General features: G+C 40.5%; 1 protein-coding gene across 1 annotated transcript; it reads right to left on the bottom strand.

Moving 5' to 3' along the window:
- Positions 1–15,643: 15,643 nt before the first annotated feature.
- DSG4 (desmoglein 4) lies at positions 15,644–48,097 on the bottom strand (the record flags this gene model as incomplete). The annotated part of the gene is made up of 16 exons (XM_080920518.1): positions 15,644–16,414; positions 17,266–17,474; positions 18,912–18,975; positions 19,115–19,254; positions 21,338–21,643; positions 22,571–22,789; positions 25,317–25,456; positions 26,715–26,986; positions 29,104–29,289; positions 31,056–31,190; positions 31,428–31,594; positions 33,643–33,787; positions 34,096–34,251; positions 36,720–36,851; positions 37,795–37,830; positions 48,050–48,097. The coding sequence occupies 16 exons, from the start codon at positions 48,095–48,097 to the stop codon at positions 15,644–15,646; spliced, it is 3,126 nt and encodes a 1,041-aa protein (XP_080776644.1).
- Positions 48,098–68,193: the final 20,096 nt, after the last annotated feature.

The raw sequence follows: 68,193 nt of genomic DNA, 5'->3' as shown, positions 1-68,193 counted from the left end.
ATTTAAAGGCAGCCTAATGCTGACTATGTCACAGGGTTGTTAGTAATCACTTCTCTGAAAGTTGACAATAAAAAAGCACAAACCGAGCAAAAAGAAATTCAGACTGTATACTTTATGGAAGAAAAGAGAACCAGAAAATGTAATGATGGAGTCCAGACTTGTGCTGAAACTGACACGAAGATGAAGGAGGGGCCTGGTCCACGCTGAAATTGCATCATTAGGACAAGACCTTACCCTTCTAATCTTGCAACTTGTAGAAAAAAGAAAAAGGCCTAAGGAATTTTGACTCCCCCAAATGTACACTAAACCAAGGCTGTTGCAAATGTGATTCAAGAGGTATAGGGTCCACTGCAAGTTGGTAGCCAAACTTGACAGCGTAATTTAAGAGATATAAGAGGTGTCAGAGCTGTGGATATCTGCCAAGAGGAGCTGTAGTAAAGGACTGGAACCACACAGAGGATGAGGAGCCTATTGCATGGGCAAAGCCGGAAGTGCAGAGCCGTCTAATCCCTCTGACATCAGACACGGAGCTACAGGAAGTGGAGTTTTCCTTAGTGCTCTTAGTAGTGCGTTGGGCCACTATCCCAGGCTCTTACCTTTTGTAATAGTAATTGTACGTTCTCTACCATTCTACTTTGGAAGTATGTAATTTGCATTTGATTTTACAGGTGGTTGTCAAGGCAATTAACAGATTGCCTTGAAGGAGCACTCCTCCATTGCTGGTTCAAGTGCAAACTTGTATAGCCACTTTGGAAGTTAAGACAACAATTTCTTAGAAAATTGGGAATTGATTTATCTTAAGATTCAGCTATATCACTCCTGGGCAAATACTCAAAGGATAGTCTTCCCTATGAAAAACATACTTGTTCAACTATGTTCATAAAAGCTTTATTTGTAATAGCCAGAAACTGGGAACAACCTAGATGTCCTCATCCAAAGAATGGATAAAGGAAACGTGGCTCATTTATACAGTGGAGTATTACTCAGCCACTAAAAATAACAATGACATGAAATTTTCAGGCAAATGGATGGAACCAAAAATTTAAGAATCATCCTGAGTGACATAAAAGAGATCCAGAGAGATATGCATGTTTGTTCTGCTTGAAGAGTGCTCTGGGGCCTGGCAGAATCATCCCTAAAGAGCCCAGAGAGACTTCATCCAGCAACTGATGGAAGTAGGTGCAACATACCATGACCAAACGTTGGGCAGAGCTCCAGGTAGTCTTGCTGAGGAGGGGGAGGTAGGATCAGAGGAACCAGAGGGGTCAGGGACAATATGAGAACATGAGGATATGGCCCACTGAATCAACTGACTAGGACTCATGGGGGCCCCCAGAGATTAGGGAAGCCTATTGTGATCTGAGCTAGGTCCTCTGCACATATGCTATAACTGAGTAGCTTGGTGATTGTGTGAGAACATTGAGAGTGGGGGCTGTCCTTGACTCTTTTGCCTTGTGGGACCTTTTCTTACCACTGGACCATGTTGCCTAGCCTTGGTGTGCTGGCATGTGATTGGTCTCATTGTAGCTTGTTCTGTGGTGTTTGGTTGATGTCCTTGGAAGCTCTGCTCTTTTCTGAGAGGAGGTGGAAGTAGGGGAAACAGGTGGGAGAGGGGAGGTAGAAGGAAGAGACCAGAAGGGAGAAGGGAGGGGACCTGCAATTGGAATGTAACAGATGAGAAAATAATAATATTGATAATGATGATAGTAGTAGTAGCAGTAGTAGTAAAAGGTTGCAGTTTAAACATCTTAGGGCTATTTGAATTTTCAGTTTATAGGTTTGACTATTTTTAAATCTTGGTTGTCCAGTAATACATATTTTGTATAGTCATTTTATTTAACAAGAAGAGAAGAAATTGTCTTGAGTCTCAGAAGAGATGTTGGACTTGGAACTTTTAAATGGTATTGAGGCTGAAAGACCATGGGTACTTTTGAAGTTGGACTAAATACATTTTGCATTATGAGAAGACAAGACTGTGGGCACCAGGAGTGGAATACAAGGGAGTATGTGGTGGTTTGAATTAGATCAACCTGCATAGGCTCACATGTCTGGATACTTGTCTCCAGTTGGTTGAATTGCTTGGGAAGGATTAGGAGGTGTGGCCTTGTTGGAGGACATGTATTATTTGTGGTGGGCTTTGAGGTATCAAAAGACCTGTAGTATTTCCAGTGTCTCTGTCTCTGCCTCCTAGTGTTGGATCAGTATGTGAACTCTGAGCTGTTCCTGGTGTCAGGCCTTTGCTCCGCCATTGTGGACTCCAACCTCTGAAACTTTAGTCACAGTGGTTTGTCACAGGGGTAGAACACATAACTTCTTTCCTATTCTCTCTTCTTGCAGAATTCACCATTATTATCCATCCATTATCATTCACCCATCACATTATTCTTGAGATAAAATTCTGCACCTTGATTTCTCTGTTCTTTTCACTCAGCCCACAGACCTGTAGGAAGAGTCTGACAGTGTGAAGGGCTACCTGGGTTCTGGAATTTTAGGCTGCAGTGCCATCTTTGGGACACAGGTGTCCTAACTCAGTGCACAGTGGTAACCTGGTACTGTGAATGGCAGTTGGTTAGCCAGCCAGTGATCCTGAGATCACTGAGATGCAGATGGAACCCCAGTAATTCCCTTGCTGTTTTGTTTTATTGAACCACCGTTGCTGGCCTCATCTGCCTTGTATTTGTGCTGTAGCAGACATCAAGAATGATTTCAAATTCACTGTTCTCCTTCAGGTATTTCAGCAACTGTTTTTATTTAGATTCAAATTTTTTAAGGATGTATTAATTGTATAAAATAATACATTGTTAAAACATCTTTTATAAAATTCGTAATATATTTTGATTACATTCATTTCCTCAATAATCCTCTTTTGCTCCCCTTTCCCCCTTTTCTTCTCCTGGTCACCTGTTTCTTACCATGTAGTCACCATAATAGGTTACTTATAAGGTAGGAAATATGCAAATTACTTTGAGTTTAGATGACTTTCCTTAATATGATGAAACAAAACTGTATCCATCTTTTTTCTGAATATGACATTACTTTGTTCTTCAAGGCTAAATAATACCCCGTAGAGTCTAAATAAAAGCTGCTCTTTATTTACTCATCTGCTGCTGGGCACATAAGTTGATTCCATATTATAACCGTTGTGGATACTGCTATAACATGTATGTGTGCAGGTCTGTGTGGATACTGCTATAACAAGTATGTGCAGGTCTGTGTGGATACTGCTATAACATGTATGTGTGGAGGTCTGTGTGAATACTGCTATAACATGTATGTGTGGAGGTCTGTGTGAATACTGCTATAACATGTATGTGTGCAGGTCTGTGTGGATACTGGTATAACAAGTGTGTGCAGGTCTGTGTGGATACTGGTATAACATGTATGTGTGGAGGTCTGTGTGAATACTGCTATAACAAGTGTGTGCAGGTCTGTGTGGATACTGCTACAACATGTTTGTGCAAGTGTATGTGTTTTATGTTGGTTTAGGTTCCTTTAGGTAAGTTCCAAGAGTGGTGTAGCTGGGTCATCTGGTTGCTTTATCCTTATGTTTTGGTGACTCTCTACACAGATGTTCATAGTGGCTGCACTGATACAGATGTTTACCATGGGTGTGAAAGGATTTTTTTCCCAGCATGTTTTTTTAAGCATCTGTCCATCCTTCAATTTTAGATTAATATAGATTTATACTGATGTTTTTTAAGAAATCTATTTTAGTTTTTAAGACAATGCCATGTAGTCTAGGCTGGCCTCAGGTTTGCTATGTAGTCAAGGGTGACCTTGAATTTCTGGCCATCTTGCTTCTGCCTTCTGGATGATGGGGTTAGAGATATGCACTAGGGTAATTGACTTCAGTGCCTACTCAGTGCTTGATATTGAACCCAGGCTTCTTTTGAGCACAACAGTCAAGCACTCTGCAAACTTCGCTGCATCCCAAGCTTTCGTTGTGGCCTCACCCTATCATGCGTTCGTCAGTTTTACCGACCTCGAAGCTTCAGAAGATCTGTTTCCTCTGCATTTCACCTTTTCCATTTTCTCCATCTTTCTCCTGTTTTGTTTTATTGTCTTGCGATGCCTTTTCTAGTCTTCCTTTGTCTGCTTGTTGTTCATTCTCATTACGACTTGAATCTAAAAGTGCCCCCGAACGCTCATGCATTAAAGGCTTATTTTCTACTATGAACTTTTGACAATTGGTTACGCAGGGCCTAGTGTCCCACGGATGTGTAGCTGAATGGACATTGGTGCAGCCCACTGGAGTCAGCTTTTCTCTAGGATGTGCCTCTGAAGGACGTGTCCTGTATAACAACTCTTCTCTGTCTGCTTCCGGGCCACTGTGAACTGAGTGGCTCTGGTGTGGCCACCAATATGGTATTCACCATGATGTTCTGCTTTACTGACCACAGAGCCACGTGACTATGAGTTAAAGTCAGTCTTTCCTTTCTTAAAGTTGCTGTGACAGGTGTTTTCTGCTCTGCCAGAAAACTGAACAACACACTTTCAACTGGGGTCAAAGGTCTCTTTCTTAGGTACACTCAGCTGGATATGACCGGATTGAAATTCTTTATTTGCTCCTGAATCTGACTGTGAGGGCCTGATGTCTACTCCAATTTATTTTTCTATGTTTAACATTTTGTTAACAGACAAAATAAGAAAAATACAAACAAACAAAAAATAACCCCAACCAAACGACAACAGAGACCACATGATGATGGGGATTTCTTATGGTCACAGTGCTTCCTATAACATTTTTGTTTTTCTTAATCTAAATAGAAATTTTATTTTTCTATTTCATAAAAAGAAAATTATGAAATTAAATGAGGAAAAATGCTGAGAACAAGTTAGTATACTATAAGACACATAATAGCAAATTCTTGTGTTTTGTTACTCTTTGCTTTTTCTACCTTAACTTCCACCTAGTTTTTCATTTCTCATGCCTGGTGGCTCACACCTCACTGATACCGAAGTCCCCACCCAGGCAGTACCACCCTCTTAAAATCATGATGAAGTTGTCCCAGTCAATGTGTACTTGATGAACACATGCCTATCCTGTGACCTTTGCCCTAACACTCACCATTACTCACTACAAACACGCACACACAGCTTCCCAGTCAGCCACACACCCAACATCTTCTCACCTAGGGATCAGTCACCCGGGCACTCACAGGGAAGCCCAGCCTATGGATTTCTAACCAAAGTATATTTTTTCCTTTAAAATTTTTTTATTACTTTTCATTTTTTACAGTTCAGTCTCTGACTGCTCAGCTCCTGGTTGCCCCTCAACTCCCAGTTCTTCATTCCATTCTTCCTCCTCCCTGTCTCCAAGAAGATACATTTCCCCTCCCTCCACTCCCTCCCCCCCCACTTACTGCCAGATCTCCCCACTCCCTGGGGCCTCAAGTCTCTGAGGGATTTAGGCACATCTTCTCCCACTGAGGCCAGACCAGGCAGTGTTCTGCTGTATATGTGTCAGACTGTGTGTGTTGGTGGCTCAGTGTCTGTGAGGTCTCAGGGGTTCAGGTTAGTTGAGACTGCTGGTCTTCCTATGGGGTCACTCACCTCCTTAGCTTCTTCCAACCTTTTCCCAATTCAAGCACAGTGTTCCCTGACTACAGTCCAGTGGTTGGGTGTAAGTATTTGCATATGTCTCAGTCAGCTTGCTTGTTGGCCCTCTCAGAGGACAGACAGCCATGGTAGGCTGTTGTCTGTAAGTACACCATAATATCAGTAATAGTTTCAGGCCTGGGAGCCTCCCTTTGAGATAGATCCCAATTTGGACCAAACTCCTTGGCACAGGGCTTGTGGAAGGATTTCCTAAGCAGAACTTTAATGGCTCAGACTCTAAGATCAAGAACTGATAAATGGAACTTCATGAAATGGAAAGGCTTTTGTAAGGCAATAGACATAGTCAATAGGACAAATCAGCAGCTTACAGATTGGGAAAAATGTGCACTCACCCCACATTGATACAGGGTTAATATATAAAATATATAAAGAACTCAAGAAGCTAATCTTCAAAACACCACACAACCTAATTAAAAAAAATGGGTTATAGGGTTTAACAGAGAATTTACAATGGAGGAATCTCGAATGGCAAAGAAACACTTAAAGACTTGTTCAAGAGCTAGAGCTAGCCTACTGCCATCAGGACTGACAGCCTGACTGAAGAGAGCTGAGCACCCGGGAGTGCTCTCACTCCTAAACTCCTAAACAGGCCCACAAGCCCACAGGAGAGACAAGCTCCAGACAGAGACAACGAGATTAATTAGCATCAAAGATAACATTTTGCTGCATACAGGAAACTCATCTCAGAGACAGTGACAGACACCAGAGAAAAAGGCTAAGGAAAAATAAATCCAAGCAAATGGTCCCAAGAAACAAGCGGGAGTGACCCTTCTAATATCAAATAAAATAGATTTTTCAACCAAAAGTTATAAAAAAAGATACAGAAGGACACTTTTTCCTCATCAAAGGAAAAATCTATTAGGATGAACTCTCAATCCTGAACATATATGCTTCAAATGCAAGGGCACGTACATTCATAAAAAAAGAAAGAAAGGAAGAAAGAAAGAAAGAAAAAAAGAAAGAAAGAAAGAAAGAAAGAAACCAAAAAACTACTGAAGCTCAAAGCATACATTGCACCACACACAACAACAGTGGGATACTTCAAACCCCGCCCTCATCAATGGACAGATCATGGAAGTAGAAACTGAACAGTGATGCAGTGAAACTAACAGAAGTTATGGACCAAATGAATTTAACACATATCTGTAAAATATTTCATCTTAAAACAAAAGAATACACTTTCTTCTCAGCACCTTATGGTACCTTCTGCAAAACGGACCATATAATTGGTCACAAAACAGGACTCAACAGATACAAGAACATCTAAGATTTTCCATGCACCTTATCATATCACCATGGACAGAGGCTGGTCCTTAATAACAAAAACAACAAAAAAGCCCACATATACTTGGAAGATGAACAATGCTCTACTCAATGGTCAAGAAAGAAATTAAGGATTTGCTAGAATTTATCAAAAATGAAGGCACAACTTACACGAACGTATGGGATTCAATGAAAGCAGTACTAAGAGAAAAACTACTAGCTCTGAGTGGCTCAAAAACCAAACCAAACCAAACCAAACCAAACCAAACAAAACCAAACCAAACCAAACCAAAAAAAAAAAAAAAAAAAAAAAAAAAAAAAAAAAAAGAAAAACACTCCAAACTGGAGAGAGCATAAACTAGAAGCTTGACAGCACACCTGAAAGCTCTAGAAAAAAAGAAGCAGATACACTGAGGAGTAGACGGCAGGAAATAATCAAATTCAGAGCTGAGACTAACCAAGTAGAAACAAAAAGAACTATACAAAAAATCAACAAAACCAAGAGCTGGTTCTTTGAGAAAATCAATAAGATTGATAAACCCTTAGCCAGACTAACTAGAGGGCAAAGAGAGAGTATCCAAATTAAAAACATCAGAAATGGAAGGGGAGACATAACAACTGAAACTGAGGAAATTTTAGAAATCATCAGGGCCTACTACAAAAGCCTATACTCAACAAGATTTGAAAATCTAGAGGAAATGGACAATTTTCCAGACAGATACCAGGTACCAAAGTTAAATCAGGATCAGATAAGCCATCTAAACAGCCTCATAACCCCTAAAGAAATAGAAGCAGTCATCAAAAGCCTCCCAATTAAAAAATTTCAGGACCAGATGGGTTCAGTGCAGAATTCTACCAGACTTTCATAGAAGAACTAATACCAATACTCTTTAAACTATTCCACAAAATAGAAACAGAAGGAACACTACCTAACTCATTCTTTGAAGACACAATTATGCTCATACCTAACCCACACAAAGACTCTACAGAGAAAAAGAACTTCAGATGAATTTCCCTAATGAACATCAATGCAAAAATACTCAATAATTTTTTTTGCAAACTGAATCTAAGAACACATCAAAATGATAATTTACCATGATCAAGTTGGCTTCATCCCAGGGCTGCAGGGATGATTCAATATAGGGAAATCCATCAATGTAATTCACTGTATAAAAAAACTGAAAAAAAAAAAACAAAAAAAAACACATGATCATCTCATTAGAAAAGTCTTGGAAAGATAAGATCAGGAAATCAAGGCCTATAACCTAAACATAGTAAAACGATATACAGCAAACTCGTACCCAACATCAAACTAAATGGTTAGAAACTTAAAGCAATCCCACTAAAATCAGGGACTAGACAAGGCTGCAGACTGTCCCTCTGCCCATTCAATATAGTACTGAAAGTTCTAGCCAGAGTAATTAGACAACAAAAAGAAGTCAAAGGGATATAAATTAGAAAGAAAGAAATCAAAATATTTCTATTTCTAATGATATAATAGTATACTTAAGTGACTCCAAAAATTTCATCAGAGAACTCCTACAGCTGATAAACAAAGTGGCTGGACATAAAATTAACTCTAACAGACCTAGTAGCCTTCCTCTACTCAAAGGATAAACAGGCTAAGAAGAAATCAAGGAATTAACACCCTTCACAATATTCACAATTAATATAAAATACCTTGGTGTGACTCAAACCAAGCAAGTGACAGATTTGTATAACAAGAACGTCAGATATCTGAAGAAAGAAATTTGAAAAGATCTCAGAAGATGGAAAGATCTCTCATGCTCATGGATTGACAGGATTAATATACTAAATATAGCCATTTTGCCAAAAACAATCCATAGATTCAATGCAATTCCCATCAAAATTCCAACTCAATTTTTCATAGAGTTAAAAAGAGCAATTTTCAAATTCATTTAGAATAACAAAAAAACTCAGGATAGTGAAAACTATTTTCAACAATAAAAGAAATTCTGGGGGAAATCACCATTTCTGACCCTAAGTTGTTTACAGATCAATCATGATAAAAACTGTACGGGATTGATACAGAAACAAGCAGGTAGATCAATGGAATAGAAATGAAGACCCAGAATTGAACCCCCATACTTATGGTCACTTAATCTTTGACAAAGGAGTTAAAAACATTCAGTTGAAAAAGACAGCATCTTCAACTAATGGTGCTGGTTCAACAGGCAGTCAGCATGCAGAAGAATGCAAATCGATCCATCCTTATCTCCTTGTACAAAGCTCAAATCTAAGTGGATCAAATGCCTCCACATAAAACCAGTTTTATAAGGCAAAGAAAACTGTTAAGAGGACAAAATGCTCAACATCTCTAGTCATCATAGAAATGCAAATCCAAACAAACCTGAGATTTCACCTCAAAACAATCAGAATGGCTAAGATTAAAAACAGGTAACAGCACATGTTGGTAAGAATGTGTCGAAAGAGGAACAATTCTCCATTGCTGATGGGATTGCAAACTAGTACAACTACTCTGGAAATCAATCTGGAGATCCTTTAAGTATTGGAAATAGATCTACCTGAGGACCCAGCTATACCACTCTTGGGCATATACCTAAAAGATGCTCTACCATACCATAGGGGCACATGCTCCATTTTGTTCATAGCAGCCTTATCTGTAATAGCCAGGAGCTGGAAAAAACCGAGTTATCCTACAACTGAAGAATGGATACAGAAAATGTGGTTCATTTTCACAATTGAATACTATTCAGCTATAAAGAACGAGAACATCCTGAATTTTGCAGGCAAATGATTGGAACTAGAAAATATTATCATGAAAGAGGTAACTCAGACCCAAAAAGACAGTTTTGTTTTTAAAAAACTTTTTATTGTAAAAGCATCTAGTTTTAAAATCACGTGGATACGTGTGTGTCCATGTGTGCACATATGCACATGATCTCAGTGCCTATGAAGACTAGAAGAAAGCATCAGATCCACTGGAGCTAGAGCTGAGGTTATGGGTTGTCTTTAACTGCTGGACATAGGTCCTGGGAACTGAAATTGTCTTCTCTATGAGAGCAGCAGGCATTCTTAACCATCTTTCCAGCCCACAGCAAATTTTATTCAATTCCTGGGTTGATGTTTTATGGCAACAGAGACACATACAGAGAGTCTTCGGTTTTCATTCAGCTATCCATAGTCATATAATTTGTTAACCTTTCCATGTTACCTACCATAATTTGGATATAAAATGTCCCCTATGTGTTTAATGTGTTTCAGATTCAGGAGAAAAAAATGGCCTCCTGTGTTTGAACTGGTTCCCAGCTGGCAGTACTCGTTGGTTTATTTTGGAACCTTTTAGAGATACACAGCCTGGCACCACTGTTTAGAACAGTATATTTTTGGTAACTTCATACACACATACAATGAAGTGGATTGTATTTACTTTGATCATTCTGCCATCTCCTCCCAGTTTCCTCCTGACATCCCCTTACCTATTCATGTCTCTTCCTCCTCCTCCTTTTTCATAACCCACGGAGCACAATTACTAGTGCCCAGATATGCATGGGTGTAGGGACCATGCACTGTAGGATGGGCAACCTACCAGGGGCCACACCATAGAAGAAAACTGGCGTTCTCAACCCCTACAGCCATTACCTGTCAGAAGCTCATCAATCAGTGTAGGGTCTGATCTACCTAATTTATGCTGCACTTCTGAGTGGCTTGATCTTGAACAGATCATTGAATTTTAATGTGTTGGAGGAGCTCCACATCTCTTGTTTTCTCTACCATACTTATTTTACACAAATATACCCTAAACTCCTTTAAAAAATAACTAGAAGTTATTTTTCATAACTTTATCCCAGTATCCTTTTGGCAAAACGTCAATTTCTCCTGAAATGTAATAGACATTGTGAGCTATGAATTTTTGTCTTCTTGCTAAAGATGACTGATATACTCTTTGGGAAGATCATTCCATAGGGTGCTCTCTAGAGGCAGCACTAGTGAATTGCAGATACCTGATTTTAGGGGGAATTAGACTGTGTTCTAAGATTAAGGACTGCATGCTATGTAGTAGACATAAGAAACTGGAGATACAGAAGACAAGGGAGGTATTGTCTTTGTTCTCTGTGAGCACATAGACTCATATGCATAAGAAAGGCAGTGTGTTCAGGAGAGCCAGCTAAGCAAGAAGACAGTGGAACAATGTAGTCATAATTACAATTAAAATGGCAACTTAGAGAAAATGGGGTTTGCAACCCCATACGAAGAACAGCAATATCAACCAACCAGACCTCCCCCCTCCCCGAGCTCCCAAGGACTAAATCATCAATCAAAACATACACATTGGGGCGAGGGGGAGGACTCATGGCTCCAGCCATATATGTAGCAGAGAATAACATTGTTGGGCATCAATAGGAGAAGCCCGTAGAGAATGTTCATCTTCCCAGTGTAGGGGAATGCCAGGGTGTTGAGGTGGGAGTGGGTGGGTGGGAGGGGAAGCATTCTCATAGATGCAGGGGAAAGGGGGATGGAAGGTGGGAACCAGGAAAGGAGATAATGTTTGAAATGTAAATACATAAACTATCCAACAAAAAGATAAAAATGGCTGGCTATGTGATAATTTTATAGTTTTTTGTCTTGATTCAGATTTAAATTTTGTTTTTGTCTTTGGGTATATTCTGTAGTCCTGGCTCACATATCTTCTTGATCCTTATAAGGCAAAATTCTACATGTCATCACCATATTTTATCATGTTTATGGAGACTTTCTCAATTGACAGAATGAAATTGTGTATTCTTTCCTAGATTACTACAGAAACAATGGTAATTTTGCTTCATTTTCAAAAGGGGTTGTGAAAAGATGTACTTAACCGTAATTTTAATGTGTACAATAATTTCTGATGAATGATTAAATTGATGTTAATCATCCAGAATTTAAGTTTACAAATGAAGGCATGTTCTGAATGGAACATGTGAGGACAAAGAGAAGCGCTGTGTTCCGACAGAGTATATAGACTATCAGGATGAGCATGTCTGCATTCATGCATGAAATGCTACGTCCACCAAGTCCAGTGAAGCACTTCATTCTCAATGCATATGCTTTTACTGAAGAAATATATAAACATCATCATAGATCATATCTAGTACTTTGCTGCAATAAAAATATTTAGTCCCAAAGGAAAAAATATCTGAAACAGCAGTTTTTGAATAAATTTATAAACACAGTCATACTCTAAAGGCTTTCCTTTCTCTACACCCAAGGCTTCTCCAAGAGAGTTTGTTGGTTCATTAATGATTCTGTCTCCTCAAAAAATTTCACATGTCAGTCAAATATATGATACTATGCCTACTTATCAAAATTCATTGCTTAGGGTTTTAGGTTTCTTTATTAAGCCTTTAATGTAAATGTTATTTCAAGTTTACTTCCTAACCAAATTGTACAACTTTTGATATTTTTTCCTTTTTATTTGTCTGAGAAGATCTTCAAAAATAAGATCAATTTCAGAAACCTGAGTTGTGTATGATAGGCCTTGACTACATCAGTATAGTAAACAGCCTTGCTGACTGCTAGTGCAGAAAAAGAAAGTGAGACGCTGATCTGGAATCTACAGACAGTGTGCAGTGGGGGAAGTTCCCAGCATGGCATGGATTGGAAATGGGAAATTCCATTTCATTGGGAAATGAAGAAAACATTCACAGAGACATTGCCTTCTCTTCTCACGACTGGGTCTATTCTGTTCTTTATTTCTTAAATCTTATAGTTGAATGAAAAACGTAATTAAAATGAAGAGCATCATTGTTTCTCGGTATGGCTGAGGAGAAAGTTCATTGCAGATAAAAGGAAGACCACATCCAGAGAGAGGGACATCTGAGAGCGTTCAGAACAGACGTAATCAGCAGACAAAGCCAAAATATGTGAGGAGGTTGGGGAGCCAGGAGACCAAGAGGCCAAAAGTTCAAAAGGAGTGAAGAGGACCAGCATACCAAAACTGGCTAGCCCTGGGCTGCAGAGTTCAGGGTAGGGGACAGAGTTTGCAATCCATATTCTGTAGGAGGTAGAAACTGAGGGATGCCGGGAGAACTTCGCATCTGCTTTGATAAACTGACTGGCACCTCAGTGATTTGTTCTGCTGGTTCACTGTTAGGCTTTAGACCTGACAACTGTGTTTTGAGTTTTGACTGACTGGTGTTTTAGTGATACACTAGCTGTTTCCTGATTTCTAGAGTCATTGGTTCAGTGGATCATAAGCCTTAAGAGAGAAATGTCCATGTCAGGATATGCCTCAAAACTCAGTGCCTGGGCGCCACTCTGGGGTCAGCTAATGTCCGGGTATTGTCCATGACTATGGAAGCAAAGCTACTGGCTCTCCCGCGGATCTCACCAAATTATAAAGAAGAGAAATGTAGCTGAACCTTCGATGGGAATAACTCACGATGCCTATCACAGTATGTGATATTTGCAAACTATTAGAAAATAGTGCGGGTGGATAACGACCAGTGATGGGAAGAGCATCTTCAGCTCCCCGTCTTAGCTGTTCTGCGCTTACACTTCATGAAGTCAGCTTTTTAAGAGACTTCTTTCTGTTCCAATTCACAAACAGCACAGTTCACACAATAGATGAAATTGGATTTTCTTCTTTCTTTTAAGGGCATATTTTAAGGAGCTGGTTCCTTCCTTCTACCACGTGGGTTCTGGAGATCAAAATCGGGTCATCAGGTTTGTCAGCAAGAACTTCCACGCCTGCCTGCAGTCATCTCCGCGGCCCCCAGCTCGTCCCCATTTTGACTCAGTTATAGTAACAGAACACTGTCAGAGGGTTTGCACAAGGGCTCATAGTTTTGCACCAAAAATGAAACACTATGGTAACTTTATTTCTCTGTTTCTTTTCTATACAAAATCAAATGAAAGCTCATGGTAGAGGCTTGAATGCAAAAGCTTTTAAATAACTGAACAGTAAAAAAAAAAAAAAAAAAAAAAAATAAGAAAAAAGAAAAAAAAAGAAAAAGCAATGCAAAGCAAAGCAAGAACTTCTCCCACTGTTTCCTTCCAAAAGGAATCAGCCCTGAAAAGATATTTTTTTTTTCATTTACATTGTTTTCCAGTCATATTACAGTCTGTACTGAATAGTTTACATATTTTACAGAGTTAAGTAGTTTCTGTTTCTTGGTCAGACAAACGCCCACTGAAAACAGGGTTCTGTGTTACTGTTCACGTTTCACTCTCCGCATCACACACAGCGTTAGAAAGAGAACCACGGCTTTGTAATGGCCTCGAGCTGTTCCCTAATTATTCCTGGATGCATTCAACGTCATACCTTCATGGTTTCTCTCATCTAGAAATGAGCACAAAGCTGGAGGCAGGCATGTCTGTCCGCTTTCCTTCCATATCCATAAAGCTAAGACCAGGGCTCCAAACCTGGCAGTTTCCAGGTAAATATTGCTTAAAAATATAACCATTATAGATGTATGTCTGGAAAACTTCTGGGGGCCAGGTAAAACCTCCAAGACTCAGGCCAAGGAAACTGAATAAACAATATGCCATATTTCTGACATAATTAGCAAAAGGAAACAATTCCTTGTAACAGGGAAAATACTATTATATCTTCCAAGATCTGTTTCTTTTTGTGATTTTAAATTAATATAAATCAATAAAGTATAACTATATATTTATGAATATATGTATTATATATCCTTTTGAGAAGGATTTCTAGTTAACAAACTTCTCTTTTTTTCTCTTCCTTTCTCCTTTCCTCCATTCCTTTCTCTTTCTTTCTCTTTCTCTCCCTCCCTCTCTCTCCATCTCTCTCTTTCTCTCCCTCCCTCTCTCTCTCCCTCCCTTTCTCTCCCTCCCCCTCCAACTCTCACTTTCTCTCTCCCTCGTTGATTTATTTTACGTGTCTGAATGTTTAGATTGCATGTGTGTATGTATATCATGTTCATGTTTTGTGCCCAATGGGGCTAGAAGAGGGCATCTGATCCCCAGAATGTAGTTACATATGATTGTGAGCCACAGTGTGGATGCCAGGAAATGAACCCGGTTCCTCTGCAAGAGCAGTAAGTACTCTTGACACTCAGGTGTTTTTACGACCTTCAACTCTTTTCTCATATAAGACATGCTTAGTGTTATAATAATACTTAATGCTGCATGTCTTGCAAAACACTTTGAGAACACAATTTGTATGAACTGACAAATGTGCCACCTTCCTTTCAGAAATTCGCATTTCACTTGTTTCAGTTAATTTTTTTCTGGTGCTGGAGATCGAACCTACATGCTGGACAAACCCTGCCATTGAGTTACACTTGCAATCCTGAAGGAATTGATTTTTCTTTCTTATGTTTTGAGGCAGGGTTTCACTACACACCTCTGACCTGAATTAAAAAAAAATGATCAAAATGTTTCTCTAGAGAAAAATATGGGTAGAAGATGGCAGATAAAAGTTCATTTGCAACTTCTGTGTACAACATCGTTCCTAGGTTATTGATTCAGCCTTGGGCCTTTAGGGTTGGAACCATGATGCATATGTTACTTGGTAGACAGCACCCAAAGGCTACAAGCCCTTTAGTTCTATGGTACTTGTTTTGGCCCATTAGTGAGAAACAGAAAGAACTAAAAAGAGGCTTATTTGAAGTGTGTAGTCATTTTTATCCTCCCAATAGGGCTGTCATCAAAGAGCCCAGTTGAACTTAGAATGTGTGAACGTTTGCTGGGTGCTAAAGAGTTGACTATGGCACATTATATGTCTTTGATGGGATGTTGGTGGGCACTGGAATACAGAGTCTCCGTGGAGGACTTACTTTCGGGAGTAGTGTATGTTGCTGTATCTGGTTACTCGGTGTTGAGACGTCATTGGGGAGGCGGAGCCTGTGGTTTGGCTTATGTGAATGTCTGGGCTCATCATTTGTGTCACTTGAATTTCTGGCCCTACCAAAATACCGCCACTCATCACTGGTCCTATACACGCATCACTCATGGTACCGCTGCCCATGTCGGGCATCCCAGGGCTAGCCACCACTCTCTCAGCGTAGTATACGTTGTGCGTGTTGGCTATCTCCGCAGGCACACAAATGTTCCCCTGAACATCATAGACAGGTGCCATTACGGTTTCGGTCACGACTACATTGGGCGGAAGCTGAGAGTCAAAAACAATCGTCGTGGGTTGTACACATGGGTCAGCAGCAGTGTAGGTTTCGGTCACTATGATGTCCCCATGAATCATGGGTTCAGAGGCTGCTGCCATTTCTGCTTGGAATTCAGCCTCGGAGAGAGTCATTCCTGAAGATTCATTGACAAAGTAATTAGGCCCCAGCAGAGGGAGGTCAGTGCTGATGGGTATACAGGCCTGGTGTGAAGGGAATGGCTCAATCTCTGTGTCCAAGCAGATTTCAGCTAGAGTCCTGAACTTTGGGTCTAAAGTCTCCATGTAGCTTTCATCCAAGTCATCCACAATCCAACTGCAACAGCCAATGGAGCCCACGGGTGACCCAGCTCCTTCATGATCATAAATGAGCAGGCAGTCATTGGCTGGTCGGCCTTCATCTTCATCTGCGTATGCATATGCTTTCTAAGATGGGAGGAAAAACAGAGAATTAGAGGTGTTTTTTTTTTCTTTTTTCCATCAACCAGGGAGGAGTAATAGCAATGCTTCAGAGAACCTGACCTAAAGATTTTTGTGGACTAAATTAAGAAATGAGACAATATTTTGATGTACTACTAAATTACTGGGTTTTAAAATAGAGATCATTGTGTGAGTTAATGGGGTATAGAACTTGAGAAATATGTTCGAGTTTCCCTAATTTTAAAAGTAATAAATGATACCACATATTTTGTTGTGTTTTGAATCAGGTAATGTTCAATTTTTTTGATTTATGTTTCTTTTTTGTTTCTGAGGTCACCTAGAGATAAGATTTCTTCAGTTCTGTTTAAAATATTATTTCAAAAAAGGTTTTTACACTTATGCATTTATTTATTTGTTTGCATATGTGCAAATACGTGTGCTCCATAGACCCCAGACGACAACTTTTAGGTTGGTTCTTTCCTAATAAGAAGCAGATCCTGGGGATCGAACGTAGGCTGTTGGGCTGGGCCTGAAACACTAAACGTGTTGGGCCATCTTGCTAGTCTCCAAATATGTCTGTAATGAGATACATTAGACCAATTTGGAAAAAAAGCATATGTAAAGATAGAGATAGATGTTAAGAAAAGGGAAGTAGGGGATGATGGGAGATGTTTTTTTTCTCATAATGGTGAATTATGAAACACTGCTATAAATTGGTTTTATGTCTTTTAAGAACTGAAAAAAAAATTTAAAAATTTTTATATGAGATTGGGATAGGGTTAAAAATCAATTAAATATATTTCCAGTCCTACAGTTATTCTTTCCAAGTTTCTGTGTGTAAACTGCAAGAGGTTTACCTCAGAAAAGTAGCTGTCCAGGAAGGCCATGTTCATGCCAGTGTCTTGGTATTCCCGAAGAGTTCCTATAGTTGAACTCCTCTTCCTCAGGGTCCCTGATGCTCCTCCAGCCACTATGCCTGCAGCTGTCCCAACACCTGTATTGAGCTCCACTCCGGACACTCCCCCTTCCACCGTTCCTCCACCAGCATAAGTATTGGTGTAGATTTCTGGAAAGACAGGGTGTTGCCATGACAATGTTCAAGTTACCTGGTTTGTGCACACAGAACACTGTCAGCCTCTCCTTCACTACCAGCAAAACACAGAAATGGTTTTAAAAAGCTGGGTAATGAGCCACACTGATTATAAATAGAGTTTTCTGACTTGACAAATGTTAAGTGTCACAGAGGGAGACAGCTATGGGATATGGTTCATTTTCATGCACACAACCTTCGCCTGGCTATATAAAGACACAGAATGTAGAGGGAGGCACTCGGTCTGTTCAGGCACAGCAGTCTCTATTCCCTAGTCTCTTTGATGGGGGTGCAACCTATCTCCCACCCCCAAGCAAGTCTGTTTTCAGCAGCCAAATCTCTATCCTCATTTGCACGTGCACTGGAGAGCTGACTCACTCAGGAACCATGCATACTCTTTGTGTGGAGAGTACTAGGTGATGGGTACTAAAGATTCATCTCTGGAAATGCTCATATCTGCTCTAGAACTGGACAATCTGCTTGGATCAGTCATTTCCAATTGTGAGGTACTTTGAAGTTTTCTGTGCTGTGTAGGACTGGTTAAGTTGGCAGAATGTATGACACTGGTGTGGGAAAAGTACATGTGAATTTAAAGAGTATTCAAAGAACACATTTACTGCTTTTCTTTTCTTCCCTTTCCTGTAAATAACCATTAAACTTTTATTATAGATATTTATTACTGTAACCAGGCACTACTTTAATTATGTACATTGTAGCACACTGAAAAAACTACCCACCTACCCATCCATTTATCCATCCATCCATCCATGCATCCATCCATCCTTCCTTCCATCCATCCATCCATCCATCCATCCATCCATCCATCCATCCACCCATCCATTCATCCATCCACTCACTCACCTATTCACCCATCCATCCATCCATCCATCCATCTATCCATCCATCCATCTATCCATCCATCCATCTATCCACCCATCCATTCATCCATCCATCCACCAATCCATCTATCCATCCACCTATCATATCTAACACCTGCATGGTTATATATTTCATATAACATATATGTCATTATAATATTTACATTAATGCTGTGTAAATTTTTAAAAAATCACATTACATATCAATTATATAAGTACCATTGTTGCCTTCCTTCCAAGGACTAGATCCAAGGAGGGGGGACTTTCTAGAAAATTCTTACTGATAAGTGACAGCGCTTTATTAGAAACAAAACTCTAATTATGATTCCAGATGTGCTTGTTAAATTGTTGCATTATACTATGCTTGACTGTAACTTTAGATAGAAAAATTGAGTGCACCTCACTCATGTCACTTGCAGTCTAAATGCACTCTTATTCTTATATATGCTAATGTATAAGGCACATTAACTTGAGATTTTTGATAGGATACTTTCATAAACCTTAGAAAAGGAAACAGAATTGGTTGTCAACTGACCAGAGGAATCAATGCGGTCTTGGGTATTAGAGGCTGTCATGGGCACACATATATTTGACACATCCTGAAAAAAAAGATTTTAAAATAAATATTTCACATTCTAAACATTGAGACCCATTTACTTTGCCTTTCATGAAATTGTCAAGGCTGGCTGAATTCCCAGGGAAACCATGCACTTCCATGGAGAGATGCGGTCCACTCACCCTGTCTTCGGGATGAGCCCCCTCTATTCTCCAGGGCTGCATCACTCCTTCGCCTCCCTCAGGCACAGGGGCAAACCTTGTCCCCAGGCCTTCTGGCTGTCTTCGCTTGCAGCAACACATGAGCAGTAGAAGGGGTGACACTGGCCAAGAAAGTAATGAGAGTTAATCTCAACTGCCCAGGTTAGAAAGTCACTTGTTTCTGAGGTACCATAGTTGTAACCAAAGAGATAAATACAAAGGCAAACATGTATCAGATACTGCCTCCCCAGAGAATGAAGTATCAAATGTGACTGTCCATCTTTATAAACACAAAACACCAAACCACTAGGGACTTGAAAGCTGAAATCAGAGAGGCGTGAGCCTCTGTAATCTAGATTCTCTACTAACTGATTTGAAAGAAAGGCTCCTGAACTGGCTGGTTTTGTTTGTCAACTTGACACAAGCTAAGGTCATCAGAGAGAATGAAGCCTCATTTTGAAAAAAAAAAAAAAAAAACTGTCTCCATGAGATCCAGCTGCAAGACATTTTATCAGTTAGTGATCAACAAGAGAAGTCCAAGCCTATTTTGGCTACTGCCATCCCTAGCCTGTTAGGTCTTAGTTCTGTAGGAAGGCAGGCGGAGCAAGCTAGGGGAAGCAAGCCAGTAAGCAGCATCCCTCCATGTTGTCTGTATTGGCTCCTGTCCCCAGGTTCTTGTCCTGTTTGAGTTCCTGACTTGACTTCCTTTAGTGATAGACAGTAATGTGGAAGTGTAAGAAAAGAAACACTTTCCATTCCAACTTGCATTTGCTCATGGTGTTTTCTTGTAGCAACAGAAACCCTAACCAAGATATCCCCATTCTCCCTGGATTCCAGGGCTTCTAAGCCAACCGATTACACAGTCAGAATTCTAACTCATTTCTCTGACTCAGTCTTCCATATCTACATGCACAAACTTTTGTATATGGCTGTGGATAATATGCAACTCCTGACTGGTAGATACACAGTCAGCCTTCGACTTTCGATGGTTTCCCATGTGACATCCCAACTTTAGAAGACTGAAGGAAAGATCAATAGACAATAGAAACTGCATTTTGAATTTTGACCTTTCCCCAGGATACATAAGTAGCCTGATGCAAATGTTGTTGACACCGAGTTTTAAAGCCTAGAGGAGGAGGACCTTCAGTGTTAATGCTTAGGTCCCGTCAGGCATGAACAGGCATGAATCATTGTAAAGACATCTCAATAATTCTTATGTGTGTCTAGGGTTGAGAACTACTGACTTAAAAGTTGTTTATCATGACTTCCAACATAGGTCAGGTTTTGGGACATTTCTAAAGACATTTTGAGAATCATTCATAATTTTTGTATAACCTTGCAAATTCATCTGTCATTTTAAGAAAGTCTGTCCAAACAACAGACACTACTTTCTTATATCTCAAAATGACAATGTTTTAATTTATGCTCATTCACAAATCCATATCAGCAATATAGTTTAATCATTTTGATTAAGGACCCAGTGTTAAATTCCCCATAAATTCTAAGTATTTTAGGGGCAGTCTAAAATACCTAACTGAACTCTGTTTCGAAGACCCATATGTTTGAAAATAAAGCACAGGGAAGGCAAGCTGCCTTCTGAGAGTTTTGCTCAGGGCTTTGACATTCCTAGGACCAGGGTCTTAGGGTAGAGTCTAGAGTTTCTTGAAACTGAGCTCCCTGCATCCTGCTTTATCAGAGGGAGCAGCTCATCCAAGAGCCCAGTAACCACTGATCCCTCATTGCCTGGAGCCAAAGCCCAGAACACTTACTGCTCCAGGCATGTTACCTAAGTGCCTCCATGAAGCCCCTTCTCCTTTTCAATTTCTACTTCCTCCTTGCATTCAGTCCTTCAATCTCTCTTTCCAGCCTGATGTTTGTTATTTTGCTGATGTTCAGGATTGAGCCCAGAGGCCTCACTGACTAATGGCTTTCAATATCACACCTGGCTATAGCTCAGGGCTGCTTCTTTACCCTAGATTGTCTTTTAGATCACCATTCTAAGTTAAGAAAAACCCTCAAGGTCAGGGCCCTGTTTAAATTCATGTCTGTAAACAATTCCACAATTTACCTCCTTTGAGGTATTTGTTCCTGCCTTTCTACTTTGAATCATTTTTATAAAGCCCCAAGGCAGCTACAGATACCCGAAAGAAATGGTCAAGTGAATTTAACAATCTCAGTGTGTCTAAGAGACTCTGTAGTACTTACAGAGCAGTAGCAAAAGCCCCAAAATAATCATGCCAATGCCCGCTGGGCCAAGTCCGACGTTTGACTGCCTAACTCCATCATCGGTGACGGTTCCATAGAGATCATCAGTCACCCAGGTGGTGTCCGCACCGTAGATGCCTGTGGTACTGGAGTGCAAGCACACACGGTGGTCATCGCAAATACAGGCATCTAACAGCACGGTCTGTGGCAATTCGCATGCTCTGTTGTGACTGTCCTTCACGATAATGGGAATCTGGTAGGGTCCTGGAGACAAAGTCTGCTCAGTCATAAGGATTGCAGAAGTTCCTAGAGAACAAGGAAGATAGAGGAACAGGTTGAAATTCCCCAGAAGGAAGCCTTCCTGATGCCCTAGGCAGACTCAGCTCCTCTCTCCAAGTTCGGTGTCTTTAAGGTCAGAGTTGAATGTTCAGCGTACAGAGAGGGTCATACTCCAAACTTATTTTCCTCTCTATCAGGGACTCTTGTCATCAATTGTAGCATGTGCTGCCACATCCAAGAGTACCACATCTTAGTGACATGTCCCATGGTTGGCTCAACTCTTTCTGTAACATTTGACAACTTGGGTTCAAATTTTTACCTTTATAAATAAGAATGAACAAATAGCTCATTAGAAAAAAACATCATTGATGAGAAGAAAGCAAGTATTTTCAGGACAGGAAGATTAGAGAGACATCTGTGGATTTGCCTGGAATTATCTAAAGTGGGGAAGTGTGACCTTTGGCATTAGTCAAATTACTTGTTTATTTCAAGGGATTAAACATTGGATTACTGCCTACATGAATAAATGATGAGTTAGCTGATATTTACATCCTATAGTTTCTAACTGCAATATTGAAATATTTTGACATTTTAGGCTGATTTTCCCCACCCACAAATGTTTAATATAGTATATTTGAAAGGTGTGTGTGTGTATAAATTATTTTTGAGACAGGATTTCATTTTGTAGCCCTAGCAGTCCTGGAACTCAACTCTGTTGACCAGGCTGGTCTTGGACCCACAGAGACCCATTTGCCTCTGCCTTCCAAGTGATGGGATCAATGGTATGTACCATTGCTGCCTGGCTTTTAATTTAAAATTTTATTATATTAAATAATATAATAAAAAAAACTATGTCATAGAAAGAGACATTGCATTGTGTTTGACTACTGGACTATAATTGGTCATTGCTTTGCTTTGGGCATTTGAGTGTGAGCACCTTTGCAGTCTACTTACCATTGATGGACCTGATATCCCATATGTTAGCTGTGTCTGGTGACTCGTCCACTACACAGAAGGTGAAGGGAGACCCGAAAGAATGGTCACTGACGTAGATCCTGACAGACGAAGAGTAGGTGCAAACACTTCTACTTTCTGCATAAATGATGGGACAGTAATCATTGGCATCAGGCACCTCAATGCATATGGTTCCTGTAGCTGTTCTTCCCAAGCCATCTGGAAAGGAAAGCATCATGGGAGTTAGGGATGTCAGGAAGAAGATTCCATGTCCCACATTGATGACAGGAAGTGTGACTAGTGTGAGTGATGGGTTGCTCCAGTCATGGTGGCTTTGCTAGCATCCTTCCAGCCTTTCTTCTAGTGTGTACACTGTTCACTCTTGCAGATGTGTTTTCTCTGCCACCCATTGGTCTCAATGGACATAGGATGGACGATAGCATGTCCTTCAAAGAACGTTCATCCTCTGCTCCTCTCATCATGCCCTAATGAGGCAGACCCCGCAGCAGCTGTCAACGTCCCCATTCAGGGTCTGACAAGCTCTGTGCATGGCTCGGTATTCATAACTCTTGTGGGGGGGGGTTTAAATAATTGCTTGCATGATGTTATTTTTTTGTTGATAAGAAATTTTGTTTATTTCTCTCTGTAATGACTCTTCTAGGAAAAAATATTAACTTTCCCTCTAATCTACTTGAAACAAAGTATTGGTAAGTATAGCTTATTTGAAAAGGCAGGAGATAAAAACTGGAGTCTCAGTGACGTCCACTTCCTATTTTGTGTCGTGTTACATTGAATAAAGTATTGTTTTTACCCCGTAAGGAACCTTGATTTTCTCATTTGGGAACTCAAGCTGTTATCTTCTGTCTCTAGGTTAACTAGCTAAACCATGTTACAAGATGCTGTTAGCACACTTATTTTAAGGGTAGTATTTTATTTCATTTATTTATTCATTCATTTATTTGTATGTGTGTCTGTGCGTGTGCTCGTATATGTGTGTGTATCTGTGTGTGTGTGTGTGTGTTCATGTGTCTGTGTGTGGGCCATTGTGAGTACATGAAGGTCAAAGGACAACTTGCAGTAGTTGATTCTCTACTTCCATCACACGAGGCCTAGCGCTAGAACTCAGGTCATCAGGATTGGCAGCAAGGACATTTACTCACGGAGCCATCTTGCCTACCCCAAAGATGCTTCTGGACACGTAAGTGATGGTAAATTAAGGGCCTATCCTTATCACAAGTGATTCTGTTCCCATAGTTTATCATCATGAGACTTTGTGAAGTGCCTGTTTGCTTACTCTCGATTAGAGACACAGCATGTAGTTCCATAGCTGCTTCTATTTCTCATTCTTTGGCTCTCTGTGGCTGACTTGTGGCCTTGTGATTTGCTAACCAGCATGGAAGCTGTTGTTATAAAGGGCTTCCACCTTCTTGCTTGCTGTGTACACATTCTGGCTTAAAGAAACCCACCCAGATGCCTCTGCCCTCTGCCTACATGGACCCTGTGCTTAGGTAAGCAAAACCCTTTGTAATCTTTTGGTGCATTTTGGTAACACTTTCTTTTCTTTTATCTTTTTGTTCTACTTATTTCAGATTTTCACATATGGTTAAGGTATGATCAGCATGGTTAGACTCTGTTTTGGAAAAAACAATAGCCTTCCAGAATGATGAAAATAAGAAAGAAAATGTTAGATCTGTAACTGACCTGACCTGAAAGAGGTACTCCAGATGAAGTCAGGAACTTGTGGCTCATTTCTTGGACTTTATTGTGCTTTTGTTTTTTTGAGCCTTGCATTTAGTCATTCACCTTGGAAGTGTTCTGATAGAGCTTCACCTTTCTCTCTGAGCCTAACCACTACCTCTGACTTCCCTGAGGCAAACACTGAGCCACTCGCCTTTCTCTCTGAATATGGTAAAGGTCAGATAGAGCCGTTTACTACCCAACCTCCTCAGACTTCTTTAGAGATACAGTTGAGACATCTTTCTTGTTTCTTACTGACTTCACGTTGTTTGCTCTGTAGCAGCTGGCTTCCTAGGTACAGTTCTGAAAAATCATTGGTCATCGACAAATAAACAGATTCCTGTTGCTATTCTCCAAAAGGACTATGTCATTGATTTTTCTTTGAAGGAAGTGGGTCAATTTTTGCTTAAAGATGGTAGAATTTGAGTCACTGGAAGCTTTCTTGACCAAGAACATCTTACTATAGACAGTGTTGTCTACTTAAGCAATAGGCAGGTTTCTCATTGTAGCCTAGTTCTGGGACTGAAGTAAATGTGCTCTAGGGCTCACTGTTACTGCCTCCCACCAAGGTGACCTTGGAATAAACTTTGGGCACAGTTCGTAATCTTGACGGTGAGGAAGCATTCCTCATATACTCCACAAGTGAGATCAGCCATACTCAAGTTATGTGGTCATAAATAGAAACATACTTTTATTTATACAATATCTAACATTTATGCTTCATATTATAAACTAAACATAATTCTGATATGGGACTAAGTGAGATAAATTTTAGCCTTAGTATAATTTATGGTTATGTATACACTTAAATTCTATTTTTTTTAAGTTTGATAAGTTTAGTTCTTAATTTAACATGCTTAAAACTTTATGTTTTAAGTTTCATTTATACCATTAAATCATAAGATTTGACTGGTACAACTACCAACATTAGAATAGTTGTATTAATAATAGTTCACATAAGTGTATTCATATATTAGTCATATTGAAATATTTGAAAAGAAATTCTTACCGTCTATAGCCAGGATCTCTGCTGCATATATCCCATCCGTAATATATTTTGACTTCATGTCAAATTCCCTAGAAAACTGTATCTCACCAGTCCGCGAATCAACTCTTAGCCAGCTACCTGCATCATGCCCTATGACATACCTGTTTTTAAATAAACAAGTTTGTAATTATGCTTCCGTGAATATTAGACTTTTAAATCACACCAGAACTCTGATACGATGAACACATACTTGTGTTTGTTTGATTCATCATGACAGTTGTCTTAGTTGACAAAATGCACATGCGTGTGTCTATCCCAGTAAGAATCTAGTATATATAACACAATATATTGTGTTAGGTCAACAACAACATTCCACCATTCCTTTTCTAAATGTTCACTCATATAGTCAAATGTATGGATATATCTCAGGTCTATTAGTTAATAATATTAAGCTATACCAAACATCATTTATCTAGTTTGAAACACAAATATTTATTTTTATGCGTGGCAGGGTCTTCTTTCTGGTTGTGGTGTGAGGCAGGCTGGTTTCAGAGGGCTGGTGGCTGGCTTGCTCAGGGGTTGGTGGCTGCCCTTAGCCGCCTATCTGTCTGGGTTTTGTTATGGATCAGGACCTAAAGGACTTAAGCTGATTGGAGGAACACTGGGTTCTCCAGCAGGTGAGATCAAACACCCACACTGCCTTCGTCTGATCCTCTCTGTCCTTTCCTCATGTGAGCAGACTTCAAATTCTCCTCAAAGCCAGTTAGATGATTACATTTGTAGAGTTTGTTAACTCCACAAGTACTGAGGAGGAAGAGGAGAGACAGGAAAAGGGTGAAGAGACTCTTCTGTATGGTCTCTGTGCCCAGGGCCCCTAATGTGTACTGTTCTCTTTACTGCTTGGACTCTTTGTGGTCACATATTTGTGAAGCACCTGTGTTTCAACCTCTTTCACCCTTTCCTTCTCGTCCCTTTCAGATCGAGCAGAGTTGAAAGGCGTCGCAAAGATAGCCAGAAGTTTTATGAAAACAGGAAGTGACTCATTCTTTATGGCAGGCCACTGGCTACAATATAACCTATTTAGGTTTAGTGCAAGGTAGTACAGCTGGGCTCAAAAGATCACAGCGTCTAGTTGCCACACTGATAGTGCTTTACTTCAGTAGCCATTTAATGTTGCAATCTTCTTCCAGGTTCACTGACTCTATTACCAGTCGCAGCTCCCACGGGCAGGTTATTAAATTCCAAGAAAATACCCAATGTTGTCTTAGTCCCCTAAAACAAACAACAAAAGGAAAGCGCCCCCCTCCCCCCCCCCCCCCCCCCCGCTTTCCCAAACACTACCCAAATTTCGTAGGGCACTCTACACGGATGAACAGAGGCTAGAATTGCCACCCAAGTATGAAGAGGTGTTTGCCATACCTGACGTTGGTTGCAGGGCTTCCCGTGTCCATATCTATGGCTGTGTATGTTCCAAGCACGTAGTTCATTAAGGAGTCTCCCCTTATTCCTCCTCGTAGATTAAACGTCATGGAACTTGGCCGAAAGGTTGGTCCTTCCCGCACGTTAATAACCTGGATTCTCACGGGGGTGGAGTGCATTTGGAACTGAGATGCCACTGAGTGGTGAAACTCAGCTTGGTTTCTAACTCCGATGCTGAGGTAAATGTTAGGTTCCTGTTCATAATCCAGGGTCTGAAATGAAACAGCTTTGGGCTAGTAAAGGGTTCTTTATTTGGGAGGAAGATGAGGGTATGGCATACACAGATGTCTTTAAATGTTTTCATGAGTGTTTTACTTACACGTGTGTGTGTGTGTGTGTGTGTGTGTGTGTGTGTGTGTGTATGCACGCACGCACCATGTGCATATAAAGTCCTGAGGCTGATGCTGAGATCTTTCACCTCAATGGCTCTCCACCGTATATATTGAGGTAGAGTCTCTTTCTGAAATCGAAATGTTTGGTTGGTCTGGCTAGCCAGTTTGCCTTGAGGACCTCCCGTCTCTGTTTACTGTGTTCTTGAGTTACAGATGAGCCTCCATGCCCACAAGACTTTTTTCTGGGTTCTGAGTATTTGAACTTTGGTCTTCATGTTTTAATGGCAAACGCTTGACCAGCCATGCCATCTCCCCAGCCCAGTGCTCTCTTTAGATATGTAAGAAACATGATGCGGAGGATGTATACTAGAGCAAAGGTCTGGAACTGTGCAATTTTGATTTTTAAGTTGAGATAATTTCAGTTTTATGAGTTTTTTAATTTCAAATTTTATTTATTTAATGTATGTGTGCCATCAGATCCCCAGATAGATGGTTATGAGCCACCATGTGGTTGCTGGGAATTGAATTCATGACCTCTGGAAGAATAGCCAGTGCTCTTAACCGCTGAGCCATCTCTCTGGCCCCCTCATAAGTTTTTTAAGCATGTGATCACTTAAACCTTTTGTAAATGTGTAGGTCAGTTAAATTTTTAGGACCATTTGTTATTTGTTTATTTTTGTTTTTTATGATGGTGGGACTAGAACCCAGGGTCTTGAACATGCTAGGTGGGTATTCCACCATGGGCTATTCCTAAGCCCATGGCTTAAATTTAAGATTATTTTAGATTTTTTAATTGTTTATGTAAAAAACCTTTAAAATGAAAAATATGACACCTCTTTTCATAAAAATAAAAGTAAATCTAGAATGGATCAAAAATCACCAATAAGTATTGACTGAGTAATTAGGACTCAGACCTCCTTTTGCAGAATTCGCATCTGAGACTCTCTTAAAAGTAGTAAAAAAAGTAGTAGACAGAATACAGGAGACAATATCTAGGATGTAAGCAAACACATGATCATTACTGAGACGATGCAAACAATTCTAAGAAATCGTGCTATTACCATCTGCCCAATACAGTAACTTAGTTGTGCTGGGTCTGGTTGACCAGATAGCTCCTTTGTTAGACACACTCAGGTAAACACTACACCCTGAGAAACAGCCATCTTTAAACTGAGTTTCCCACATGAAAGGTGAATTCAATCTTTTGATCTAGAGTGACTTATGTGGGGACATGAGAGGTCACAGGTGGAAAGGTCATGGTAGAAAAAAGGTGTGCTGGGTACTCCTTGTGAGACACTGTTCTAGGAGTTAATGTAATCCACACTGGCTCTTTGTTGAATCCTGGTTTATCATCTCCAGACTGGGATCTCACAGATCCTGTTGGATCTTTGTCATTTGCCACCTAGGAGGACTGAGGCATTCAGTTGATTTTGTCTCACTCAGAGCTTTTCTTCTCAGCGTGGTGTGGGTTAGAGAGGGGTCTCTATGCAGAACCTTCCTACAGATGGTTTTTACTGCATGATAGCTCGTGTAGAACATTGCAATTGCTTAGTAAAGACTAGTGTTTTGTCCTTTTGATATTATATCAATGGCCCCAAACGAGAGGGTCTCCAGCTCCTCTGCTTGTGTGAGAAGCCTTTTCCGACAAACTGAGTTCAGAAAGCTCTCACCTTCTCCAATCCCACCAGTATTCCACTCCTTGATGGGGCTTCATGTCATACTGTGGCATCACCGTTTGTCGGAATGAACATATTACTTACTTTGAAGGTTACTTTCCTTATTCTCTCAGTGAAATATTGAGCATACAAGAACAATATAGCTTTAGCTTTCTTGCTAATAAATATTGTGCTTCTGGTTGGGAAGACCAGTCTGATCACTGTCCGGAAAACTCATTCATATGAAGGGCATTCAGGTTCTGAAGTGCTTTCTGAAGGCGTACACCTGAGAATCACTTGGAACTTTTTTGGCAGGAACCTTTATGGATATCCTATGCTTACCTTGACCAATTTCAGAATGCCTTCATTGGTTTTTGGGTCTGTCTGGATTTCAAACCAGTTCCCATCATTGCCAGAGAGGATGGAGTATTGTGCCAACCAGTTATCAGTGCCTTCTTCATCGAGATCGATGGCTTGCAACCTTATCAGTTCTGAGCTCAAACAATTTTCTTCAATACTTGCTGAGTACTGAAATAAATAGATCAAGTTTGTGGTACAGATTTGCAAAGGAATAAAGGTATTTATTCCACATCATTATCCTCTAAATTGCAACAAACTATGCCAGAGATCTTTGTATCATTTTAAAATGGTGCCCATTCAATCACAAATGTAAGAATGACATGATTGTAAGATAATAAAACTTGTTTTTATATACTACATCTGAAATCAATATTTCATTCTGCTTCAATTTTTATATTTATTTTTTAATTACTTTTCTCTTTAAAAATGACATATTTTTAAATAATCTGTTAATGACTAAATAGTAACCATTAGACTTTGTGGGCCACAAACTCTTCACAGGCACTGCTTGTCACATTACTGTTCCAGCAGAAGATAGTGAGACACAACGTGGAAGAAGAAGGAAGAAGGAAGAGGAAGGGAAAGAAGGAGAAGGAGAAGGAGAAGATGAAGATGACCACAACGACAACAAAGATGGAGAAGATGGAGGAGAAGGAAAAGAAGAAGAAGAAGAAGAAGAAGAAGAAGAAGAAGAAGAAGAAGAAGAAGAAGAAGAAGAAGAAGAAGAAGAAGAAGAAGAAGAAACACTTTTACTAAAGCAGGTGACAAGCCATTCCTGGCTCTGATACTTGAATTTTGTAATTTTTTTTTAACTTAAGGTTTTACCTAACCCAGACTAGTCTTGAATTTGTTGTGTAGCTGAGAATGACCTTGAACTTGTGCTCATTGCTTTTACCTCCCAAGAGTTGTGAGATATGTCCCACAACACCGTTGCTAGGGATCAAATTAAGCATGCCAGGCAATCATTCTGCTAACTGGACTACATCCCTAGTCCCAGCTTTATGATGCTTTGTGATGATTGTGAGATGGGAGATGAGGATGTCTGGGACTCTAATATAATTAACTCAGTAACTTGCAATGCCTTTACGGAAGTGCTACTATTGTTTCATTGAATCAGCAAATTCCACAGACTTTTGTGAGCAGAATGTGTGGAGGAGACTGGTTTACAGAGGAGGCTTGCCTGGAACAGTGAGTCAAAGATAAATATATAGGAGTAGGAAAGGTGACCCAGTGGGTTCAGGCACTTCCTGCCAAGACTTATAGCTAAATTTTCAACCTTGGGATCTACATGGTACAAGAAGAGAACCAACTCCTGCAAGTTGTCCTCTGACTTATACATCTCTGACTTATACATGTGCACCATGGGTTGTGTGTGCTGACACATAACACACACACACACACACATACACACACAAACACACACACATACAAACACACACACACACACACACACACGAGAGAGAGAGAGAGAGAGAGAGAGAGAGAGAGAGAGAGAGAGAGAGAGAATAGAATAGAAGAAATGGAAATAAAAAGGCTGAAGAAGTTGTACAGAAGTTAAGAGCACTGATTGCTCTTCCAGAGGACCCAGGTTCAAGTCCCAGCATCCACACGTGAGTTCACAATTGTCTGTAACTTCAGTTCCTGGTATTCTAACACCCTCACACAGACATATAGGCAGGCAAAAACACCAATCCATATAGAAATAAAAATAAAATTTGAAAAATGTTAAATAAATACAAAATATTTTAAAGCAAAATATTAAATGTTAAAAAATAAAAATACAAACATATAGGCGTGTTTCCATTCATAAGAAAATGCTAAACTTTATATAATAAAGCTGAGTTTACTCATAGAATAACAACCAGGCTTCTGAATAAACATAAAGTCAAAATGATTGCTGACACGGGGGAAAGATCATGAGAATAATGACTTACTGAGGTTTTCTCCAAGATGGGGAAATTGTCATTGACATCCAAAATTTTGATTCTGCAGTCACATTCAGAGGACAGCCCATCTGTGGCTCCATCCCGATCTGAGCCCCTCACCAGTAGATTGTACATACTGTGTTGCTTAATTAGAATGAAGAAGAATCAGAAGGTTAGGTCTTGTGGCTCCAACACATCCCGGTGCCTTCATTTGTTTTTTTAGTCGGTACATAAAACGAAATCTGTATCACTGACCATTTAGTTTTCAATAAAAAAACGACTAGAGTATTTTTTCCTTCCTTCCCATGTACCAGATTAAGGTCATGCGCAAATTATGTCATCTTTGTCTTTATGAAACCATTCATTCGTAGAGTGCTTTACCTCTCTGTCGAGGAAGTTGGACATTGTGCGGACTTCTCCAGTGTACCTGTTCACCATGAACATGGGTGTACCTGCAGGCTCTTGGGAGATGATCTTGTATGCAATTTTAGAATTCAAGTGATTGTCTTCATCGGCATCTGTGGCGCTTAGCTTTACCACCAGTGCATCTATAAGTAGGATGGGAGAAGAGAATGGTTGCAATTTTCCTAGAATCAATCCCTCTGGGCATCAGGAATAAAGACAGTGGCTGGCCTTTCCTTCAGTTTCCCCAAATTCCTTGAGAGTATGTTATTGTAGCTTACAGCAGGGAGTTGCATCACCCACATCAGTAGTTACAAAGTAACAGTAGTCAACATAGGAAATTCTTGGCAGTTTATTCTTTCATTCTATTAATGCTAAGTTAGTAGCGAACTGGTATCTTTGAACACATGAAAAAGTTCAGTAGAGCGTCATAAAGCCAATGGAAGTGATTTGATCAGATGTGTTTTTATCGTGGCCTTGTGAAATTATTTTCTATGGTTTAATTAAGAAGTTGATAACTTAGTTAAGTTCATCATTGAAATCATTTATTGCTTGTCTTATTTTGAGACAGGGTATCTCCGTGAACCAAGCTGGTGTCAAACTAGCAGGTCTATCTACCTTTGTCCTTGGAGTGCTTGGATCAAAGCCACATGCTATCACCCTGGTAAATGTGCATATTGCCACTTACAGCAGAATTATTACTGTTTGCACTAGAAGATAATTTATCAAAGTAGAAGTTATGTAGTTATCAAAATGAGTAATTGATGGAAGAAATATAAAAAGTTCTTACTTATCCATGCAGAGAAATAACAGGCCCTGTGGACCATCCCTATTGGCTACACCAATCTACAGGGTTGATTTTCTAGAACTGGCCAATACTTCATCTCCCAGACCTCAGAGTAAAAACCCTACTGCAGAAAATATTGGTGCCATCGAACAAAAAAGGCAGGGACACCAGGAGTTTGGAGCTTATGAAGGTGTGTGTCCTGATCCTGAAGGTAATTGTGTTGAAGATGTGCTCACAGGAGAAGAAGGGGGGAGGGAAAGGAGGTGAAGAGGGAAGGAAAGGAGGAAGAGGAAGAGGAAATAGCAGTGAACTGGGTCTGGCTTTCTTCTTTTCCCTCACCAAGGCTGCTCTGAAGAATGTCAGCAAGAAGGTGAGGCCAGAGTCGGACCCCCTTCCCCAACCACCTCTCTTATGTCTCTCAGGTAAAACCCTTCTGACTTTCTGTGCCTTCTTACTCTGTATGTTCACAGCATATGTGTTCTTCTGTCTTTCTTTTCAATTCTGCTAGTATTGTCTCTGGAATGTCTTTCAAGGTATAATGTGAGTTGCAGAACTGGAAAGTAAAGGCATATCTGAGAGTTAGAAAGAGATGGAAGCAGACAGGGGGAGGAGAGAGGGAAAGGGAGCAGCAGCAAAAAAGCAAGAGGAAGAAGGAAAGAAAACAGTAAGAGAAGGAAAACAAGGGGAGGCGCTAGGCAGGATGAAAAGAAATGGGAGAAAAGGCAGTAGATGGGGAGAGAGAGAGACAGAGAGACAGACAGACAGAGACAGAGACAGAGAGAGACATGCAGAGACAGAGACACACACATACACAGAGACAGAGAGAGACATACAGACAGATGCAGAGAGAAAGAGGGACAGAGACAGAAGACAGAGAGACAGACACACAGAGAGATACACAGAGAAAGATGCAGAGATAAAGAGAGACAAAGAGACAGACACACACAGAGACAGGGACAGACAGACAGACAGAGACAGAGGGGAGAGAGAGACAGAGAGAGAGAGAGAGAGAGAGAGAGAGAGAGAGAGAGAGAGAACAGAATGTCTCTTGCTGCCTGAAGACACGACTGTTGCTGTGGTTGTTCTGATGGAGAACGCCTCCTGCACCGCTATTCTCTCCTACGGTTCAGCCTTTTGAGCCATAGATCAGAATATCTGTTGTGGTTTTCAGTTTTCTCAGTTTACTTCTTCAGAATAAGTCTGTCCACCAGTTTCTGAGAATGATGCTGAACACTGGGCTGAACTGCATGTGTAAGAATCATCTATAAATAAGAGTCCATCTATCATTTTAACTATATATTTTTCTGCTTCTACACATTAGAATTTTGGAGGATTGTGCAAAGCAGAGTTTGGCCTTTTCTGACAGTTGAGGAAGCTGGCACATCAGTTATCCCCGTGCACACTCACTGGCATCGCTGTTCTCCTCAATGTTGGCTGTGTACACGTTCTGAGTGAAGACTGGGGGGTTGTCATTTATATCCATGACTTTGACTCTGAGCTCCAGTGGCCTCTCCAAGTCTTCTCCTCGGGAGTTCAGAGCTCGGCAATGGATCTGCGCAAAGTCAGGGAACAGCTGTCTTACTCCACTTAGTTAGCAACATGCTCGAAAACATAAGACGAAACATTCCAAGAAATAACATTTCTCAGGATGCGAACTACAATTCAGATTATATTGAAATATTAAAATTTGTTCACAAACAGGTGTAGCACATGGGACAGCAACTTGGCTCCTTCAGACTTTTTATTCTTTCAAATCCTTCAATTTCAAATTAATTTATAATCTATAGACTTGATTCTTTTTTTTTTCAAAAGGAGGGAAAAAATTAAAAAAATGATTAAAAATCTACAGCAAGGACTTACCAGGAACAGTGGGGTTATCTCTCTGTCCACCACTGAGGTAATGTTGATTTCTCCAGTCCGAGGGTTGATGGTGAACACTCCGTAAGGTGGCCGATCAATACCCGCTCCAGAGATTCGGTAAGTTATCCTCTGGCTCACTTCACAGTCTGATCTAATCTACAAGAGAGAGAGCTAGGATTGGGACCCAACTTAGGTGCACACACATGCAGTTCCTTTTTGACAGATATGTGCACATAAAGTGCACTCATATTTGATGTTCACTGTTAATTCTCTGATTTTGTTTTAGTAGAAAGCCTGAAAAAAGAAATCAAATCTCTGGAGGCTATGGTGTCAGACCCTCCTGGAGCTGGAATTAGAGACAAGAGCAAGCCAACTGATGTTGAGAACTGAATTCAAGTCCCCCACAAGAGCAACATGTGTTCTTACTCACTGAGCCTTCTCTGCAGCCTGCCTCCCTTGCTTTTGTATTTGAAACAGCCTAGGTGAGCCTCAACCTAGGCTCAGTGATGGCCATGAATTCTGATACTTTTCCCCTTCACTCTCTCCAGAACTGGAATCACAGGCATGAAACAGTATGCCTGCTTTCATGTACTTCTAGAGCCAGAACCCAAAATTGTATGCATGGTAGCCAAGCACTCTACCTCCCAACTGGTCTGTATCTCCAGTGTCTCCTTAGAAGTTTTTTAAAAAAAGAAATTTAGTTTATATTAGTATTACCTTTCTTAGAAACTTATAATGTTATGTAAGTGAATATGAGATGAAAAAAGTGGTGCTTAGGGACAACAAAAATATCTCTATCTACCTATCATCTATCTATCTATCTATCTATCTATCTATCTATCTATCTATCCATCCATCCATCCATCCATCCACCCACCCACCCACCCATCCATCCATCCATCCATCCATCCATCCATCCATTCATCTATCTGTAAATCTGCCATGTGGATTTTGCTTTAATAGTTTCACTTCCATTAATAAAAAATTTAAACCATTAACAGTTTGGAATCTTATCTCTACACTGCAGAAGGGAATAGGTGTTAAACTTCTATGATTTGCTACCTAAACATCACAATTCAAGGAAGCTGGGAATACATCGTTTGTTAGTTCAGTTCTAAAGATTTTTTTTCGACATAGGAGAAAACCTAGAAATTCCAGGCAGGGCAAATAAAACTGAATTTATAATCACATAACCTGGATACCAACTCTATAACTCGTGAAGAGTTAAGTGGAAACAATATCTTAAAATTTCCCTGAACTCTGGATGCCAGTGAGAAGCTATGTTTCTTTCTTGAATGTAATGCAATGCTCCAACTGACACTTGATATAGAGGAGGATTTGGTGGACAGCCCTCCTAGATTTCAGTGACGGTCCAGGGTCAAAATGCCCAGAAGTAAGTGGCCTCCAACTTTTCATGGAACAAGTAAGTGCACGTTCTTCTTATAGTATTTCTTTTTCATTTCTAGCCTTTTCTTATGAATGAATGACTGCTATGACTTTAGCTTTTGCATCAAGTGAGATTACATCATGTGTAAATGCATTTGCTGCCAAACCTGATGAGTTTGAGCCTCAAAACCCACCTGATGTAAGCAGAGACTCCCACAAGTTGTTCTTTGTCATGTTTCCTCTCTCTCTCTCTCTCTCTCTCTCTCTCTCTCTCTCTCTCACTCACTCAAACAATCAGAGACACACACAGACACACACAGACACACAAACACACAGACACACACAGTCACACAAATACAGACATACACAGACACAAACACACACAGACACACACAGACACACAAACACACAGACACACACAGTCACACAAATACAGACATACACAGACACAAACACACACAGACACACAGACACACACACACACATGTTCTTTTTATCATTCTCTCACATCCCTCCCTCTCACACAAATGTAATTAAATTTTCTTTATAAAAACACTCTTAGTCTCAGGGCTTAGAGGTTGGTTTGCATTTGTAACATCACCTTTACTTTGAACAACTGCTTTGAAGTTGGTCTCCGACTGTCGTAAACTTGTGACCTGTGTAGGACACATAGAGCAGAGCACAGGAGACAGGTCCATCCACTCAGACTGGAGATCCAAGTCTATCATTCAGAAAGACTCGCCACACACCTCCTGGTGTGTATTAGTCCCCAGCTTGGGGTATTTAATAGTGTCCTAGGGTTGGGACTATGCCTCAGTCAGTCAAGTGCTTGTCTTGTAAGCATGAAGGCCAGTGTTTGATCCCCAGAACCCACATTAAAGAAGGTTGGCAGGTAGATTCCTGGGGCTCACTGGCCTCTCAGCCTAGCCTGGTAAGCTCCGGGTCAGTGAGAACAAGGTGAGAAAACAGCTCTGAGGCACCCAGCTGAGGTCATCAAATGGCTTTCACATACACTTTCACACAGATGCATGTACACACACACACACACACACACACACACACACACACACACACACAAGTGCATCTACACACACACACACCACATGCACACACATTGAAAAAAATAACATTTGAGCAACACAGGCCAATGACAGCAAGCTATCTTTTTAAGAATCTCTGTGGGATGCTGAAGGCTTCTGTTGTGAGCTCAGGCTACCCCTGCTTTCTCCACCACTCACTCTGGCAATCGGATTCCTCTTGGAGTTGTCCTCGCCCTCCCGACAGGCTGCTGCAAACTTGATCCACTCTCGTTTTTGCCTTCTGACAGTCTGCCAGGTTGTGGTACCATTTTCAATGTCTAATTCTTTTACCTAAAGCAAAAATGATTAATGTTTCTCATAGTATTAGGGGACCCTGTACTTAGATAATTGCTTAGTACTGTAAGATGTGCCCAGAGAAAAATGATAAGTGGAGAAACGAAGGAATTGATTTTCTAATTTATAATTCTGGACAGACCTAACCTTCCCACACCCCATTGTGTTGGAATGGTCTCATGTCTCTAGAAGATCTCATTTACACATTTTTAAACTTTGAGTATTCATCTTTCTTTAATTTACAGAGTATCATTAGGAATGTGTTTATAGAAAGATAGAGAGTGGGGTGTATTATCTATGGAGGTGTGGTGAGGTATGGGGGAAGGGGGATGCTTTAGGTTGGGGCACCCTGGTGTGAGGGACCAGCCACATGATGGTATAGAATAGAATTTATTCAGGGCATGGGGAGGAAAGTTAAGAGGACAGTAGAGGCAAAAAGAGAGAAAGGAGGATTAGAGAAGAGGAGTAGAGAAGAAGAGTAGAGGAGTATATGCCTTGAGCACGTGGAGAGGTGAGGGGGTGAGTGGGGAAGAGGATGAAAAAAGGGAGAAGGCAGTAAGAGAGCAAGGAGGAAGCAAGCAGCCCCCTTTTATAGTGCCAAGCATACCTGGCTGTTGCCAGGCAACTGTGGGGCGGAACTTAGACAGACTACTAACAATTGGTATTTTTCATTTGCTTTGCTATAGGTTGAGAAACTTGTAAATAGGGTACTAGCATGTTTGAAGAGTAGAAGTTGCTAAGACAGGCTCTGGAAGCCATGCCTTACAGGCACAGGGATCAGGACCCACCACCCTCGTACTGCTATTTCATTTTCTCCAGTTCTGTCTTTTACTTTGTCAGGATGACTAAAGTTTATAATATTTCAATATGTAATACATATTGTGCTTTACCATCTAATTTTCTTTCATTTTAAGTAGAGAAGATGGTTGTTATACATTACCTCAACGATAAATTCACTGTTTACTCCTAGTACCACCTGTAATAGAAGGAAAAGTATTAGCATACAGTTGCATAACTTAAAGGCATCAGAATGACAGGATTATAATATTCTGATATCATTTGAAGCTATATATACAATTAATAATGTAAAATTGGTAGTAAAATATAAGCAATATAAATCTGTTTTATTTTCTTAAAAGCCCTTTGAACTTTACAAGAGTACAGAAAAATAACTTGGGCTGAGGATATGGCTCAATGAATAATGCTTTCTGTGCAAGGATAAGGCCCTGACCACACTTCCTGTAAAAGCTAGGCACAGTGAAATGTATCTGTAACACTAGCCCTAGGGTGTCAGATCTAGATTCCTGGGCCTGTTGGCCAACCAAACTAGACAAAGAGAATGTTCCAAGTTCAGTGAGAGACTCTAACTTGAAAAAAAAATAGAAAATTTAACCTCTGGTCTCCATACATGCATGCATATACATGCATACACATATGTACACACACATAAGGAGCAGAAGTAAAACCACTATTCCATAGCTGATGAAGAGTTTACAGACATGTTGGGATGGGAGAAACAGAAGGAGCAGTTCCTTCGTGTCTTGTCCAGAAGAACTTGGCAATCTGAGGGTGCTGTGAAAACTTGGGGTGATGATATGATGCTACCACAGACTACAGCTAGAAGAGGATCTCAGGAACTAGAAGCATGTCACCCGGCATGAACACAGATCAGATTCTGACAGATGAGAGAAAGTGCAGGGTAAAATAGGGCAAAATTTGGCTTGAAATGGATGGCAAGTGAATAGCAAAATAATGGCACAGCGAATTAGAAATCTGCCAGTGGGTATTGGGTCTCCTCTTCCTTTACTGTCTCCTGCACATGAAATAGCATTAGATGCTAATAAAGTGTCTAATCCTGTGAAGGAACATCAGTATTTGATGAAAGACACCATGCTTTGGTTGCACAAAATGTACTATTTTATAGCATGGTCTTGACTCGAGGTTAGAGTTTATTAGAAAAGCAGATCATTCTGGGAGGTATAAGGAAATAAGTCAAACAGGATCTTACTAAGCAGAGAACAAAGTTTCTTGTTGATTTTTTTGCAAACACTTAAGTATACAGTTGTAGTTGTTTTGGTCAGAAGAAACAATATGTATAATTTTACAATTTGCTGTTTGTACTCAGTGATTAGTGTTGTAGGTTTCTGTGTAGGTGAATAACGTAGCATGTTCTTTGATGGCGGCCTTACAGATCACCTTAGCTATTTTTTCACTTTGTTCAGTGGAAAATTAGAGTAACTACAAACCACATACACCCCACAGGAGGACTACAGACTAAATCCAATTCCCACCTTGGTAATATTCAGTCAATGAACATATAAGATCATTACCTTAAAAATTTTGGGGAGATAGCGCTGTGGCTAAGTCTCTTGACTTCCAAGTATGAGAACTCATGCTCAATTCCATGTCAAACCTATGTTACAGCCAGGTATGGTGGTCTAGTCTTGTAATTCTGTGGGTGGTGTTGTGGGTAGTAGTGACAGGCAGAAACCTAGAAGCTAGCATAGCTCCCAGGTGAATTCAGACCAACATGAGATCTTGTCTCTTAAAAAGTTACAGGAATCAAAGGAACAACACCTGCAGTTGTCTTCATTTTCATGTTCACACACACACACACACACACACACACACACACACACACACATACACACACACACACACTCATACACGAACACACACACATAACCTCAAACACAAACACACATATGTGAACACACATGAAACCCCCATACACAAATACACACATGTAACCACATACATGTGCTGTATTCACATGTAGCCTGACTCACGAACACACACATATGTTCATCTCTCCTCATCTTCAGCATCGTACTTTATGCTCTGTTCTCTCTCACCGCACCCTCCATTCTTAGAAGATGCCCTCCTCTGTTCCCGACACTATTCCAGGCCTGACAGCACCATGGCAGCATCATTGCCTTGCATCCCCACCCACCTTGGTGAGGACAAGTGGAGCTGGGAGCTTCAGAGCTATAATCAACCAATAGTCTAATTTAACTTGAAAGCAGCGAGGGTGAGTCTTAACCGGGTCCTGCTTGTAAATCAAGTAGAGATTTGCCAGGCAATTTTCACTTTGCAGTGAGAACAATCTCACCCGGCCTCTGCCTCCATCCAAACATGGGAGGTTGGCACTGCATCTCTTTAGTGTTAGGACAGCAACTGAATGTGGCCCTGTTCTGTTGATTGTGATTTGTTTTTAATTCAACACCCAAAGATGTTTTTCAGTCGTCTAGTATCACTTTTTTATCCAATTGTTTTAGTTTTTGCTGAATTTTGGTAACATATTTGTGTCACACGCTCCCAATCAGTGTGTGTGCTGGCTGCTTTCATCATCTTACAGCTAGCTGTCCTTCAAGGCTTTTACTCATGAAGCATCAGTGTTTGAAGGGAAGGATGTGCTCCCTGAGCTCTCACTATAGTGACCGAGAGCTAAAATTGCTCATTGTAAGGTTAGGGTTGAAAAAGGTAAATTCTCAATAGTATAAACATGAAAGCTTAAAAAATAAAATTTATACCATTTCAAGGGGCAACTGGAGTCTCAATGCCATTGTCACTTGATGCTCATTGTCCTCCATTAGAGACACAATGGCTAACCGAGCGCTTTTGGGTTGGAATGGGTTTACTTTCTATTTCCCCCGGAGCTTCAGCACCCTTCCTGTTTTTACTGATCAACCAATGGATTGCATTAGCTTTACAATTACAGGAAGCAGTGTGATTGATAGACAATATGCAAACGTGGAGATTTTGATGTGAAAAACTAAGTGTAGTACCTAGAAGTTGACCAGAAATGTCTTGCTGTGGATTGGTAGAGTTTTCCAAAACTCATTTTGGATAAGCCCATAATTAGAATTAAATAAACATCACATCACGCTTTATTTGGCTTAACCCTTTGGTTGTGTGTGCACTCCTAAGGGTACTTGTTAACCCTACTGTGTAGACAGCACACTAGATCTTTGTCTTGGCCGAGTCCTTAGAGTCTCTACATCCCTGAAGACTGGCATTAGGCAAGTGTCCAGCCCTGTCTGTGGATGGGTTGTACTTTTTAATTTTGAGACAGCATCCAGCCAAGTGGCTTAGGTGGTTTTCTGCGTCTGCTTCTCCTGCCTCTGTTTTCTGGGCAGCTGAAAGTACAGCCTCATGCCACCAGACCCAGATAGTTCTTTGCACTCATTTCAAACTACACAACCTAAACCTACAAAGCAATTCATCCTTGAAGTCATCTTAACTCGATTTCTAGGCTGACAAGTCTTACCGGCTGCCTAGTTTTGTTGGACTGCTCAAAAGGTCTTTACTTGTCAAGGGTTCTCCACGAGCTTCTGAGTCCGTTGAGTCAGTGCCACCACTACGTCTGGAACGTATATCTCAGTCTGTTTTCTCAGTTTCACAGTGCCCTGCTGTGTGTCCTAATGTTTACTAAGGATGAATGGTGTGAAGTTTTAAAAAGAGGATTATATTGACTTGGGGGAAGGGTGCATGTGTATACACATTCTCCTAATGTATGTGTGTATCTACATGTGCACAAAAGATGAGGATCTAGAAAACACCTTTTTAAAAGCATCTTTGCACTTAGACCATTCGTCGTGTCTGTGCATGTCATCAAAATACCTTGCTGACTGTTCCTACGATTGCAACCAAGCCACTGTCAAGTGTCTTAAATCAGTATAGATTTAAAGGTAAAGAACTGATATTCCATAGTGGGCGCCACACCTTAAACCCTAATCTGACCCGGTACAAAGCAGAGACAAATTCTTGTGAGTTAGAGATAGACAAACAATTTTTTTTTTTTCTGTGCTAGTAGGTGACCTCAGACGGTCCCCTAGCTCTTCGTGTTTTAGATCTAAATAGATCTTCATCTCGGTCGAGGAAACCACAGGTACAGTGGTTGCAAGGCACATCTGTGAAGAGGAAGGGAGAAGGATAGAGGCTTTTTTTCGTTGGAGAGTGTGGGTGTGGTATTCCTCTAGACACAAAAGTACTAGTTAATCAAGAGAACTGAAATTTAGCACATTAGCCAGATGTGAAATTTATTTAAAAGAGATAAGTGCCTCCCATCCTCTTCACAGAGCCCAGCTTAATCGATGAATGACCAAACTCCAGGGTAGCCCTAGAGATCCTTGTCTATATAACCTGCAAATCCTCCTCTCCCACAAACCTTTATAAGGCCAGGGCTCCTGCAGTGCCAGATGTCTGGGAAGATGTCTTATCTGGAAACAACCATGTTTCATCTGGAGGTCTCTGTGGTACCCTTGGGCTCTATGTCCAGCTAGTTTTATTGATGACAACCACAGTGGCAAATCCCTCTGAATCCCAATCACTTGAGGATCAAGCCTCCCTGAAAGAGTTCAGCATGTGGGAGTGTGGGCCTGAACCCTGTCACCTCACTGTGCAGAAAAACATCTGGGAATGGGTGCCTGAGAAGAAACACTGGAGGAAAGTTCTCATCAAGCTGTACCAAGCTGCAGAGCTACAACTACGGGCTCCTGGACAGCTGGAGAAATCCCTTGCCCCAGAAAGTCGCCTTTTCAGAACACATGTGGGCCAGGCATTCTCCTCTGATGTGGCTTGGCTGGAAAGCCTGCCTAAGGACTCCCACGTACCAGGGAAGTTGCCGAACCAGTTGGCAGGATGGCAGACTACTAGAGAAGGGAATTAGAGGCACCTGCTGCTTAAGGACCAACATTACTTGGAGAGATCTGGGCTTCCTAGCTGGGTTTGTTTCTGCGGGTCTCAGGCTGAGACTGCTTTTCATCTATCCTCCTTCTCTGGTGCCCTTATTTTATAGTTAACTATTTATGGAAGGAGACGTTTTTAGGTAATGAGATGCTGTCTTCCATATATCTTCACTATTTTGTGAGAGCGCAGCAAAAAATAAGGCCAAAGTCGGCAACAAAGAGCAAGAACAGATACTGGAATGTATTAGACACCATAAGAGAAGCATGGCCAGGGTTACAATTATTCCTCTAAGTGTGGCGGAAGTAGATTTTAGTTCAACAGAAAGAATTTTGGTCTTGAAGAATTGAATTGAGCCTTAGACTTTCTGAATGGTAAGTGCTTGGCTTAGTTCTTTCCAGAACTTCCTACTTTTCCCTCTCCCTCTCCCTCTCCCTCTCCCTCTCCCTCTCCCTCTCCCTCTCCCTCTCCCTCTCCCTCTCCCTCTCCCCCTTCCCTCTCCCCCTCCCCCTCCCCTCCCTTCCCTCTCCCCCTCCACCTCCCCCTCCCCCTCCCCGCCCCCTCTCCCTCCCTCTCCCTTCCTCTCCCTCTCCTCTTCCCTCTCCCTCTCCCTTTCCCTCTTCCCTCTCCTTCTCCCTCTCCACCTTCCTCTCCCTTCCTTTTCTCCCCTCTCTCTTGCTTGCTTGCTCACTCACTAATTGCAATGCATTTTCTTTTCAGACTATCTTGAAACAACATTGTTAGCAGTAAGATGTTTGTGGCTGTAAGGTGACAGAATGGCAAGGTGACCAATGTAAGGTGACCAGGGCAAGCCACATCCTACAGACACAGCTTCTCCTCATCTCAGTTTAAGGTATACAAGCTCATTGTGAAACCCACTGTGTGTATAAAAGCTGCTCATCAGTGGGCGAGTAGGACATTTGCCAATGGAATGGACTAGGATCTGTGTTAGAAACTGAATCTAGTCATTCAGTAGATGAGTTCCATTGACAAAATAAATGACAGACAATGTCCTTTGCACGAATGACAGGTTCTGATGTTAAATTTCAAAGGAAGAGTAAAATATACAATATTTCATTCCCACCTATTTTTAGCAACTATTAAAAATTTTTCTCAGTCTTATGTTTTCTTTCTATATTTTCCCAGATTACCTGGTGATTTTACATCAGCAGTATATTCTGGACCCATTGCAATATTTAAATACATTAGTTCCTTATATTGTGTATCTTATATTTATATTTAAAGTAATAGCTACTGAATAAGGCTTTTCCCACCCTCTCTATGACTTGTCTTTTTGAAGTCAATTTTGAAGTCATCCAGCACCAACTTATTAATGAGCAGTTCTTCCTCAAATAATGCTCATAAAAAATTACTGAGTAAAGCAGTTACCATCTTCCTAGGCATATGGTAAAGATGCCAAGTTCAAGCCTAATTATACTACTTTTGTTTGTAATTGAAGGTATATCAAGTACTGCCCTTTTTGTTTGTAAGCCATGTAATTTTCTATGTAAAAAGGAAGGGCAAACATTTCTCATGCAAGTAATGTTCCACTCCTGTCTCACGGCCTGTCATCAGAGCTAGTTCACGTCAGTGGGGGAATTCCAGCTGCGGCAGCATTGAGAGTGGGGAGGAAACATGGCCACAGCCCAGTCAATGGTCCAATTGCATCTCAAAGAACTTTTCCCTGGGCATTAGGCTTTAAGAAGAAACCATAAAACTAGGTATATAGGATGCAGGATGTTCTTAAAGAGAAGTATCTTGTAAAAATAAACAGCAGGCAATTGTGGTGTAAGACTTTAATCCCTACACTTAGGAGGTAGAGGCAGGTGGAGCTCTATGAGTTTGAGGCCATTTTGATCTACAAAACTAGATCCAAGATAGCCATGATAACAAAGAAACCTTATCTCAAAAAACCAAACTAACCAAACAACAACAAAGAACAAAAAATTACCACTGCTATCAAAACCCCAAACAAACAAACAAACCAAAGAAGCAAAATAAAAAGTATTTTAGTCTAAAATGCCATGTAATATTTTTAGAGCTGGAGTGTGTGTGTGTGTTCATCTCCATCTGTGTTGGTGTTCATGTGTGTGTGTGAGAACGTAGTATATTCCTGTGTTTGGAGGCCAGAGGTCAGAGGTCAACTCTGGGTTTTGTTTCTCACATGTACTTCTTCCACTCAACCTCCCATGCCCTGCGCCACAGCCCTGTTTTCAGAGTCTTTCAAAGGGCATGAAATTCACTAATTCAGATGGGCTGGCTGGCCACTGTGCCCAAAAGATTAGGCAGAATTTTTATCCTGCAATTCTCTTTCTAAGTAAAGATTATTGAAAAGAGATTAGCTAAAGCTAGTGGTTATAGTATGGTTCTAATACTAGTTACCTGTTATAAAATTATTCTCATGTACCATCCCTGCCATTAAATATGCAACAATTTGAAGGTAAAAATCTAAAACTGTCCAGTTGTCTCATAAAATATACGTACTATATACAAATCCTTAGACCCTTATACCGTCATCATCACCACCTCTACCAAAGTAAGAAGTCAGATGTAGTGTCACTGTGAGTCCACCATGAGAGGATCGCACCATAGCCTCTAACAGTCAGATGGAAGCCAGTCACTTACTGCTTTCTAGGCTTTAGCACAAAGGGAAAGTTGGACAATGTGGTTTTTTTTTTCACCTATCACTGAATTTCTTAAAATTTGTTTACCAAGTTTTTAAAGACCAGTTGGGCTCTATGCACCAAAATAATGTTTACTGTGAGGACTAAGCTAATGAAGCTAGGTTAGTTCTAAGTATGTTTTTAAATTTTAATGCCTATTTTCAACTTAGGGTAAGATAATATCATCTGCTTCATCATCGACATATTTTACTTTCCAAGAATCAGGGTGTTCATTGGAATGTTGACATGCTATTTGTAGAATGCTTGGTCAACTTGTGTCGGTAAAAATTCTTATCTGATCAATGACTGCTTTTTATAATCTTATTAACTCTATAAAAATAGGTCTCATTTGTCTAACATCTGTCCAGCCTCTGGTGATTTCTGCCTAGTAAAATGTATACAGTCTACAGTATTGCCCACCTCTTTCGATTCTCCAGGCAAAGTTGTGCAAACCAAATTCCATAGCCAGTCATGAACTTCTATTGGATAAGTTGTTAGTGATAGTAATTAGAGGAGTCCAGAGTTTCTATTGTGGAAACAACTTAGTGACATCATGTCTACGTGCACAATAAAGCCCTGGAAGAACAGATTGCTTTCCCAAAGCTACACAGCCTCTTTGAAGGGAACCATGACTCAAACTTGGGACAGCCAAGTCTCGGTGAGTGTCAATTTTTCCTCACCCAGTTTTCGGCAGAAGAACTCGATGAGTATCCATAGGAGAGAGATAGCAAGGTACCTTGTGATGGAGTGAAATGTCCCCACTGAAACCTCCAGGGCTGTGTACTTTTAATTGGCTGTCTCTCAAAACCTTCTCCTAAGTACTTCTTGTGGTTGAGAACTCGCTGACACAAAATCAGTAACCCTGAGAAGCTGCCCTTCCCTCGTTACAGCAAGTTGAGATGATGTCCTAAGCAGGCTTTGATTTAGTTAATGGGAAAAGGGACAGAGTTCAGTGGCAGCAGACTACAGTACGAAGAACATGCATTTTCATACAACATCTGTCTTGATACATGCTAGCCATCTTTACTCCCCATCTGCAGACATTAGCAACTGGTATCTTAAAGAATACCAAATGTTTAAGAGCAAATGTTTAAGAGCATATATCTCTCACAATTACCATCAAAGCTAACATAAAATTTTCAGTTTCAGTGAGAACTGACAAAGAATTAAGCATTAATGACCATTAGCATTACCATGGGAAAATAGATTAGCACTACCCAAGGGAAATCCTCTCAACCTGAAGTACGATACTCATTCCAGATCGAAGAAACGAACTCTTCAGTCACACAGTTTTATTGTTACACATACCTGTGCAGAAAGCCATAGCCAGATTGACTGCCTATACACTGTGTCTAAAATCTTGAGAGGAGTGGTTTTCTGTGCCTGCCTCCAAAGGCATACCACAATGAAAGTGTGAAAATAGCCAACAGAAGCATACCAAGAGGAGAGCACACTGACAGTTGACTCTAGCTATGAAGGCCCAGTAGCTTCTGGAATTTTCTTTCAGCCCCTTTTATTAAACAGATTTTTTAAACTGCCCCTTGCAGTCTGGCAGTGCACCGATCCCCGACACTTTCTAAGTTTCTTTTTTTCCCCAAAGTACTGTTTTAATAATCTGTCTTCTAAACGGAGAATGGAATGTTCTTCCACAGTTCTCATGTTCTATTTCAAGCTTGGGCTGGGTGCCCATGGGCAGTGTTGGTGCCTGTGCCACGCTTGCAACCCATTACCAAGTAATCTCCGGAATGAGCTTACTGTGCCAACTGGCCAGTGAGGAGTTCCCATCTTCCCAGCTCTGCCTGGTTCCGTGCCTGACTCAAAGAACCGTGAAGAACAACGTTCTGATAAACTGAGGTAACGCCACTTGCCTGAGTTAGCAAGGGTGCCATTTTGCAAGTTTCTGTCAGCACACACATGTGGACATTTCTCAGAGACTGATAGACAACCAGGTATTCAATTTTCTTTGAGGCAGAGACGCCTTTCTTCCCCTTATGGTTATCTTATTTGTAAGATACCCTTTGACTTATTCGCTCCATAATTTGATCACCGCTTGACTTAAGTTTAATCCAGTCCAAACTGTTTTAATTGTTTCTTCAAACAAAAGTTTTCTGATTGGAAATGGTTTGATTTCTTGTCTGTCCTGAGCTTCGCTTTCCCTACAGACAGAGGGTTAGAGGTAGTTGTCCTCCATCTTCCAAGGACACGAGATGCTGGCTATATTTATGTGGTGGGAAGGGCTCCACGCCTGGGCTACTGCGGAGTGGGAGAGAAAGGATTCTCTATCCAAAACACAAGTGTTTACTTTAAATAAACAGATCGTTTAAATATTTCCTTCCTGGCCTGTAGGGATGCTTTTTGGATGTGACTTAAATGCTTCACAAGCAGTTGCAACATAATTTTGACACAGTTGACAGTCCACTTTGTCAGAAACTCACAGGGAAGTAACTGTTTATCAGAATTTGGCTTGACCAAATTTTTCCCCCTTCAGATTTCAAGCCCTCAGAATTTTTATAACAACCCGCCTAATTTAATAAAATAAGATAAATTAATAATAATTAAATAAAAAAGAAGTGGATTTTTTTTACGTCCAATTGTGGACATTCAGCAATTCCCTAGTGTGAACTCTGATTTGATGTCATGCTGAGGTCAATCTAAGTCTGCCCCGTTCTCACTCTCCTTTATCCCAGCTACTCCCTCATGTCACAGGGACCTACAGAGACTGAGCTGTTTGCCAGATCTTTGTAGAACACAGATTAAAAATGAGAAAGTCCAGTAAAAAGCTAAAGGTAGGCAGAAAAGACAAGAGCTCTGCCTTTTCTTCCCAGACCTCAGTTTTTGACTTACCATAAGTAGGATCAGAAGGCAGATATTTCTGAAGAGAAGCCAGTTCATTGCCTTGAGTCTCTCTTGGCCTTGAACCCCAGGGAGAGTCAGTTCCAGTATGGGTCTTCCAGATCCCAAATTAGTCTTTGCTGTAGGATGTGCTAGGAGATGTCCTGTCAGGAGGGCATGGATGATAACTGTGGTGCTCCCTGGGCACAGGGATAAAGATACTCTATAATGACTCTGTTTCTCCACCCCAAACTCCTGGGCTGGTCTGGAAGGCTGGCATTGTTTGGGCTCTGGGTAAGAACTTAGACACACCTTGATTCTTATTGCAATGAAACCCTTTGTTGGACACCAAAGAAAAATCTTACAGAGTAAGGGCAAGATTTACAGGGAAGATACCCAATGAATAATAAATTACTCACAACATGAAAAATAATTAAAACGCTAGGGCCTATCATCATGGCGAATAAAATTAGAAGGCTCCTTCTGACTGCCAGCATTGTAAAAGCAAAATTACATAGACCAACACACACACACACATACACACACACACACACACACACACACACACATGTCCACTACAAAACTAACTTCAAGCAATGGAACCTTTAGCAAAGGACAATTTGAAAAGGTACCAGGCTGGACACTGAGAAAAAAAATGAATGCTGAAAATTTCTTCATTTTGGTGATTTCTGCTTTCCACTTCAGAAGTCCTGTGGTTGAAAGGCAATCTCAATTTTAAAGATTTTCTGGACAGGGCATTTAGGTTGAAGAGAGTCTGATTTAACCAGTACTAGAGGGTTCCTTTTTAAAAACAAACCTCTATGATACAATGGAACCGAGTTTTCTCACTGCTTATAGGATGAGTATGAGAAATTGATGACAATTTCAAGCCAAGTAATTAAGTGCAGTAAAGTGACACAAATGAGGAATGTGCTTTAAATCTTAACACATATTTATTAGAGAGCTGAACATAGGAATTCGATTACTTAAGAGAAAACAAAAACCAAAATAGTATCTAGATAACTTTGATTATTGTTTTCATCTTTTAATTTCTTCTTCTTTGTGAAGGCACATCTTGAATGGAGTGGGAAGTCTCCAATGGGGGAAAATGCAGTTTGGCAACAACACCAACAAACATAGAAAGAAAATGTAATTAAATGTTCTCTAATTGCTAATCCTCCCTGACTGGAAAATTTCAAAGGGAAATTCATCTTCTGTCCCTTGTCACTGTCATGCAGAGACTAGGCAGACTACACTAATGGAGGATTTGTCAAAGTGCTTGGTTTCTTGAGAAACTTGGCTTAACATTCGGAAGCATAGGGCAGAACACAGGCAATTAGAAGGCTAGTGTGGTAGGCCCAAATGAAGGGAAATTAATTATAGGTCTGAAATGCTCTTAAGGAAGACAGAAGGGAGTTTTGTTCACATAGTGGGAAAAAATAAATTGTTACAAAGAGACAGTATTTGAAGACAGCTATTAGAGTGAAGCTTAATTTTTAGAGTACCTACATGATTTAAAGTTATGTTAAGCGAACAGATGAAACTTGTTTAGTATCAGTTTTAAAATGTGTCTTCAGTCATTATTTGAAAGCAGGTGCTATGCAGAACAAACCCTTAAAGATGGATTTCTGATCTAAGCACCAACTGCATTGTTGCAACAAACGGTTGGAAGGACAAAGGTCAGTTTGGGGTCAGCTCCAGCTTATTGCAGGTGTCTAATGGCAGAGCAAGCCCTTAAGTTGACATGGTGTTTGGGGTAGATTGTCTAAAACAGCAGTGCAGATAGCATTTGCCAGCAATTTACTAGCCCATGGTTAATTGTGCTATATGGGTCCTTAAACCAAAATACAGAGAAATAGTATGTACCCAAGAAACCATTTAAAGAGATTCTTTCATCATTGTTTTATGTGGAAATGAACCTTAATGTTTACAATTGTGTGTGTGTGTGTGTGTGTGTGCATTTGTGTAGTGTGTGAGTGTATATATAGAATCCTGGAAAATATGACCCCTGTATTTATCATCCAAGCTGTTTTTCTTTTATATCTAGAGTAGAGATGTGCCCAGTTTTCACTAAGAGCACCATGGCCTGTCACATTGATGACAATGAACTGTGGATAATTGGGACACAGGAAATGCCCCTTGATTCCCAAGGTATGGGAAGTCCACATGATGCGGCTAACTGGAGACCTTATACGAGCAACAGTGGAAACGACTCTTTTCAACCCATGATGTCAATCTTGTCATTGGCTTTAACTTGATTGTGGCCCTTTAAAAGTTCACAAAGTTACTCTGGAATAGTAAGTGAGAATCTGTGTTAGTGTGTGTCGCATGTGGAATATCCCTTGGCTATTGATCCAGTGTGTGTTTCTAACCTTACAGACATTTTGTCAACACACGTGCAGATGGCCAGTATCTCAGAAATGTAAGATGGAAGGCTGCTTAAAATTTGAATCCTAGAAGAACAGGAGAAATGTAGAGTGTCTCAAATTAATGGACTTCTAGACTTAATATAATATGGTGGGCAACATTTTTTTAAAATAGTTATTAGCTAGTTCACCCATAGCTCCTGAATATAAAACTTTTTGTTTGGTCTTTTCATAAAGGGAATATCAGAGGTTGTTGGAACATATTTAGAAATTTCAGTATTCAACTATTATGCTCTGGGGATAGCAAATACAAATAAACATGGGAGATTTAAATCTTTAAATTATTTTCTTATATTAATTAACTGTTTGCATTGGTACCATGGCACACACATAGAGCTCAGAGGAAAACTTGAAGATTCTACCATGTCTGTCCTAGGAGTCTAGTTTCCAAACACAGGTTATCAGGCTTGGTGGCCAGCACCTCTACCTGTTGAACCATCCTGCCAGGCTGCATAAGACTTGATTACCAAGAGAGATGACAGTTGTTCTGAGGCAGGTCAATGTCACTACAGAATGTGAGGTGAGCTAATGGCTACCATGGGTTAGCCGGAGCATCAAACAAACAAACAAACCAACAAACAAACACAAGTGCTCCCTCTACCCCCCAACAACAACCAAACCAAACCAAACCAAACCAAACCAAACAGACAAGCCTGAGAAGCCAGCATCCAGGAGCTGTAGTGAGAATTTTATATTTGTGATTTCTTCAAAAAGACCCCAAGGTGATTGGTCTAAGCTGCCTAGTCTTGCTAATGTGTGGTGTCCAAATTTCTGTGGTTTAGCCAGCTAATGTGATAGTTTTATTCTTTCATTCAGGCAGTATTCAATTAGGGTGATTCTATTGTCTCGAAAAAAACCCCATAAAACCTAAAGTTGCCAGTGTTCTTTTGTCACATTGCTTTTCACAGGGGAAAAAACCATTATTTTATTATTTTCGTTATTGTTGTTTTTGTGTCTGATAGATGGACATATTTTACATATTTTCTTTTTCTGAAAGATAGGTAAGGTTTCCTATCTTTACAAATTTGATTTATTTACATTAAAAAAAAAACAAGCAACAGAAGTAAGTACATAGTCAGTTGGTTGTGTTTCTACATTTGTAACGCTTGAGTGTAGTGTTTTCTAAAACCCAGTTCTAGTCTAGTCTTTTGTTATTGTTGTGGCTATGATGAAATACCAAAGACTAAGTAAAGAGTAAAGAGATTATTATTATTATTATTATTTTATTGTTATTATTATTATTATTGTTTGTTGTTATTATTTAGTTTTGGAAGCTGAAAAGTACAACAATTGAAGAACCCACTGGTGTGGCTTCTGATGAGGGTCTCTGGCTAATGCCATCATAAGGGGGCGTGTCATATAGAAACATACAAATCAAGTAAGAATCAGAGTTCAGGTTTGCTCATTTTGTAATGACACACTCTTTGGGAAACTAACCAGATCTCTTAAGAGCCACAGGAACACTTTCTGAGGTCAGATCCCAGCGACAGGCAGTCTTGAAAGATGAAGTGTGGCCTCACCACAGGCAGACAAAGATCAGCTCATGTCTTTCTCCTGTGGACTACAGGCACAGTAAGAGCAGAGTGTGAAATATTAGTGCTTGAGGTTAAGCAGAGGTCTTAGAGTCCAATCTCTCTTCTCCTTCCCTGTGATGGGCAATAATTCCATCCCCTGCTTCAGAGCCAGTAGAGACTTCAAATACCAGCTGGCTTTCAGCATTGCCTGCATGTGTGAGGGTGAAAATTGGTGGCCGAATGCTACTGCTTAAAAATGATCTCCCTGTAGGTCAGAACTCTCCAAACTGTTGTTCAGTAGTTGTTCGTAGGAGCAGAAGGCTATCTTACTGAGTCTTCTACTACATGTATAGCTTGTGGTATTTTCTCAGCAAAGAAACACCCCTTGAATTTTGAGAATACTCTAGGTAGTTTATCAGTGTTCACATTGTCTACAACAGCTGGACACTGGCCTGTCACATCCATGTGAAACACAGTGAGAACTGCTCACACTTGTGATTTGTGAAGTAACTATACAGATACCTTCTACTGTAACTTTACCAAGAACAAGTTCTCTTTGGAGAAAAAAGGGGACTGATAACATATATAGGCCAAGATACTGTAGCAAGAATGTTGAGTGAACATATTTCCTCATATTATGATAGTATAAGATTCCCAGAAAGTGGTACTTGGACATCTACAATCAGCTTTTCTTTAGAAAGATGATGTTAGAGGAAAAGAATTCTAGAGATATTTATGGTCGTGGACTAGTTTGTCAAATACAGTACAGTAGTCTTAGAACTGATGCCCAGAAAGAGATTTTCTTTAGCCTGAGTCTGGAACTTGGGCAAATGTAAACACCCTTTTTTTTTGTGCGTTGACCCAGTATAGCTGTTGTGACGTTATGTCTGATGGGTCACCTACATCACTGAAGATAAACATCCTGTGCCCTCATTAAAGCTAATTTATGTGTGGTATCCAAGGACCAGCCAGGTTATTAGTAAGTTATTTAGTAAGTGGTAGAAATCATAGAGGGTAAATGTTAGTTTCCCGAAGAGTCGTTAATGCCATAAGGATGATGCTGGTTTGCACCCTAAAATCACACATGCACCCTAACTGAGGTGCACTGCTGATTTTCTTTGTGTTTCAAACACATGCACAGAACAGCTTGGCTTCTGGTTCTGTGTTAATTGAGGTTCACCACTTACACAGCCACTACGCACTTATCTTGAAAATGCCTCTGGATTCTTGATATTAACAGATGAGCATGTGCTACAATCATTTCGATGTCACTCTGACTTGCTCAAGGCCACTGGCTGTGCCCTTCTTTTGGCACAGTTTTATTTGGTACTTTGTTCACCTTTGAAACATTATCTCTGTATCTGGACAGCTCAAATATAGGATTTGGGTAGCTCGGTTTGGGGAAGAAATAAGAAATTCTAAAATAAGAATAAGAAATAAGAAAATCTAAAAGTAGCTATGGCTTTTGAATTGTATTTCTTGGGTAATATTGAAACTTGCAGATTTCTTGACCTCTGATCTACTGAGTTAGAATCTGGGGTGAGACAAAGAATTACTTTGTTCCTTGCTCCCCAGATAATTCTGAGTTTGCTGGCTAGAGTTAAGACCTGTTGATTGATAGGTCAGTGACATAGCTTCATGGGTAAATTTGCCTGTCTCCAAGCCTGACAAGTTTTATCCTGTGGTGTGTTGGAAGAGAATGTTCCCAATAGGATCAGGAATTTGAACATCTGGTCCTCAGTTGATGACACTGTTTGGGGAGGTCGTACAGCTTTGCTGAAGAAATGATGTCACTTGGCTTCAATAGTTTATAGCCTTATTCTCCTTCCAGTTTGCTCTGATTGTCTATTGACATCCTGTCTCCAGAAGGAAGTATCCCTCTGTAACCATAAGCCTAAATAAAACCATTGTTCCACAAGTTTCTTTTGGCATTTATCAGAGCAACTGAAATACATCTTCAGGATCTACATGGCACAAGAGAACTAATTCTTGAAGTTGCCTTTTGACCTCCTCAAATACCCCATGCATAAGTGTGCCTCCCCCTGTATGCCTACACACAGAGTAAATAATGTATAATAAAAGAATTTTAAAGCAACCATTGATTCAAAATCATTATCTTATTTTATGAATGACCCATGCAACAGAATGTTATGTAAATAAGAACCAGAGTTTTTATTAAAAATATTCTTTACATATTTATTTTGTGTGTGTGTGTGTTAGCATTCTTGTGTACTCTTGTATGTGGGACACAGGATAACTTCTGGTTCTGTTTTGCTTTCTCTATTGTGTGGTCCCTGCTGGGTTGAACTTAGGTCCCCAGCCTTGGTTAATTAGTATGTTTATCCACTGAGTCATCTTGCTACTGTAAGGACATTTTTCTAATATAATTTAATGTCCTTTTAATGAAGGCAGGAAGAATTAGCCATTAACATTTATTTTTATATGAAAGGATTGCTTCCTTTCCCCATTATTCTATCTTGTAGATGATATCATTACTGTTAATTTATGAACATGCACAACTTACTTAGGAAAAAAAAAAGCACAAATGGCATCTCTAAGGAGCTTGACCTTCTACCTTCCCTCCCATGATAATCAATGATGCAGAACCAGGTTTCTGTTTTCAGGTAGTTTTACAGTTACTTCATATATTATGGAGGATTACATTGCTTTTAGAGAACACTATATTCTTTCCTCGGTTCACTCACATTGCTAAAAACAAAATCAACAGGGGCTGGTTAGCACATGCATAGCATAGATTTGTTGCTTGTATCTCTGACAGCTTGGGGGTCTAAGACTACAACACAGGCAGATCCTGTGTGTTGGAAGCTTGCTTCCTGTCTTACAGATGACACTTCCTTGCTGTTTGCTTTCATGGTGGAAGAGACAATGAGCTTCTTTGAGTCTGTCTTTATTAGAGTAACAATCCCATTCATGACTATGTACTGATCATTCCTTGAAGGTCCCACTCTTGATACTGTCACCTTGGGCTTAGGACGATATAAGTTACTTTTCCTATTGCTGTAACAAAATGCCTGGCAGAAAGCAGCTGAGGGATGAAAGGTTTAATTCAGCTTACAGTTGAGGGCGCACTGCCTATTAGGCAGGGAAGTCATGGTAGCAGGTACTTGATGTGGCTCGTTACAACTTGTCCAAAATCAAGTAGAGAGATGAATACTTGTGCTAACTTTCCCTTTATATTCAGACCTAGACCCCAGCCTGTGGAATGGAGAAGCCCATGGCTATGGTGGCTCGTGCAATCTCAATTAATTTGCCATAGGTAATCTTTTCTCCCATCCCCGAGGCTTGAGTCCTGGGCGATTTTAAAAAGGGTCAAGCTGACAATGACCGTGAAGCCTCACAGAGGTTTCAGTGTACTGGTTTGGAGGCATATAGGCAATCAGATGGCATCAGCTGTGAAACAACTGAGAGCTGGGCAGCTCTACCAGGAGTACTCACAGGTTGCATATGGCTGAGCATCACTACAAAGGGGGCCCGACTTACAAATGTGAACTTACTTAAAACAGTGTGAGGCTTCTGTGCATGTCTGATTTTCTTTTTTTCAAATTAGAGTTCAAGGTCCTTGAGCTTGAACTTTGTTTCTGTTTTGAGGTAAGGTCTTACTGTGTAGCTTTGGCTGACTTGAAATGTGATAAATACAGCAGGCTGGCCTTGAGCTTGTAGGAATTGCCTGCTTTTACCTCCCAAGTGCTGAGATTGCAGGTGTGAGCCAACACACCTGGCTTCAAGGGTTTTTAGGCGACATTATCGAAAGGCTGGAATGGGCTGGAAAGGTGTCTGGGCAGTTAAAAATGCTTGCTTGGAAACCAGGAGGGCTGGAATTTGGATGCGTGCATCCTCATAGCATACCTGGAGATCCACAAAGTCCTATAACAGAACTCATGCCCTCTACTGGCCTCTGTAAGCAATGACATATGGATCCACTGTGTATACACACCCATGCAGACTCACAGACATATGAATAAACGTGCAAGAGACAAGAATTTCACATAAAAAAAAACAAACAAAAAAAGTTGGACATACTTTTTTCCTGGTTTGAATGTAGACTTTATTAGATGTACGAGACAATCTTTGTGTTTTATGTGTATTTGGTCAGAGGCAAATTCCTTGAGAAGAGGGATTTGTTTTCCTTTCTTACTCTGCTTCCTATTTTTATTTGGCATCCTGGAACCTGGCGGGATAAAATGCATGGGCTCTGCCATCTTTTACTGAAATCCCCAACGCCTTCCTTGATCGTTATTATCAGACCTTGCTGTGTGGTAGTCACAGTGTGTTCACTCTGTCAAAGCCTGTCCCAAAGCCTGCATTCCTGTCTGGTGACAGTTGTTAGATTAGCACCTTGTCTGAAGTTATACTGTGCCAGGGTGACAGCAGGGTGACGTGACATTTACATCTGGTTCCACCAGTGCAACTCACTTGCTTTGGTTCTTTTGAGTGAGTTAATTGATTGATTTTTAATTACAAATTTCTTCTTCTTTTTCCCGGGAGATTAAATTAGATATATTTATGTAACAAAGCGAGGAGATATTAGATCCTCCTCTGAACAGTGATTCTTCCCAACTTTCTAATATGTCTGACCTTTAACACATTTTATATTTGTTAACATCTATGGCACTAGGCGATGATATGTTGTTTTTCTACACATTAATATATTACGTGAATATGTTATGAACGAAAGTAACCAAATGTGGGTTTTATTTCTTATATTTTATTCTCACTCATAGCATCTCCTTCCTGATAGCTCTCGCCTGTTATCTGAGATTTTATTTGGTTTTAACCTGTTCTTGGCTGTACTGACGTACAAAGCACATCTTGTGCCTCTGGAGAATCTTGCTCCTTTGTTCTTGCTTCAGAGAGGGAAGCTTGCAGGCCTACGTGGACAGTCTTCCCAGGGAAGGCAGACTCTAGGCTTCCTTTGAATTGCATTCTCCCTGGGAAAGGTTTCCCCCAGGCTCACCTTTGCCCTTTAATTTTAATGGAAGTAGCTCATTTTGAGGGCATTGAAGTCTCAGCTCCAGCTTGCAGAAGAAGCTGCGCACAGGAGTGAATCTGTTAGCAGCGTGGGATAACGCTGTCTGTGGATGAGAACGGTAAAATTCACATCATTGCACAGGACGACCTCTGCTTGCCCTAAGCAGCAGTGGGCAGTCCAAAAGTGACATGTCCATCACGAGCAGAGTGAAGACGGAGGGGAGTCTAACAGCACTGCAGAGAAGATACTTCGTTCTTTTCTTCTGCAGTGAACAACATGCGGAAAGCTTTAGACGTTGTTTTCTTCTGAATAAAACTTACCCCATTATTTAGGCAGTTTTGAAGATATTGTTTGTTTTGATTTGTATTTTTACATATCCTCCAAAAGTATGCGTGGTGAAGGCTCAGGTCCTTCATGGCGACCGACTGGCAGGTGATACAACCTGTGGTCTAGCTCACGTGAGGAGTGACCTTCGAGGGCGCGCCTGTACCTGTGCACCTGCGTCTCTGGCTGCCTGTCTGTCTCTATCTCTTCATTTTCAGATTACAGTGCAGTGAGCAGGCTCTACCACTGCGTTTGTCACTGTTGTCCGCCTTGCCACAGGCCAAGCGAAAGGACCAAGTAACCATGGCCTGAAACCTCTGAGACTATTAGCTAAGAGCAACCTTTCTTTCTTCCTTCCTTCCTTCCTTCCTTCCTTCCTTCCTTCCTTCCTTCCTTCCTTCCTTCCTTTCTTTCTTTCTTTCTTTCTTTCTTTCTTTCTTTCTTTCTTTCTTTCTTTCTTTCTTTCTTTCTTGCATATGAGTGCACAGTAGCTGTCTTCAGACACACCAGAAGAGGGCATCGGATCCCATTACAGATGGTTGTGAGCCACCATGTGGTTGCTGGGAATTGAACTCAGGACCTCTGGAAGAGCAGTCAGTGCTCTTAACTGCTGAGCCATCTCTCCAGTCCTTTTTCTTTTCTCTTTTTTAAATTTAGCTTTTTATTGATTCTTTGTGCTTTTCACATGATGCATCTTAATCCCACTTGTCCCTCTGTCCTTCTGTATGCAACCCACTGCCCTTGCAGCCTCCCCTGCAAAAGAAAAAAAGTCTTGTTGCAGAAGCTGTATTGTTTTACAGTGTGTCCCATACCATATCCCCTTGTCCACAATTCTTTGCTTGCACATGCTCATTGCAATGAGTCATTGGTCTGGTTTGAGAATTCTTCTATACTGTTGATACTGGATCCTCACCAGGACTTCTCTTCTATTTCTGCTGTTGCCCTGTGTCATAGAGATCCTGCATGGATTGGTAGGACCAGCAACTCATATTCCAGCAACTCAACGATGTGGTAGATGTTGGGGGCGGCCAACTCAAAGCCCTGCATCAGGTCCTGGGTGTTATCTGAGCTGGTTAACCCACCAGCTCTTCTGTACCCACGCCACCAGAACAAGCTCTTCAGCACCCTGGACATAGCCCATCCAATGTCACAGCCAGCGAGGGGCAGGACCAGCCCTCACACTCTCATGACCCTAGGGCTAGCTCTCCTGTTTGCCTCAGGCGGTGGTGGTGGGGGCTGGGGGGTATCTCTTCCTCTCCCACCCTCATTTAGCTGATGAGTGGCAGGGCCATCTCTCCCATGCTTTATTTGAACTCAGCCATCAAGCATGTGGCCAGAAAGTGGCACCTTTAAAGGCATGCACCACATTTGGAATTTCCATGTTTTGATAAATGTAATGCTCTTCTTAATTTTTCTCAGGGCAATTTTCAACGAAATTTCAGTTTTCCTGGCTGACCTGGACTGTGTTCTCATCCTCTTCTTAGACATTTTCCTGGGAGTCTCTTAAGACTTAATCTTTGTTTATAATAAAGGCAATTCTCTTGCAGCCCTTGAGTCTAGAATTTTAACACACCAGCTATAATAACATCGAATGCTGGTCCGAATTTCCCAAACCATTTTTTTCATTTCTTTCCAAAGTCAAGGCTTCCCAGCAGACCTTTGACATGCAACCTCAGAAGCCACTCACATCGGAGTCTCTAGAGACACCAAACCCCAACTATTTCTCAAACACTGACTATCCTTTAAGAACCACCCCTGATATCGCTTGCTCTTATTCTGAGCACCTTTCCTCTGTTATCCCCCATTTTGAAGTCTGCTGAAAAGTCTTCTACTGGACTCTAGCTCTGCTCCATTCTGGTTCATTCCAAAATTCGTTGCTGAGGCAAAACCAAAAAGACTTATACTTTTTCTGGGTGGAGAGCTCAGAAAAGCACTGCTAGGCACTGCCGGGGTCAGTGTGGAAATGTTTCTGCTCCTGCCAGTGCTGACATCATTGCGGGTTTGCCTGGAATCTATATGTGGCACTGTCCAGCATCTACATAAAACATTGTCCAGTGTCTATATAAAGCATTTTGTCCAGCATCTGTATGAAGCATTGTCCAGCATCTGTATAAAGCTGTCCAGCATCTGTATGAAGCATTGTCCAGCATCTGTATGAAGCATTGTCCAGCATCTGTATGAAGCATTGTCCAGCATCTGTATGAAGCATTGTCCAGCATCTGTATGAAGCATTGTCCAGCATCTGTATGCAGCATTGTCCAGCATCTGTATGAAGCATTGTCCAGCATCTGTATGAAGCATTGTCCAGCATCTGTATGAAGCATTGTCCAGCATCTGTATGAAGCATTGTCCAGCATCTGTATGAAGCATTGTCCAGCATCTGTATGAAGCATTGTCCAGCATCTGTATGCAGCATTGTCCAGCATCTGTATAAAGCATTGTCCAGCATCTGTGAAGCATTGTCCAGCATCTGTATGAAGCATTGTCCAGCATCTGTATGCAGCATTGTCCAGCATCTGTATAAAGCATTGTCCAGCATCTGTGAAGCATTGTCCAGCATCTGTATGAAGCATTGTCCAGCATCTGTATGAAGCATTGTCCAGCATCTGTATGAAGCATTGTCCAGCATCTGTATGGAGCATTGTTCAGCATCTGTATAAAGCATTGTCCAGCATCTGTATGCAGCATTGTCCAGCATCTGTATGAAGCATTGTCCAGCATCTGGGAAGCATTGTCCAGCATCTGTATAAAGCTGTCCAGCATCTGTATGAAGCACTCTCCAGCATCTGTATGCAGCATTGTCCAACATCTGTATGAAGAATTTTCCAGCATCTGTATGCAGCATTGTCCAGCATCTGTATAAAGATGTCCAGCATCTGTATGGAGCATTTTCCAGCATCTGTATGCAGCATTGTCCAGCATCTGTATAAAGCTGTCCAGCATCTGTATGGAGAATTTTCCAGCATCTGTATGCAGCATTGTCCAGCATCTGTATAAAGCACTGTCCAGCATCTGTATAAAGCTGTCCAGCATCTGTATGAAGCATTGTCCAGCATCTGTATAAAGCACTGTCCAGCATCTGTATGAAGCATTGTCCAGCATCTGTATGAAGCATTGTCCAGCATCTGTATGCAGCATTGTCCAGCATCTGTATAAAGCTGTCCAGCATCTGTATGGAGAATTTTCCAGCATCTGTATGCAGCATTGTCCAGCATCTGTATAAAGCTGTCCAGCATCTGTATGAAGCATTGTCCAGCATCTGTATAAAGCTGTCCAGCATCTGTATGAAGCATTGTCCCGCATCTGTATGAAGCATTGTCCAGCATCTGTATGAAGCATTGTTCAGCATCTGTATGAAGCATTGTCCAGTATCTGTGTGGAGCATTGTCCAGCATCTGTATGAAGCTGTCCAGCATCTGTATGGAGCATTGTCCAGCATCTGTATGAAGCTGTCCAGCATCTGTATGAAGCATTGTCCAGCATCTGTATGAAGCATTGTCCAGCATCTGTATAAAACTGTCCAGCATCTGTATGAAGCATTGTCCAGCATCTGTATGAAGCATTGTTCAGCATCTGTATGGAGCATTGTCCAGCATCTGTATGAAGCATTGTCCAGCATCTGCATGAAGCATTGTCCAGCATCTGTATGAAGCATTGTCCAGCATCTGTATGGAGCATTGTCCAGCATCTGCATGAAGCATTGTTAGTGAGTTTCCTCAATGGCTGTTCAGTTGCTCTGCTCTGCTCTTTTCGTGCATGTTTTTGTTTTCTGCCCAGAGAATCATGTAATGTTTAATGAGTGCCGCTGACACCCGAAAGAGAAACCCCAAGGGCTACCTGTTCCCTATTTCTGAGCCAAATGAAACAGTACACAGATTGTTCTGAAGAGATCCTTATAAGAACTCTTAGATATTCCAAGAAACTCCTTCACCTCTACTTTAGGCCCACTTGAAGTAGACTGAGTTTGAGTGACACCCAGAATACCTGATTTTATAAAATAGCACATCCTAAATCTCATACACATTTCTTTTTCTCTCAAATAATTCCTTTAGCTGCTGGCAAAAGCATGGAGCAATAGCATCATCCCCAAATTCCACTGACAGGATGTTTGTAGAGGAAAGCCACAGGCACAGAATGGAACCTGCTCCTACACAGAGGCTAACTGCTACAGGAGGCAGAGCTAAAGGGTAGGGACTACTTGTACCCTTTGGAGCCCCAGTGATGTCATTGGGAGCCTCAGACACTGGACATTCAAGAAGATACTGGATCTGTAGGTAAAAGATTTGGCATTTGCTATTCAGTCTTTCTTTGGTCCAGTCTCTCCTTGCTGTGTCTCTACTCATCCTCTTGAGACTAGAATATTTACTTTGTGCTATTGTATACTGGCTGTATCTGCCTTGTGTTTTGGTTTTACAGTGGCACACACTTAGGAGGCTGTCTTGAGGTAGAGTGCAGTTGGTAGACTGTTGTGTAGCATGGTTGAATCCCTGGGCTAAATCCCCAGCCCACAGAAACTTAGTATGATGGATACATCTGTAATGCCAGCATGTTGAATATGGAAGAAGGAGGACCAAGAGTTCAAAATCATCCTTGGATTCATGACAAGTTACCAGCGAGCATTGTAGTAGATGGGAGAGAAGAAAGAAATTGCCCTAGACTTTGAGCAGTGACAGGAATGTTACAGACTGTGTGTGCTTTTGTGGCACTGTAAATTCAGTGAAAAGCCTATTGCCAGGGAGTCACAGGACCTAGTGCAAAACTGCTGTTGTTATGCTAAATAGACAAAATGAACCCATGGAATTAACTGCTAGGTAGCTATGTTCACATCCAGAGATTGCTGCTGTATTAGCTTTGGTCAGAGAAGCTTCTCTCTGTAGTAGTCAGTGGTGATTGCAGAGATTCATAACTGGTCAAAAGACTGGAAATGGAACTGTTGGATTCTTAGCCAGAAGCAGGATACCTGTATTACTCCCTTCAAGACTCAGGGCACATCACCCCACAGAAGAGAAGGAATGGAGGAGGCAGAGGAGTGGGGGGTAGGGAGTGGTATAAAATAATGATATCCAGACATAACAGCCATTGCACTCTTGAACTCCCAGCAGCTGTAATTACATTGACAAGATCTGGACAAGATTAGACCTGTCAACAGTTTGTCATGGAAGGGGGAGGGACAAGTGAGGTCCCTTCTCTCATCACCTGAGGATTTATGTAGACTTAATAGTTGATGGGAGAAGAACAGATAACTTCTTCAGTGGTACAGTCATTAGTAAAGTGCTCCCACAGTTGTAAACAAACCTCACCTAAGCTCATAGAGCCAAGCCTAATGAAAAACACTGGAACACATATACACACACACATGCACACCCACAGGCACACACACGCTCACACACATACACACACACTCAAACACACACATTCACACACTCATACACTCACACTCATTCATATACACTTGCACATGCATAATCATATACACACTCACACATGCAGTCACACACTCTCTCTCAAACACACACACACTCACATACACATTCATATAGACATGCTTACACACATACATTCTTACACACACTCAGCACACTGACACACATTCAACACATTCTCACACTTACACCATGAAAGTAGAAAGGAAGCTGGGGAGAAGAGGAAGGAGATTAGTGAGGGTAACATTGGGGCTAGAAAGGGCAATAGGAAAAAGGTTAAATATAATTGAAAAGCATATATATATATATTTGTATTTATATTTATATTATGTTTATGTTTATGTTTATGTTTATGTTTATGTTTATGTTTATGTTTATGTTTATGTTTATGTTTATGTTTATGTTTATGTTTATGTTTATGTTTATGTTTATGTTTATGTTTATGTTTATGTTTATGTTTATGTTTATGTTTATGTTTATGTTTATGTTTATGTTTATGTTTATGTTTATGTGTAAGTGGATGTCAGGGAGATACATGATTGGACAGTAGAGACTGGGGTGGAGAGAAGAGTTTTGGTAAGGCAGAAGAGGAGGAGAAGCAGGAGATTCAAGATGGAGGCAACAGAGGAGGATGGTTCAGATCAAGGTGAACTAGATTGCTTTTATCTTGTCTAGGTGGGTGGTTTATATTTTTATTAATTGGTAGTGAATTTATCATTTAGATGTATTGTGGATTGAGAATTTAACACATAAATCTGTTTGATAAGTTATTGATTGTTGAATCATGACTTTATGGGGTTTCGAAGACAGTGTGTGAAAGCATCCAGCTCGGTTGTCCATGCGAGGTGGGGGCACGTGGGGCCTGTGGAATGAGATATGTGGGTGCCAGGCTTGGTAACTAACATCCTAGAGGACTGTGTGGGACTCAGTGCCCGGCTCCACACTGGAGTGATTCCCATGGATGAGACTGCAGGGCCAGTAGCAACAGAACCCTTTTTAATTTTTACTGCAACACACACACACACACACACACACACACACACAATGTGTGTGTATATAAATATATATGAACATATCATAATAAATCTCACTATTACTTTAATTAGTATATATTAGTAAAAGACATAAAAACTGAAAATAAACAGATATGGAAAGGCTATGCTACACTCTTGAAATTGCAATGAAATCATTCTTTATTATGAGGTGATCCCTAGCCCATTGGGTCAGGGGCAGGATATTGTGGTTTGAACATAAAATGTCTTCCATAGATTTGCCAGTGGCACAGGTCAGGGTTGAAAAGGGAAGTTGGAGACATTGTTCCTTGTGCATACCCACAGCATCCTGAGATTTCTTTTCTCCTTAGGAAGTTCATCTTGGGTAAAACCTGACTGGTTTTTGTCACAGAAATCAACTTTAACATGAACCAGTGTGAAGCAGAGCAGAAGTTTGTTAAAAGATGTTTTTAATAGATTTAAGAACATCAGTTCCCAGACAGAGATACTGAGGGAAAGAATAAGGTACTGCAGAGAGGATGGGTGTGGTCTTCTCAAAGACAGATGTACTCCATGGATTTTACAATAGCAATAGGTAGGATTTGGGTAGATTATGAAGTCATTACCTTAAATTGTTTCTAAGGGATTTCAGAGAAATCATGGGGTAGTTTCCCTGGACAACCTCATAGGCCTACAATTGCTGAGGTGAATGTGTAGATGACAGAAATGCAGGGTCTAGAGAACCTTCACTGTCCACTCTCATTTCTGAGGTTCCCAGAAAAATGCTATAAGTTGAGGGGAGGGTGTGCAATATGCTTAGACCTTATGCCTACTTTACTGCAATTTTAGCATTCTCATTACAGAAATGTATCTGTAAACAGGAAACACTATCTCTGCAGACGTTTAAGATGCAAGCCTTAGTACTGTTTTCATCTGTATGTCTGCTCTGTGGCATTTCTCACTAGGAGCTATTTGGAAGAGGAGGCCGGCCAGTAACACAGAATATGTGGAAGCTAAGAAAAAGAGAATGAACATATATGTAAATATCGTGGCAGCAAAATTATCATCTCCCTAAATATAAAATTAAAATAATAACTGGATTCAATACATCTTAATCATTTCTTTTAATCTAAAATCTCCCCAAGTTTATAATTCTAAAAAGACAATAGATGCATGTCAATCATTTTATTGTTAGAAACAAAACTATCCAGAAATTTTAAGCTATCTTAGAATAGTCAACAAATGTTATAGCAAGGGACTCACAGGCAAACCATCCCCAAACATTTATAGTAGAAAAAAAATCACCCTTCCTTTAAACACTGCAAAAGGTGGTTATGAGAATTTAAAATGCTAGGGGAACTGTGTAAGAAAAATAAGTTATGGTAAGTACATTTTGGTCAGAATGATTATGCAAATACAACTAAAAGGGAGGGAATATAGAGAACTAAACAATAAATTATTCAGCATTTCTAAGTACTTGCTGCACGGTAGGTTAATCTACTCAAGCTTCACCCTAACACAAAATGAATGATCTGGAGGCAGAAGGAAGATTGAGTTTCATGTGTGAGACCTATACATCTCAGGGCTATGTGCAGTGGATCCTACAAATACCAGATCTATCCCAAGGGTTTGGGCTTATTAAACACATGGGAGAAGTGTTTTAAGCACTTGGGAATTTACTTGGATTTTCAATGTCTTTCCAAAAGAGACTCTAAAGTTTTCAAGGTTCTTTAAAGTCACATAAGGCATATTGGTTCTCAACCAAATCTTGGTATGAATTCAGAAATAAATGTAGCTGAAAATATCCACTAACTATAGAAACATGAGTTTTGAAGATGCATGATTAAAAATCTGTCAGCGCATTATAGTGAGTGAAATAGGACACTGAAACATGGAGACAAACAGCACGCAGCCCACATTTCGAGAGTTATATGTCAAACTCAGTTGAGTGTGACATTCGGTTTATACTCAACAATAGTGCACTTGGGATTAATTCTGTCCCGGGGACTCCCTCTTCAGAGAGCCACATGTTGTATTTTGCTTCATTTTCAAAACATATATGAATAACATTATGTTACTACTTACTTCTTCCTTTGCTTAAAAGTGTGTTGATTTTAGATTCAGCCTAGTTTGTGAATTACAAATTTAGCTGTTTATTTGTGAAAGGATTTCATCTCTCTCCTATAGCTGTGGATATAGTTCAGATTACATCATGGGAAGAGTGGAGCAAAATCTGCCCAAAGGTCGTTCATGAGCAACTAACTGCCTTTCAGTGATGCGGTGATGTGTTTCTAAAAGACAGCATTGTAAGATGCATGACTAAACAGGGCACATTGTACAGTCTCGAAAGAAATAGTTTGGTCGGGAGTTAACTGTCCCAGGAAGAAGGAAGACAAGTTCTTCGTTTTAAGTTTTATTTCCCAGGTCTTATATAACTGATGAATGTTGATCACATTTATTAAAGATCACCATATTACCACTTGTTAGGCAATAAAAATAATCTTTGGGATTTATCAGGCATCTAAGCAAAGATATAGCAAGGATGTAGCTCATAAAGGCAAAAAGTACACTTTTCTTTGAATGAATGAATGAACAAAGAAAGGAAGGAAAACCATATTATTTATTTCTATCTGTTCAAACTTCCAAACCTAGGCATCTTTAAGTATATTTCAACAAATACCTTTTGATTTTATCTCTAAAAACAAAAAAAAACAAAACAAAAAAAAACCCCAAAAACCCCCACCATATCCTCAATGCATTACCCTAAATTTTAGAACACAATAAAATAAAGACTTCTTTGAATGACTTTATGCCTCTGCATTTTGGCTTGCTACATGATAGCAAAACTTTACATGTTTTATACAGTTAAAATTATACATATTGTGGCCTTTAATATTTATGCATCCACTCTTAGATAGAACAAAGTAGCTCTTGCTGGAGTAATCAATTGCTCCTAGGTCTTGGATAAATGCTAGGAGCCAGACAACGATGCTGTGGTTTTTTGACACCCTGAGTAATGAATGGTCAGGGTGTGAACACATCTTTAAACTTTGTATATAATTCACAACTCAGGGCCAGTATCCCCACATTCTTAGTTTACTTTATATGTATACCATACTTAATATGTATACCATTTTACTTTAGTGAGCATATTTTAACATTGAGTTTAAAAAAACAAAAAAAGATTCTTCTACCCTGCAGTAGTAAATGTACCTGTCTCTTAGAAAGCTTTGATTCTTCCGAGAGGCTGTAAACCAGAAAACACCAATTGGCAAACATACAGAAACAACACATCATAAATAGTACATTACTAAATTTCAAAGCTAGAAAAATATATCACACTTTAACTTGTAAACTCTCTTTAAGTCAGAATGCTTAGAAGCCAAGAGATTATTAACAAAGCAAATGAGAAATTTCAAAGTTGTATGCATGACACAAGCCCAAGGAATGGGCTTGTCTAGCAACTACATCATTCTTTCTAAAGTAACACCAATTCTGATAAAGGATTCTGATTAATCACTTCCAAATGATAGCAGAGAGTCATTCCAAGAATGACACTAATTTCGACCATATCTAATCATATGGTTTTCCTTTACTGAACAATTATTTTCTAACATTTCTTACTTAAGACAGTTTTCATGTTCTAAAAACAGTTCCCCTCACTCACATCCCCTTGAACAATTACCCCAAAGCTTAGCCATACTGTGAGCTTCTTCCCAACAGCTCAGCTTAGGTACATTATCGTAACTGTGGACTTATGCACTAAAGAGCTGCACAGGGCCGGGTATGACTTACTGCTCAGACTGAAGAGATAACACTGTCTTGTCAGTACTTGGGAGGAGATTTTACACTTCTGAGGGCAGCCAAGTCATGTGCCACTTGCAACTTTCCCTTCAACCACAGTGGTATAGGCAAAAATGAGCATGGTGCCCTTCAACCACCCAGTAAGCAATGCTCTTCAAAGTCACCCCTATTAAACACAACGGGAGCCAGGAAAGTCCCTGACTCCATAGGAGACTTTAACTAAAGCCACAAATTCAGGCTCAATTTGTGCCAAACGGGCCTCATTACATTGTTACTATCTATGGGCCTCCTCCTAGAACTTAGTTTGAAAATGATTCCATCTAATGCAGTTTAGGTGTGGCCACAGTAAGAATAACTGGTATTAACATGTATATAACATGTATCTAACTATGTAGCTAGAAGTTTATTAACCGTATCCTGAATCTGTGGGAGGGTTTTATCTGAATCTGTGTATTACCTGTGAGACAGACAAGGCACATGCGGAGGAAATGTCAGAGTTTCCTCACCCATGTGAGCTCAAGCTACACATTGGAACCTTTTTGGTTAAGGTCTGAACAGCAAGAAGAATTCTTCCGATTGCCATTTAAAGCCGGTGCTTTTATGTAACCACATTTTATTTATTCAACATACTGGTGATCCCTACAGGGCACACATCAAAAACCAAAAACAACCCTGTCGGTCAC

Source organism: Micromys minutus (genome assembly GCF_963924665.1).
Source record: "Micromys minutus genome assembly, chromosome: 8".
NCBI lineage: Eukaryota > Metazoa > Chordata > Mammalia > Rodentia > Muridae > Micromys > Micromys minutus.
Note: the sequence above shows the minus strand (reverse complement) of the source record. Positions and strands in the feature narration are given on the sequence as shown.